This window comes from Papio anubis, chromosome 5 (assembly GCF_008728515.1).
Source record: "Papio anubis isolate 15944 chromosome 5, Panubis1.0, whole genome shotgun sequence".
Taxonomy (NCBI): domain Eukaryota; kingdom Metazoa; phylum Chordata; class Mammalia; order Primates; family Cercopithecidae; genus Papio; species Papio anubis.
The window spans coordinates 33,376,248-33,448,336 of NC_044980.1; positions in this window are offsets into that span (position 1 = coordinate 33,376,248).

Consider the following 72,089-nt stretch of genomic DNA (forward strand, 5'->3'; position numbering starts at 1 on the left):
CCTTCCATCTGCGTCTAGATCAAGGCTGAGAACATGTAAGCAGGACTATCCCAGAAGGTAACACCGAACTGGTTTTGCCAGCTGCTGTAATTGAATTGTACCCCTACCCCAAATTCAGACTTGGAAGCAGTAACTCTCAATGTGACTGTATTTTAAGATGGGATCTTTAAGAGGTAATTAAGGTTAAATCAGGTCATAAGGCTAGACTCCGATCTGATAGGATTAGCATCTTTACCAGAAAAGACATCAAAAGCCAGAGAGCTCATGCATGTGGCTCCCCAGCCCCTCGGAAGAAAGGCTATCCGAGGATAAGGCAGGAAACAGCTGTCACTGGGATCAAGGCTGACACCTCAAGCCCGGACTTACCAGAACTGTGAGAAAGCACATTTGTTATTTATGTCACCCCATCTATGGTATCTGTGATGGCAGCCGAGCTGACTACCACACCACATTGCTTCATCACTCACCTAAATCATGCGAAGGGGTTGAGGCCAAGGAAGTCTAGGGACACATTGATGTGTAGGATTAAGAGGGAAAGTCACGAGAGAACCAACCCTGACTTATGTCCAGGACATAGGGATCAGTGGCACACCTACCTGTGACATCTCTCTTTAGGGCCTGGTTAGAGCAGGCAGAATAGGGGCAGTGGCTGCGCTGGAGCAAACTCTAGCCCCCAGTGTTGGGCAAGTGTGTGTGCTCGCTGGGGCCAGCTGTGGTGCTGTGAAACAGAGCCCCGCTGAGAAGACTGTGTGGGGATCAAAATGTGGCCCTGACAGTGGGCCAGGCAACCAAAGCCCAGGGCCTGAGCGAGGAGTCAGAAGAAGCTGGCCAGAGGAGAGGCCTGGCTGCTTCAGCTGACCTACAGCAGCAGGTCCCATGGGGGTCTGCAAGGGTCTCGCGTTAGCTGCCTGACATGGTTTGGTTTGTCTCCTCCAAATCTCCTGTGGAAATGGGATCCCCAGTGCGGGAGGTGGGGCCTGATGGGAGGTGTTCGGGACACAAGGGTGGATTCCTCATGGAATGACTTGGTGATCTCCTTGCAGTAATGAGCGAGTTCTTGCTCAGTTCCTTCAGGCAAGAGCTGGTTGTTTAAGGAGCCTGGCACCTCCTCCCCTCTCTCGCTCCCTCTCATCAGTGGGACACACCTGCTTACTCTTCACCTTCTGCGATGAGTAAAAGCTTCCTAAGACCTCAGCAGAACCAGAGGCTGGCACTATGCTGCCTGTACCATCTGCAGAACTCTACAGGGAGGTCAATTATGCCCTGTCTGTCTTGGTAAATCTTCAGCTTACGTAAGGTGAAGTAAACACATGAGAAGAAGGAGTGGGACAAGTCAATGATGCATTCATCTTAGGTTGGGTGAAGGGATGATTTCTGGGTTGTCCTTGTCCTCTACCCATGAAGATAGGCTGGCAAGTGACACTGTCAGGGAGTCCACAGAACTGTTTAGGGCAGTTAATCCAGCGCAAATCCGTATCCAGACAGGTCTGCAGTAACCCCAATTCTTACCTCCACAGAAGAAAGCATTTGAGCGGCAGAAGGAGAGAGACCGCGGCAAGTGTTAGAGCAGGAGTGAAAGTTTATTAAAAAGCTTTAGAGCGGGAGTGAAAGGCAGGAAAGTACACTTAGAAGAGGGGCCAAGAGGGCGACTTGAGAGATCAAGTGCCCCGTTCAACCTTTTGACTTCGGGCTTTATATATCAGCACACCTCCAGGGTCCTGTGTTCCTTCTCCCCGATTCTTCCCTTGGAGTGGACTATCTGTATGTGCTCGCTTGAGCCCACTCACCAACTCCTGAGATCTTATCCGGAAGCTGCTGATCACCAGTTTCAGGTGTTTTCTATCTACTGGGAGACTGCCTTTCCCTGGCACTGGCTGCAACCAATTATTACTTTAGAGAGACAGTTAAAAACCACCTGACCATCACCTGCTGGTCGCCTGACATTCCTGGTGGTGGGGGCAGGGAGCCCTCTCCTACCCTGCTCATGCCTGACTAGCTACCAACTGTAATACTTATAAGAAGAGCAAGAGATACCAGGCAGGCATGCACACAGAGGAAAGACCATGTGAGGACACGGTGAGCAGCCAGCGTTGGCAAACCAAGGGCAGAGAAACCAAACCTTTCGACTTCCTCATGTTGGACTTCCAGCCTCCAGAACTGGGTGAAAATCCACTTATGTTGTTTAAGCCATCCAGGCTGTGGTATTTTGTTATGGCAGCCCAGGCTGACTGATTTACTGCCCTGCACACAACTCTGGTGGGATGAGCCACAGCAAAGCCAGAGAGCCAGGCACACCCCGCACCATTGCTGGTTGCCCAGCTAGAGTAAGGCAGGGCGAGGGGAGGCTTCATGCTGGTGAGTATCTAGGATTTTGATAATTACACCAGCTGTGTAAGAGCTCCATCGTCATGGCCAGGCGCAGTGGCTCACGCCTGTAATCCCAGCACATTGGGAGGCTGAGGTGGGAGGATCACGAGCTCAGGAGATCAAGACCATCCTGGCTAATAGAGTGAAACCCCATCTCTATTAAACATTAAAAAAAAAAAAAAAAAAAAAAAAGCCAGGCTTGGTGGCACACACCTAAAGTCCCAGCTACTTGGGAGGCTGAGGCAGGAGAATTGCTTGAACCCACGAGGCGGAGGTTGCAGTGAGCCGAGATCACGCCAGTGCACTCCAGCCTGGGCAACAGAGCAAGACTCTGTCTCAAAAGAAAAAAAAGAGAGTTCCATCGTCACTAGACTAGACTGGACTTGTTGTGATCTAAAAGTAAGTGGAACTATTACGGGAACTGCCTGGACATTCATCAGAGGGACTGGGAAGCGGGAGTCTGCAGAGTGGCTTTGTGGGGACAAAGAACACAGGTGTTCTCTTCTTGTGCCCCAACTAATCCAGCTCATTTAAGGAAACAGCTAAACTAATATTTACTGAGCACTTCCTGATCACCAGGCACTTTTCTAAGCCCTTGCTGTGGATTAATTCCTCAGTCCTCACATGTGAGGCTCCTCCTCATTTCTCGCCAGAAGAAATTGACATGCAGGAAGTTCAGGCGTGTCGCCAGGTTCCAGGCATCAGTGCAGCCTCACAGTCCTGCTCCCCAGGGAGGGTGGGGAGGCTGGCTCTTTGGGGGTTAGGTTTGGCTGGGCCTGGAAGCGCAGGAAGGACTCTGACAAGCAGGGATGGGAGAAGAAATGCCTTCGAAGCCTCACAGGATTAGGCACAGACATGAAGATGGGAACAGCAAGGTTTGTCCTAATAATGTCCAGTGAGGGGCGTTGAAGTGAGGAACCTAGGGAGGTAGACTGCTGGAAAGAGGGGGGCCGAGTTGTGAAAGACTCCACCTTGCCAGCTAGGAGTCTCTGGATACCGGTTTTCACTTCTCCGCATGTTGTGTGCCACATGCATGTTTGCCCTTTTTTCATCCTCACAGGGACCCAGTGGGCCTGAAACCACCTTTGCAAAATTATCATGGAGACAGTGAAAGAGATCTAACTTAACTGACTCCATCTTGCTTCTAACCTCCAAGCTGTCCTTGTTTATTCCTGTGAATAGGCTGAGCTAACTTTGGGAGAAATTTAGTTTATAGTTCAAAACAGACAGTAACAGCCCTTTCCCAAAGCAGACCTCCTTCTTCCCTGAGGACTAGATTGCCTTTGTAGTACTAACGTTAGCCACAAAATTAGAAATTATGGTTTAGGAGTCATGCTGCTGGAGGCTACAAGATTCTGACCCTCCCTAAACTGCTCCTAAGATCAGTGCTTGAAATATTCCGCAGACCCTACACTTGATGGATCAGCTGGCACCACCCAGATCAATAAACTGGTTCATCTGATCTTGTGGCCACCACCCAGGAACTAACTCAGTGCAAGAAGACAGCTTTGACTCCCTATGATTCAGCATTCCTGGCTCACCAGCTTCCCCCACCCACCAAGTTGTCCTTAAAAACTCTGCTCCCTGAATGCTCATTCGGGGAGACTGATTTGAGTAACAATAAAATCCGCTCTCCCATGCAGTTGTCTTGCATGAATTACTCTTTCTCTATTGCAATTCCCCTGTCTTGAGAAATCAGCTCTGTCTGTTGTGTACAACACAAACCAGTGGGCAAGGTGAGCCCACTGGGTTGTTACAGCCTTTTTCAGTCTGTGGTCGGGTTCCCTCATAATGACAATGCTGGATCTTAGTGACATGCAGATAGGACCTGAGACTGTGGAAGAAAGTAGAATCTCAGGACCCCAAACTCACTATGCCAAAGGGAAAGTTGAGTTTGGGATCTGAGTCACACAATACTTTTTCTTGTTCCCAAACAGATAGCTATAATTTCACAGCCCATGTCATAGCCTCATCCAGAAGCCAGTATTCCTACAACAATAGAAGGCCACATACCTCCCTAGATGTACTCCCTCACAAATTGCTCACAAGGACATTTTTTGTGGGCCCCTAAATCTTTTAGATACATATCCCTCCTATAAACAGGCCCTAAATCTGAGTTCTGTTGACTCTCACCCTGACAATATCAATTGCCAGCCTATTTTCACACATGGAGGACAACACCAGAAATCACCCTCCGCCCACCCTGAGATGAATCCATTATTGACTTGTCCCATTCCCTCTTTTTACACGTTTACTTTACCTTATGTGAGATGCAGATTTTTCAAGGGAGACCTTTTCCTTTACTCCCTCTTTTCAGGTGTAAAATGTAGACTTACTGAGTGCTAATCAGAGACTCACAAGAACATGACCATCTGCCTCGCTGTCCACCCTTCCTCCCTTTCCCCTTCCTACTTGCTCTTTCTCCTGTAAATGCTGAAGTTCACAAAACTTCATTTGGAAAAAGTGCAAGTCACAGAGGCTCCTGTGACTTGTGTTTTCCCAGGCGTATCCTCGAATTTTGGCTAAAAATCCTCTATCAATGGAGACACTTGCCTCAGTCACTTTTTGGTTAACAAGACTGATATGGACAGGAGGCAGGAAAATACCGGGTAGAAGAGGGCGGTTCCCTGGCAAAACCCCTACCCTCAAGCCTGAATACTCATGGCCCTAAATGGGAACAGTCATTCCTGTTTTTGTGCCCTAATGTTGCCTTTTGGCCCACCACACCCCACTATCCTGTACCCATATAAACCCCAAACCTCAAGCTCCATGAGCAGAAGAGCACAGAGCAGCAGAGTGGCACCACAGAAAAGGGGAGAAGATAAGGAGCATCTGAACGTCAAGAGGAGTTTCGGGATGGTCAGAGAGGAGATTGGCCGTGGAATGACTGAACTCCAGGGGAAGATCATCTTCCCACTCCATCCCCTTCCCAGCTCCCCATCCATCCTGCTAAAAGCCACCTCCACCTCTCAATAAAATCCCCACATTCACCATTCTTCAAGTCTCTGTGACCTGATTCTTCCTGGACACTGGATGAAGACCCAGGTACCAAGATGGCACGGTGTAAAAGGCTGTCACCTTGACTCTCCACTGAGCTAGTTTAATACTTATCCATCCGTGGACGGCAACTACTAAAAGAGCATTAATTGTAACACACCCTTAGATGCTATCATGGGGTCAGAGCCCAAAAGTGCTTGCTCCAGCTCCTCCACCTGCCCATCTGCATGCTCCCCATCCTGCAGTGGCCAAGCAAATGAGCCATACCCCTGTCTCGAGTTCTGCAAGGGGACTGGATAACTCTCCTGTTTCAAGACCAGTAAGGGGACAGCCCAGACAGTTGTGTAAGAACAGCAGGACTGAGCCCCATGGGAGTGAAAGGAAGGAGAGTGAGGGCCAGGTCTGGGAGGACTGGGAGAGTGACAGCAGTGGGCTTATGAGGTAAAGGAGGGTTAAGGAGAAAGGGGAAGGGGTAGATGAGTGACCACATGACTCAGTCCATTGGCTACAACACACCACCACAGACTGGGGACTTACAAATAACAGAAATTTATTTCTCACTGTTCTGGAGATTGGAAGTCTAAGGTCAGGGTGTCAGCCAGGTTGGGCCCTGGTGAAGACCCTCTTCTGGTTGCAAATGTCTTCTTCTGGTTGTGTCCCCACATGGTGGAAAGAGAGCTTGCTGAAGTTCCTTTTATTGGGTCACTAATCTCATCATGAGGGCCCCACCCATGAGACCTAATTATCTCCCAAAGGTCACGCCTCCTTATACCATCCCACTGGGGGTTAGGACTTCAACACGTGAATTTCAAGGAGATGCAAACATTCCGTCCATAGCACCCAGCCGCAGTGACAACACATGACATACACAGGGGCAGAACAAAGGGAATTCCAACTTGCTGCACCTTCCAATTAGAAACACACATTCTGTCCCTGCAGAAACTCTGCTGTCACAGCCCATTTGGGCTCTAACAGGACTCATACAGGCTTTCTGAAATCAACTTACACCATTTCTGCAAAGCCATATTAGATCACCTGTTTCAAGCCCCACTTGATGTCAGAAACGCTGCTGAAGAGTCCAGATCTCTGGACTCTTTTCTTGCCTACTCACCGCCTTTTCTTGCCTACTCACCACCTGAAGTGGGGGGTCAGGGTGCAATTTTTAGTGGGGGAGGGTTAGGAATATGTTTTTGCAGTGTCTCTCAAAATCACATGACCAGAGAACAAAAACACAAACTATCACGATTCAACTCAGAAAGCACAAAAGGGCTTTCAGCTCAACAGCTGGTGGAGAGCGCTTGCCTCCCTTCTCTCTGCGGGGTCTCAGAAGCCAGACAGTAGACCTGTGATTTTGCTGTGCAATGAGTCAGTGGTTTTGTATTCATAATCATTGTCCTTGAAGATGCTACAGGTTAATTAAAAAAGACATTTAATGTTACATGAAGGCTGTTTGCTAACATTTTTCATGCCCCCAAACAAAAGGAAATTCATGTTAGAGAACTGAATTCATTCGCCAACAAGAGGTACCATCCAAAACTAAACTATATTTAATAACAACAACAAACATTAGGACAATTTGCATGGATAAAGAACTAAAACTTAGGTTCCAGTTCTAGGCTTTGCTAGTAATCCATCCTGAGAGGTCAAGGGAGTTCATCATGGCTCTTTGACTTAGTTTCCTCTTCCACAAAATGAGGAGTTTGAAAGGGGTGGCTTTATAATTATTTGTTAGCAACACCCAATTTTTCCCCAGAACTTTAATATTAAAAAGCAGACGTAAATATAAAATATGTTTATATATATATAAATAATCTCAAATGCATATTTGATTATAAAATAATGAAACAAGGCTGTTTGTGTATCTTACTTTAGTTGTCATGTATCACAAGATATCCTGATTGTTCCAAAAGAGTGTTTGCAAAGCCTTTCTTCCTCTTTCTCTCTCTCTCTCTGTTTTTTCAGTGATTGCCTTGCCAAATAAGGGCACTCATTAACTAGAGCAGAACAGATTTCAACCTGAGGTCATCAAAACCAAAATGAATCCAAAAAAAACCTAGCTAATCAGGCAGCATATAGTAATGCATTTGGGTGTGTCAATAATTTGAATATGCATTTTAATAGCACTTTTTATCACAGGCTAAAATATATTTTTAATGACATTGGAATAAAACATTTGAACAGCCATCCAAGCCCCTCTGTGAAGCCCTGGGGTTCACAGAGCACCCTTTGAAATCCACTGGGCTGCATGTTCTCTAAGGCAGGTGTCTCCAACCCCTGGGCCATGAACCAGTACTGGTCCCTTCCCTATTAGGAATCAGCAGCACAGCAGGAGGTGAACAGTGAGCAGCTGACATTACTGCCTGAGCTCTGCCTCCTGTCAGATCAGTGGAGGCATCAGATTCTGACAGAAGCACAAACTCTATTGTGAGTCGTGCACGTGAGGGATCTAGGTTGTGCATTCCTTATGAGAATCTAATGCCTGATGATCTGTCACTGTCTCCCATTATCCCCAGATAGGACCATCTAGTTGCAGGAAAACAAGCTCAGCTCCCACCGATTCTAAATGTAATGTGCCTGAATCATCCTGAAACCATCCCTCCTCCCCAACCTCTCTAACCTCCCCAACCACAAGCCCTTCCAAATTGTCTTCCACAAAACTGGTCCCTAGTGCCAAAAAGGTTGGGGACTGCTGTTCTAAGGTGTCTTGTGGTCTGACTGTCTGTGATCACTGCCTCTCCCCTGCAGCCTCACCCCCCACCCCCACCCCTTCATTCACTATACAAATATTTATTGAGTCCTCTTGTGAATCAGGCGCAGTTGAGGCCCTTGAGACACTTCAGTGAAACTACCCAAATATGTACAGAAGCCCTGCACAGGAACTTTTATTTTTCATTTTTTGTTTTGTTTGTTTGTTTTGAGATGGAGTTTCACTCTTGTCACCCAGGCTGGAGTGCAATGGGGTGTTCTCGGCTCACAACCTCCACCTCTCAGGTTGAAGCGATTCTCCTGCCTCAGCCTCCCATGTAGCTGGGATTATGGGCACCCACCACCACACCTGGCTAATGTTTGTGTGTGTGTTTTCAGTAGAGACGGGGTTTCACCATGTTGGCCAGGCGGGTCTCAAACTCCTGACCTCAGGTGATCCACCTGCCTCAGCCTCCCAAAGTGCTGGGATTACAGGCATGAGCCACAGCGCCCAGCCGCCCTGAACTGGAACTTTACCCTTGTGCTTGCAGCTGTTTCCTTTACAGCTTTGAAAGCAATTCTAGTTGATACTGTATCAAATACACCCCAGTTCTTTTCTGAGTGACTGAGTTTCCCACTCAGTTACCAGTTCCTGGACATTAAGAGAAGATAGCAGACAATTCATCAACCGGCTGACAGGCCGCTGCTCAAGACAAGAGGTCTGTTTGTACAATTTCCTCTCTCGTTTGTTAGCTAAACTGAAAGAACAACTAAGCAAGCAAGGTTCCCTAGTCAAGCAAGATCCTCGCCAGATCCAAACACTGCTTTGAGTTTTGGGAAGGCTTCTGGGTTAAGTTAAGCCATTAACATTTGGTCCATTTTGTGTCTGTATTTTGTATTTCTTCAAGATGCTTTAAATAAGGTTGTAGATTTTTAGAAAATATGGTTCCTTTTTCAGAAAAACTCAGGGTCCTTCCAAAATGCTCTCAAAGCCTGACCGACTGGTGGGTAGCCTTTGTAAACCTGGAGAATAATGGATTGTTGGAGAAGCCTGTTAAATTATTAAGTCTCTTTCCCTTTAGAAGCAACCCTCAGAAGTCCCATCCAACTATTGGTGGGATATTTAATTATTCCAGATTCTTCCAGAATGTCACTGGGGATTCAGATTATGTCATTTGGGTTCTGTGATGCGACTTTTAACAACGGGATTATCTCCCAAGAACAGGAGTAAATACACAGAATAAAAAGCTCAAGAGTCCGTGCCCAGTAGGTGGTGCTGCTCTTCCTTCTGTTGGGATTCGATTCAGCCCTGCTGGGAACAAAATCAGCTGTTGGAAAGGGTATGCAGGAGGTTGGCGTAGGCAAACGTATGGGAGGCAGAAAGGCAAACAATTTTATCATCTTTCCTGACATACTGAAGGTAATCAAAGCAGGCAAAGCAAACCACCCCAAAATTCACAGACTATTTCGCTTATATCTTTGAAGTATAAAAACATCCTGTACTGAATTTAAGTTAATCAACAATGATAGAATGTTTAGAACGATGTAATCAAGTGCTTGCTATTTTCCTGAAGTCTCCAACGAGAGTGACTTCCAAGAGTACAGATGTTCCTTGACTTATGGGGCTACATCCTGTAAACCCATCGTGAGCTGAAATTATCATAAGTAGAAAATGCATTTAATACTCCTAACCTACTGAACACCATAGCTTACCATAGCCTACCGTAAACATGCTGAGAACACTTCCATTAGCCTACAGTTGGGTGAAATAATGTAACACAAGCCTATTTTATCATGAAGTATTGAATATCTCGTGTGATTTATTGAATACAGTACACTGTAGGGCACAATATCAGTTGTTTCTCCTCATGACTGTGTTGCTGACTGGAGCTGCTGCTCACTATCCCTGCCTGGCATGATGAGAGAGCATCGTACTATATTGCCAGTCCCAGAAAAGATCAAAGTTCAGATCTGGAAGTATGGTTTCTACTGACTATGTGTGACTCTTTTAAATAGCTTATAATTTGATTTAGTTTCGTTTAAAAAAAAAAACTAAACACGAGAGCCCCCTGTCTTTTAAAGACATTTAAAGACGTTTAAAGAGAAACATATTTTTTCTGCACCATCTTAAATCTTAGATCAAACCATGGTAAGTTGGGGACCTTCTGCATATGTCTTTGACCTCGTCCCCCCAAGGGCACCCAAATCCCAGGAACGGCCTTCCAAGGGTGGCTTAAATAAGAGGTAAAGGGATGAACAAGGGTGGTTGCCCAGACCAGAGGAGCACTCTGAAAGCAGTAACATTTAATGCTCGAACCTCTCTACAAGAGTCGTCATGAGGTTGCACAAAATCATGTGGACATTTGCACTGAGAACCCACTCTTTCCCAAGGCAACTCCTCCAATCTTCCAGGAAATCCAATGGACTCTGCACCTTTCTAGTTCTGCCATTTGAGGCCTTGTGAAACAAGCCTGACTCGGCATCTTGGTGACCAGTCCTTCAAATATTTGCCCACAGCTCTTATGTTTCTCTCTGAGTCTTTTCTCCTCCAAAGTAAACATCATGGTTGTTTCAACATTTCCATAGCGTACTAGCACAGTTCTATTAATATTTCTGTTGCAAGTTACAGAAATAGGTTCTGGTGAGCTTTACCTGAGATATCTCATAGAATCAAGAGAGGAATTAAACATCTCCAACCTGAGAAGAAAGTTGCTAGGATTCAGAGCAGGACTCAGCCTCCTCTTACTGCAGTCCTGCCGTTCACATAACTCATTGGTGACTTTCATGTCAATTTCAAATTCCTATTGAGATTCTGAAGACCTACCTGGGATTAGCCAACCCTGTGCAGGAGCCTGCACCATATAACATAGACATGGCTACCGAGTTCCAACGCAGAAAAGTGAGAACACACAGGTTATTTCTTATTCTGATCTCTCCTCTGAACATGGGCTATTTGTTAGTGTTTGCTTTACTGTGTGGGGCCAAGTACTGAGGGCATCTCTGACCACACAGAGCAGAGCAGGACTATCATCCTCTTGTTCTGGACTCTATACTTTTATTATTATGGCCAAAGACAATGAGCTTTTTTTTTTTTTTTTTTTTTTAATTCACATGACTCCTCTTGCCTGTTGTTAGGTCACATCTCTTTCATCTTGTACTACACTCATCCGGTCTGGTGACTCTAAATGCCAGACCATATCCCTGAGAATTTTCATTTGAAACATCTGAGGTGCTGTTCCAGCCTGCCAAAAGTTTTTGGATGTTCATTCTATCACCCATCATAGGGTAAACGTATGCCAATACTACTTTTATCTATTAATTTAGCAAAGTTTCATTGTATTTTTTTTTGTAAGAAACTGAGTTTGGCAGGAGAGATAATAGAGTCACTGAGCTATGCAGAGAAGTCATAGAAAATGTGTAAGAGATCTAGTCATTCTACTTCTAGGAATTTATCATCAGAAATTATCGGGCACATAAACACAGGTTTGAATGCCTACATTTTTGTCTCATTATTATTTGTAACCAAAAAAATGAAGCCCATTTACTGCCAAACAGTAAGGGAATGCTCACATAAATTTTGATATATTAATTTAATAAAATATATTGTCACCAATAAAAATGTTGTTTACACATACATCCTCAAGACATGAGAAAATATTATAAAATACGTATGCAATTTAAGTTCAGAAGAAACTAAAAAATCAATAATGTTTTGATTTTTGTCTTTTTATTTTTTTTATTTGCCCCACCTTGAGAAAGTAATGCCTTTTTATTCTTAATAAAAAATAAACTGAAGCAAATATACCAAAATGTTATCTCTGGATGATGGAGTTTTGGTGATGTTATTGTCATCTTTATACCTTTCTCTATTTTTTAACTTTATAATGAATATGTATTTCTTCTCTTATAGAAAATCTTTTTTAAAGAAAGCTTATTTCATGATCATTCACAGAACTTGACCATTGATAAATTCTTTGCATTTTTATGCTATGGGACTTTTTAATTTTTTTTTTTTTTAAGCTGTGATAAAGCCCAGAGTTTACTTGGCTTCCCCTCCTCGTGTGTCTTGATAGTAGAGCCACCCCGCCTGCATTACTAGACCTTCCTGTTGAGCCAGTCCTCCACCTTGGAACTGACAACTGTGAAGCTTGATGTCTCCACCCTCCTGTCCATCAACAGCTCCTCACAGTTTTGGTTAATGCCGTCCTCTACCTCAGGCTCAGCCTTACCCATGTTCTGAGTTTATCAGGCGAGCAGCAGAAAGAACATCAGCATGTCAGTCTCAGACCTAGTGTGACCTGACATCATGTCACAGACCCATCTCCTGGGTTCTGTGTTCTGAGAAGAACCCTGGGTGTCATGGAGATTTTAAGTAAAAGGGTTTCTGTGGTTGGCAACCACAGAACTGAGCTTCTGCCTCGATTTCCCTATAATTATCACCTTACTTCCATATTAAGATTAGCCCTTGGGGCCCCAACCTATTTGGCTGTTGTCCTGTCACCCCACTCAAGTCTTGCTAGTGATACCCCTCACCTTTCACACCCTACCTGGGCTCCTCATGATCCCCCAGAGCCAACAGTGTCTGCCACCTGGGGTTTCTCCTCCTCTGTGCTCCTTGCTGGGCTGGGTGTCTGGCTTCTCTCTCTTTCCCAGCCTTTATTTTTCTCACGTGAGTGTCCTCCTCCTTTGCTGCCTGCCTGTGTCATCGAGGACTGAGGATGCCTCATGCCCCAGCTGAGGCTCCCTGTGAAATTGCACATGTTAAACATGGTGGCCACACCTGGTACTAGGAAAACTGGAGGAATGGGGAGAAGTACTGGGGGAGGGGATTATCTTTAAAATGTATTTTTTCAAGCCAGGTACAGTGGCTCACGCCAGCACTTTGGGAGGCTAAGGCAGGTGGATCTCTTGAGGTCAGAAGTTTGAGACCAGCCTGTCCAACATGGTGAAAACCTGTCTCTACTAAAAATACAAAAATTAGCTGGGTGTGGTGGTGGGCTCCTGTAATCCCAGCTACTCGGGAGGCCGAGGCAGGAAAATCACTTGAACCCAGGAGGCAGAGGTTGCAATGAGCCAAGATTGTGCCACTGCACTTCAGCCTGAGCAACAAGAGCGAAACTCTGTCTCAAAAAAAAAAAAAAAAATTAAAAAAGTATTTTTTATTATAAAAGTAGAAAATAAAAATTATATTTCTCTCATTGACAAATAACCTTCACTACTTAATATCTTAGTTTTTCTTATAGTCTTTTTGGTTGCTACGTAATTTTTATAGTTGCTGAAACTACTTAAAGGACTGGAATGGTCTTGCCACTCTTCTACTTTCTTCTTTCCCTTTCCTTCTCTCCCTTCTTGCCCATCCTTTTTTGACTACTGGTATATAAGGTAAGTTCGAGTGAGGGGGAAGAGGTACAATTAATTAGCATCTAGTTATCTCATTATTAACTGTGGTTCCTTGACTGGGTTGATTTGTTTGGATGCGCAGCCTTCTTACAGGTACCAGGTACCAACAGGAGTCACCCTCTATAGACCAGGGAACTTCACCTGCCGTGAGATGTAGTGGCTTGCTCCTCATGACACAGTTAGCGAGAGGTAAGGCTGAAGTGAAGTGCAGCCTTCAAAGGCCATTTCTTTGTGTCCCTGTTGTAAGCACTGAACCCATGGGATTTGACAACCATCAGCCTGGGGTCAGATTTCAAATGGGGAAAAGTCTCAGCAAGTGAGTGGAGTAGGACGTGAAAGCAGCAGCAAGGAAACAGCAGCTGGGGTGGGGTTGGCCCCCGCTGGGCCCTATGCTGGGCTTTCTGGAGGAGCTCCACAGAGCCCAGGCCTATTTTCCCATTGGAGAAACCACTTTTGTGTTCTTAGACACAAACTTCGTTTTTCAGTCTATTTGTCCCTTTCTGGTGGGCCATTGATCAGAGGAGCAGCCACGAGGCCCACCCAGCGAGAGCAGGGTTTGTCTTTCTCTGGATGTGTGTGTGTGTGAGTGTATTGTGGGGTGGGGGTTTCAATCACACACAGGATAGAATGGAGTTCCCCAGGGCTCCCACCAAACTGCACAACCTTCACCATAGCCAGTCCTCAGCAGCACTGGCTGTTCTTCTATCCGCCCCTCCTAGACCTTCTCCTTAGGCTTCTGAATGACCGTCACTCATTTTCTCTGAAAAGAAGAAGAAAGTATCCTCAGTTGCACTCATATTAGTGTCTGCCCTCTGGGAGCTCGGCTTTTTCTAAGCTGAGTGCATGCAGCAGACATGCAGAATAGGCTGTGGGTGAGCCAGACGCAGGGGGGATGGCAGGGACAGCGGGAGCAGGCAGCCTCTGTCTCAAGATGTGGCCCTAGGGAGACTTCAGTAAGTCCTGCAGTGAACTGTTCATTTCTTATCCCACAAACATTTACTCCAGAGCCACTAAGTGCTTGAGAGGGATATGACACCATCTGCACAGCTTTCTGGTGACTGAATCCAGAGGTAAAGCTTTGAGAATCTGCGGCCCTGTGCTGCTAGGCTTAGCCCATGTGTCCCGGAAACCACAGTCTGCAGACGGGGCCAGGCAGCGACGGGGTAAATGGGGGACAAATAAAGATGGTGGAGTGCTGGTGACCTTAGTTCTGCAGCAGAATTCTTGCTTTAACTTCAAAATGCCCTCCAACTCTTTTGCTGCTCCACATAAATAAACAAGAGAGCTTGTCCAGAGCGCTTACAGGGCCTAAAGTCAGAAATGGTTTGAGCCAGAGAAGATTATTACGGTGAACTATTTTATCAAAAAGAGCAGAACCTGATGGAACATCAAAATCATCGCTACCTTAAGATAATTTAAAAATGACTTTATGCGGGAAAGGAGAGAGATGAGTTTCTTTCTCAACATGAAGATTAACGTTCTTTTACAGTTTGTAGTCTCACTTTCGTGACATACTAGTCAAAGAGAAATTGAGTAAAATCTTTCTTTTTTTTTTTTTTCCTGAGATAGAGTCTTGCTCTGTCACCCAGGCTGGAGTGCAATGGCATGGTCATAGCTTACTGCAACTTCGAACTCCTGAGCTAAAGCAATCCTCCCACCTCAGCCTCTTGAGTAGCTGGGACTACAGGCGTACACCACTGTGCCTGGCTCTATTTTTTTTTAGAGAGATGGGGTCTCCCTTTGTTGCCCAGGCTGGTCTTGATCGTCTAGGCTAAAGGGATCCTCCCACCTAAGCCTCCCAAAGTGCTGGGATTACAGGTGTGAGCCACTGCACTCAGCCAAATCTAATTTTAAATGGCAAGTTTTCTGCGTCTCCATCCATTAATATTTCCCATAAACACAAATATTAAAGTACATTATATCTTAATTCTCTCTTAAGAAGGATTATCCTTTTTTCTGAGTTTATAGACTTGTAATTATAAGGTATTATAATGGCTTTCTTTTCTGAAAGAATGATGATAATAAAAAATAGCTGCTCTTTTTTTATTGTACTTTAAGTTCCGGCATACATGTGCAGAATGTGCAGGTTTGTTGGTATACACGTGCCACGGTGGTTTGCTGCACCCATCAACCCGTTACCTACATTAGGTATTTATCATAATGCTGTCCCTCCCCTAGCCCCCCACCCCCCGACAGGCCCCGGTGTGTGATGTTCCCCTCCCTGTGTTCATGTGTTCTCATTGCTCAACTTCTACTTGTGAGTGAGAACATGCAGTGTTTAGCTTTCTGTTCCTGTGTTAGTTTGCTGAGAACGAGGCTTTCTAGCTTCATCCATGTCCCTGCAAAGGACATGAACTCATCCTTTTTAATGGTTGCATAGTATTCCATTATTCCATTGTGTATATGTGCCACATTTTCTTTATCTAGTCTATCATTGATGAGCATTTGGGTTGGTTCCAAGTCTTTGCTATTGTGAATACTGTGGCAATAAACATACATGTGCATGTATCTTTATAGTAGAATGATTTATAATCCTTCGGGTATATACCCAGTAATGGGATTGCTGGGTCAAATGGTATTTCTGGTTCCAGATCCTTGAGGAATTGCCCCACTGTCTTCCACAATGCTTGAACTAATTTATACTTCCACCAACAGTGTAAAAGCGTTCCTATTTCTCTACATCCTCTCCAGCATCTGTTGGGTTTCCTGACTTTTTAATGATCATCATTCTAACTGGCGTGAGATGGTATTTCATTGTGGTTTTGATGTGCATTTTTCTAATGACCAGTGATGACGAGCTTTTTTTCATATATTTGTTGGCCATAGCTGCTCTTTTTAAATCTTCTTGTATTAAAAAGTTGACAATCTTATGTTGGCCGCTGCTGTGGTTCAAACGTTAGTGTTATAGCATTAGGAGATATACCTAATGTAAATGATGAGTTAATGGGTGCAGCCCACCAGCATGGCACATGTATACATATGTAACAAACCTGCACATTGTGCACATGTACCTCAGAACTTACAGTATAATAAAAAAAAAGTTAGTGTCTCCCCGAAATTCATATGTTGAGATCTAATCCCCAATAAGGCAGTTAAAAGAGGTGGGTCCTTTGGGAGGTGATTGAGTCATAAGGATGGATCACTCATGAATGGGATTAGTACCCTTATAAAAGAGGTCCAAAGGAGCTTGTTCACCTCTTCCATAGCATGAGGACACAGTGAAAGGTTCATCTCTGAACCAGAGAGCTAGTGCTCAGCAGACACGGACCCTAAGAGAAACTTGGTCTTGAACTTCTCAGCATCCAGAACCATAAGAACTAAATTTCTTTTGTGTATAAGCCACCCAGGTTGTGGTATTTTGTTACAGCAGTCTGAACAGATTAATATTTTTTAAATTTTTTAATTCTAATATTTTTTAATGTCACAGCAAATCTGGAAGTGCCTCTTTCTCACACCCTCCTCTCACCCCCCAAAAATCAAGAAACAGAAATGCAACCCTATGTGTGATAAACCTATGTAGTATCTGCAACCCCCACTGAAATATCTGATGAAAGAATTCCAAACCCACTGCAAGTCAAACAGGAAGGCAGGGAGGATCTGAGAGAGGTGGCGGGCACCAGAGGGTGGGAGCCAAGTTTGGCCCCTGTGAGAAGTCGAGAATGTGATGCTGAGAGAGGATTCACTCCGATTCAGATTCACATATGCACAGGAAGCAGTCTCTCTGGGAGACAGGAGGAAGCAAGCGTTTCCACCCTGCATTATGAGTAACCCTACAGCTGCTGTCAATTGTCTGGAGAGAAACACAGGCTAAACTATTCGCCTACCCAAACAACCCCAAGTTGTAAGAAACAGCACTGTGATTCAGGGAGAATTCCTACTAGCTCTGTGTATCAGTTATCAATTGCTGTGTAACAAACCATCCCCACAACATAGTGGCTTAAAACAAGTGTTTTGCTGACTAAAGACCCTGTAGGTAAGCAGTTTGGGCTATGTTCAGTCGGACAGTTCTTTGGGTGGTCTCGCCTTGGGTCACTCATGAGGCTGTAGTCCTCCTGTTCTTTGAGTGTTTCTGGATGTGACCTCCCTCATGTGTCCATCAGTTGGTGCTGGAAAAACATTTAGCTGGCCTCAGACTTTCCCTGTAACAACCTACAAGACTAGAATTCAACAGCACAATGCCTTCCAGGTTTCAAAAGAAAAAAGTAACCGAAAAAGAAGGCTACAGTAAAATGTTTTTGAATGTACAAGAATTCAGGGAATATAGTTTCCATATGCTCTCTTTGAATTAATCATGGGGGGAAGAAAAGGTGAGGTTTAGTCATGGGCTGAACTGGGTCTCACTCCCTCCAAATTCATGTGTTCAAGTCCTAAACCCTGGTACCTTCGAATGTGATATATTTGGATATAGAGCCTTCAAAGAGGTAATTAAGATAAAAAGAGGTCATATGGAAGGGCTCTATTCCAATATGACTGATGTCCTTACAAGAGGAGGAAAGTTAAGCACAGACAATTACAGAGAGAAGATTGAGGCCATCTACCAATCCAGGAGACAGTCCTCAGAAGGAACCAACCCCACTGATTTTGATCTTGGGGTTTCTAGCTTCCAGAATTGTCAGAAAATAAATTCCTGTTGTTTAAGCCATACAACCTTTGGTACTTTGTTCTGGCAGCCCCAGTTGGCTAATATGCCAACCGAGAGCAATTATTGAAACTAATGAAAACAGAAGAGGGATGAGCATTGAACCGTTTCACCACAGGACCAACTCTAAACCAAATGTGGATAACAAATTGCACATTAAGTCCAGGTGTGGTGGCTCACACCTATAATTCTAGCACCTTGGGAGGCCAAGGTGGGTGGGTCGCTTGAGCCCAAGATCTTCAGACCTGCCTGGGCAACATGGCAAAACCCTGTCTCTACAAAAAATACAAAAATTAGCCCAGCATGGTGGCTCACACTTGTGGTCCCAGCTATGCGAAAGGCTGAGGTGGGAGGATCGCCCAGGAAGAAGAGGCTGCAGTGAGCCAAGATTGCACCACTGCACTGCAGCCTGGGCAACAGAGTAAGACTATACATACATACATACATACATACATACATACATATATATATATATAGAGAGAGAGAGAGAGAGAACATTAGCAGAATTTTTCTAAGTGCATAAACCTGATTTTAAGAGACCTGGGGTCCAGTTGTGCCTAGGTCACCAAGTAACACCTACCTTGGGCGAGTCCATTGGGTTCTCTGGTTAATTACACTTTGCTCCATGGAAACGAGTGACTTTCAAAGTGGGCTCTAGAGAATATTAGGCATTTGGCATGACAGCCTCAGGAACTACCAAGTGGATGAGGAGCAAGTCTGTGGGGCCTATACCCTTCCCCACTTCACCGGCACCCCCATGGGCTTCTCAGTAAGATTTCACTGGAGGGCAGGTTACCGTGGCTTAAGAAAACCTGAACACCTGCAAACTGGGTCATTTCTAAGTTCTCTTCCTAGTCAAAAACCATCAGCATTTTCAGTTTTGTTTCATCCCTTTCACATTAAGAAAATGCAAGGTCTGCTGCGTAGTTATATGGGATTTGCCTAAAAGTGAGGGCATTAGCAAGTGCTTTGCTACCCAAGGCCCAACACAGGGGCAGAAGCCAAGCCTGGCTCCCTCTCTTTTAGGACAGGACCTCCCGTGGGAAGTGGATGCTGCTGCCAAGGACCGAGAGGTGATTGATCGAAGAAGCTGCATAGCGAGGGAATCTTGGGAGCTGGCTGCCAGGCTCTGGAGTGCCCTTGGAGGAACAACTCGGAATGACCGCTGTTCCTAGCGGACAGAAATAGGCTCCACTGGGAGCACTGGTGCGGAAGCAAATCTTCAGCATGGATCGATTCCACTCCTCCTCAGCTCACAGCTTGGTTCTCACAACCACACTTCGGTGGGATTAGGAATTCTCGCTCACAAGCCAACAAACAGCAAATAACAGCTTCTAAAAGACTCGCCTAGGATTTCTCCTCAAACTATCCTTGAAGAGCCTGCCTAGAAGGTGGCATCCCCCACATCCTCGGTACCATTGCAGGCTACACATTTTTAGGGGTAGAACACAGTCTTTGCTGTCTGTCAGGACTTCTGAAATGTTTTTATTGGGAGCTGGAGGCTGTTTTCAAGGTGTGCGGGGGTGGGTGAAAGGGCATAAATAGCCACATACCACATGAATAGCCACTCAAAATTGTCTGAGGAGAGCTTGACAGAAGGTTCCCCTGGGACTCAAGCAGTTGTTTCTTTTCCAGGAAATTTCAGACAAGTTCATAGACCACCATGAGCTTGCAAATAAACTGTTAATAAAGAGACTTCCAGATGGGCTGGAGCAGGAAAGGGGAAACCCTGAGGCCATTCAGCAAACAAAACAGTAAAACAAGGTGGGGATCCATAAGACAGGGAGGCTGAACGTTAACCTGGCTGGGGAGACCGTAGGCCACAGGAAATTGTCCAGCGCTCACTCTGCAGAGGCTCTGAAGGCCGAGGACCATCAGGCTCTGGCAGCCAGCCAGGGTGATCGAGGTCTATTTGACTGGGCTTCTAATGGCTCCTTGGAGACCTAGTGTTGGACAAGAATTGAGTAGAGCAGCCAGTTGCCTGATGGGAGTCCCCACAGCACAACTTGGATGTGCTTTTCATGTGATTTAAGAGCCCTGGTTGCCTCTCAAAGGGAACATAGTGCAGCTGGCCCATAAAGCTGTCGTCGTTTGGGGTTTTGGAAAATTCTCTTCTGAGAGGGTCAGAACAACCCTGAGTCATGACCGGGGCCAGAGCTCAAGCTACTCAGCGAAACCGCTGTCTGAAGGGTGGTGGGGTCAGCCAGCAAAACACCTAATCAGGGCTGCAGCTTTCCACATGGGTGGGAGCCCATGCATTGGTCTCACGGGGTCTCAATTCCACTTCCTAGGTGGTCTGAGACCTAGCAGTTCTCCAAGACACTAGGTCTCCAAGGTGACATTAGAAGCCCAGGCAATTACTGTAAGCTGGGAAGCAAGGAGAAGCAATGATTCTACTGATGGTCCACACCAGTCCCACACTTTATCATGGAAGATTCGGTTCTAACAAACCCCAGAGGCAGGAATTCAACACTCAATGGAGTTAGAAACTTCTACTTCTTTTTTTTTTTTGAGACCGAGTTTTGCTCTTATTGCCCAGACTGGAGTGCAATAGCATAATCTCAGCTCACTGCAACCTCTGCCTCCTGGATTCAAGCAATTCTCCTGCCTCAGCCTCCTGAGTAGCTGGGATTACAGGCACCCACCAAGCATGCTTGGCTAATTTTTGTGTTTTTAGTAGAGACAGGGTTTCACCATGTTGGCCAGGCTGATCTCGAACTCCCAACCTCAGGTAATTCGCCCACCTCGGCCTCCCAAAGTGCTAGGATTACAGGCATGAGCCACTGTGCCTGATCTTCTACTTCTTAATCAATAAAAATATTGTTTCAGAAAACTGAAACCCTGAGATGCTGCAATGTTATTCTACTCCCACTCCAATTCAGAACATCACTCCGTTATTTATTTATTTATTTATTCATTTATTTGGCAAATATTTAATACTCACTGGATATAAAACAACAGCAGCAACAACAACAATAACATGGCCTGGTACTCTGCTAAGCACTACAGTGAAAGAACAGATATAGTTCCCTTCTTTTTTTTTTCCTTTTTTTTGAGACAGAGTCTTGCTCTGTCGCCTAGGCTGGAATGCAGTGGCACAATCTCGGCTCACTGCAAGCTCTGCCTCTTGGGTTCACACCATTCTCCTGCCTGAGCCTCCCAAGTAGCTGGGACTACAGGCGCCCGCCACCACGCCCGGCTAGTTTTTTGTATAGTTTTTAGTAAAGACGGGATTTCACCGTGCTAGCCAGGATGGTCTTGATCTCCTGACCTCGTGGTCCGCCTGCCTTGGCCTCCCAAAGTGCTGGGATTACAGGCGTGAACCACTGCGCCCGGCTACAGTTCCCTTCTTTATAGATCACACAGTATCGTGGAGGAAACAGATATTATTTCTTTTATTTATTTAATACTCACATAATCCCTGCTATACACAGAGCACTGCTCTAAGCACTTTACAAATATAAACAGTTAATCCTCTCCCCAACCCTATGAAGTAGGTGATATTAATATCTCTATTTTACAGATGAGGAAACTGAGGCACCAGACATTAAAATAACTTTCCCGGGATCACACAGCTGGGAAGCGCTTAAATCCAGGTAGTCTAGCTCCAGCACTCAGACCTTCAAATGTTACAGTAGGCTGCCTTTTAAGCAGATAAATGCTAATCAATAGACTGTTCAGAAATGAAGACTGTGCTCGGCACTCTGAAAGAAAGCCAGGAAAGAGCAAGCGGATTTTTCACATTGGTGAAGAGTCAGGGTAGACTTCTCTGCAGAAGTAACAGAAAGGAGGAAGATTGCTCCAAGCAGGGAAAGTTGCAAAAGCAAAGGCCCTTGAGTAAACAAGTCTTAGTGAATTCAAGGACCTTGGAAAGAGGTTAGAGTTGTCAGAGGGCAAAGGGCACGTGCAGGGATGAGGTTGAAAGGGAAAAGGGTAGGCAGTGTCAGGCCAGACTCAGTTTTGTTTGGTGGTTCTCAAAGTAAAGTGGAAAAAAGGGCCCATTTTTAGGAAAACAGCCGTAGGAAATAGAATGATCAAGTAGGGTAGCTTCATATTTTCATTTCGAAAAGGGCCCCGATATGATTTGGCTCTGTTTCCCCACCAAAATCTCATCTCGAATTGTAATCCCCACATGCTGAGGGAGGGACCTGGTGGGAAGTGATTGGATCATGGGGGTCGTTTTCCCCATGCTGTTCTCGTGATAGTGAGTGAGTTCTCACCAGAGCTGATGGTTTTAAAGTGTGGTACTTCCTGTCTCTCCTGCTGCCTTGTGAAGAAAGTACTTGCTTCCCCTTCGCCCTCCGCCATGATTGTAAGTTTCCTGAAACCTCCCCAGCCATGCAGAACTATGAGCCAATTAACCCTCTTTTGTTTATAAATGACCCAGTCTCAGGCAGTTTTTTAATAGCAGTGTGAGAATGGACTAATACAGCCCCATAGCACATTTCACAAATATTTGATCCTCACAACTACCCTGGAAGGAAACAGATCAGATAGATTTAATCCCTTTGTGATATCCCACCCACCTTCCTAATGCCGATACTCTCTCCTGTGTTTCTGCTGGTAGAATCTCAGTTTTGTTCTGGGAAGCCTATGTCTAGCCCCACACAAATACCCTTGTCCTAGCCTGCCCTGTAGCCAGGGGTGGACTTGTACACTGCCTTGGCAGAAGAGACATCAGTGCAGATCTGCTGGGAGTCTAGGGAGCCCTTCGCTTTTTCCAATAGGCATAAAGTTGGGTCCATGGGTTCATCACCACCTCCCCTTTCTTCTTACCTGGAGAAGGACAGGATGTCTACAGCTGCAAGAGCCATCATGCAACTGTGATGGGACAAGTATAGGAGAAAGGCCAAAAGATGCTCTGAGAAACTGACCCTGAACCAATGCTGGCAGCCATCCACAGCTAGACTTCTTGCTATGACTTTGTTTCAGACATTTTAAGTTTTAGGACTTGCATTCTCTACCTAAATGAAACAACGATATTTATTTATTTGTTTGTTTGTTTGTTTGTTTGTTTATTTATTTATCTATCCAAGACAGAATTTCGCTTTTGTTTCCCAGGCTAGAGTACAATAGCACGATCTTGGCTCCTTGCAACCTCCACCTCCCAGGTTTAGGTGATTCTCTTGCCTCAGCCTCCTAAGTAGCTGAGATTACAGGAGTGTGCCACCATGCCTGGCTAATTTTTGCATTTTTAGTAGAGACGGGGTTTCACCATGTTGGTCAGGCTGGTCTCGAACTCCTTACTTGAGGTGATCCACCTGCCCCAGCCTCCCAAAATGCTGGGATTACAGGCGTGAGCCACCACGCCCGGCTGAAACACCTATTTCACTATAAGCAAACTAAGGATGAGGAAATATCAGACTTGCAAAAACATCAGAGCGGGGATTTAAAACCAGGTACACCTGACTCCACATGCAGTGCTCTATCTCACAAATGAATTCTTGTTTTGCCTTTAGGGATTTCTATGCATGTTCAAACTTTCCGGGCATTACACTCACCAATCCCAGAATCTGTGTCGTGCAGAGTCCCTCCTGGACAGGCATGATTTGGGTCAGTGACCCCATCCTCCTCTGGTTATCAGAGCCAATAGGGTCAATGCACCATCTAGCTAAAAGCCAGTGATACTGTCTGCTCCAAAAGATGAGCTGGCCAAATAAAAGTCTCTCTTGCAGGGATTTGAATTATGTCATTCTGAGAGATTAAGAAAGGAGACAATGAGACTCAAAGTAGGAAGGTCAGGACTGGTGAGGGCAGCTCACTCACAAGATCTTGTGGCAGGCGAAGTTATGAGTAAACAGGAATTTGAGCAAGCAGAAGTTATGATAGAAAACACCCGAAAGATGGGCTAGATGAAGGAGTGGGCCACGGGCAGGTAGTGGAGCAGTCGACCCCAGTGCAGGCATGACCCAGGGAGACTTTAAAAGCAATAATGAAACCCACACCAAATTGATCTGCTTTTATTAGCATCATGCACCAGCAAATCTAAATGATGTCAGTAAAACAACCTTTTGTTGGTCTAAGTTTCAAACTATTGTGGTAGCTAATGTTGAATTTTAATAATATGTATGCAAGCTTTAAATAGCCTGCTCTTTGTATCTTATGTTTTAAGAAACACTGTATGCCACATGGGAGTTAATTCAGAGAACATCCAGTCAGCATTTAGTCCAAACACAGCTACACACAGACTCAGCTACACATATTTGTTTCAAGTGTAAGTCTTCAACAGCTTCAAACTGTTGAAGCTCTCTTAGGATATAGCTCATTTCTCCAAAAGCCTATGGTATGGCACATGTGTACATTTAAACAATAAACTCAAAATAGACTATGACAGTGCAAAGTTTGTAAAGAGGAAGAAACATAGCTTGAGTTATTTCAATTCTGTCATTGCACATGACCAGTGGAGTTTTTAACTTAAGTCTAGAGCTGAGATGTGTAATATTTTTCTTTAATAAGTGCAAAATTAAATTCATTCATGTTATGTTTTACTGAATTTGAATAATGCCTGTGCACTGAAATGCATTCTTTCTTTTTTTTCTTTCTTTTTTTTTTTTTTTTTGAGACAGAGTTTTGCTCTTATTGCCCAGGCTGGAGTACAATGATACAATCTCGGCTCACTGCAACCTCCGCCTCCCGGGTTCAAGCGATTCTCCTGCCTCAGCCTCCTGAGTAGCTGGGATTACAGGCATGTGCCACCACACCCAGCTAATTTTGTATTTTTAGTAGAGACAGGATTTCTCCATGTTGGTCAGGCTGGTCTCCAACTCCTGACCTCAAGTGATCCACCTGCCTCGGCCTCCCAAAGTGCTGGGATTGCATGCGTGAGCCACCGTGCCCGGCCAATTCATTCTTTCTAAATTGTGAATTGGTTTAAAGCTAAGGATTAAATCAAGATCAAAATAATTATTTCTGAATATTATTGAAAATAAATTTTTTGCATAGAGTAGGATGGTTGTATATTATCTGTGTGTCAAATGCCCCTGGTGTCCCGATTGCTGGAACTTTTCTGTTCACCCTCCAGTTTTGCTTTCCAGCCTTCTTCAACCTCCTGTCTGACCAAGGTGTTGGTCTCTGAGGACACACTACCAGCAGCCTCGATTCTGTCTTCTCATTGGGTTTGGCCAGTGAAGAGCTGTCAGAGGAAGTCAGGAATCGGAAGAGGAGAGAAAGATGTTGGGTTAATTATTTCCACCATCAGAATGCACCATCTGCCTCCCCACTGAGTCACCCAGTTGACGGTCCCTCTACAGAAGGCCACTGCTCATTAGGTGGCTTTCTCCCCTTTGACTGTCTCCTCTCTGGTTCCCTGTAATTGTGTCCACTTCTTTTCATCTCAAGCTTAGACTGTCTATCAATCAAGGTCCCAGAAAAACAGTGGCACTCTGAAATTAGGAGGATGTGAGGAGAGTCTAATAAAGAAATAAATTACAGAGATGGGAACTGGCTGTTGGGAACCCACAGAAAATGGTGCCGTGTGCTGGGGCTAAAAGCAGCAAAGCCGTGTTGCCACCCCATGGTCTTAAGAGGCAGAGAAGAGGAACTCCGAGGAAAAACACAGCAGACCCATAGCTGGGAATCAGGTGAGTGTGTGTCCCATCCTCACTCCCCTCCTTCTCTCCATCTCTTAGCCGTGCTCACAGCCAGAAGCTAGACTGCCAGGCAGCCTATTGTGCATCACATAGACAACAGCTGGGGACACCGCGAAGGTGGGAAGGGTGGAGACAGATCCAAAGAGACAAATGGAAGGAATCCAGCATAGGTGATTAGGGCTACCCACTGCCCCTAACCCAAGGACACGTCATGGTACCAGTGACTGAGTTACTGCTTCTTACCTTCACACCCACTCAGCTATTCTCTGCTGTATAATGCTGGGGCTGGGCTTCTGCTTTGCCAACTGGCTTCCTCTTGGCTTCTGCCAACAGGGATTCTAGAAGAAAACTGGAAGCGTGGGAAGGAAGGAGAGATTTGCTCCTTCCCACTTGCTTTTTGTGGGTTTCCTGTTTGCCTCCAGGTCCCACAAGCCTCACCTTAGCCCTTCTTCTTTCCCCAGCAGAGACAGTGCATTCCAGTAGCAGCAGTTGAATCCAGTGTGCAGTTTTCCCGACATGGCCAGAACTGGCTTCACTGTGCCTCCTTGGAGACACCACCAGCAGCCAACCAACACCCACTCCTCATCGAGTCGCAGCCCCGTGGGAGCCCCCCTCCAAGCTTGGGGACAGCCGCAGCAGCTGAATGGCAGCCTCCTCAGATGTCTGCATCTCTGCTCCATGGGAGCCCTCATAAGTTTTAATAATATCAACCTCTTCTCTTTGCTTCCCCAGCCCCAGGAAAGACAGGTTCTTCCTGCTGTGGCATTGCCACGATTACTTGGTGTTCTCTTTGGGGTACAAAATGAAAGAATCCTGGGTCTCCAAATCATGATATAGAGGAAAGCTACCCACCAACCCAGGACACATTTACCAAACTGTTATATGAGCACGAAAGACATTTTGATTGTGTAAAGTCGCCAAAATATGGATCTTACTTTTTACAACAATGAACTGCACCTAACTGCTTGAAGAACATTTTAAAACATGTTTCTAGACTCCATCCAAAACCAGAATCTTCCAGCACTGTCTGGTAATCTATCATTTTAAAATGTTATTCTTCCTGGTTTGGAAACCACAGTCTAAATTGCCTTGAGCGTATACTTCTTAACACTCACCAAGTAGCAACTACCCAAAGCATAGTTGTGGTACTTAGAAGGAATTCATCTATAGCTCAAGAATTAACCTCATACTTTTTAACTGCTCTTTTTAATAGACATGTCACAAAAAGACTGAGTTCAGAGAAGATCAGCATGAAGTGAACTGTGCAAGTTTTGCTATTCCCAAAAGAAAAGGGCTTTCAGATATCCTGATTGTCTGCCAGCATTGACTGCCTCTGAAAAATCAGTGTCTTTGCCAACTATGTGACAGACACTGGGCAGATTTACAGGATGAGAGATGATTGCTGGGGCTCCTTTCTATTCTGTTAAAAAGCCCTGACCCAGAGAACTCGGGACCTTCTGGCACAAAATGGTCTGATACAGATTTTCATGCTGTCTCGGATTCACGCACTTGCTTTGGTTCCTATGGCTGTTTTCAGGTGACAGCAGTAATTAAGGCATGTACTTGGTGACAGGCATCTTCTCGCAGGGGTCACCCCACAGGGTTTAATTCCCAGGCCAACTGGCAAGGTTTCTGAAAGCAAGTGACAGCTTGTAAGAGGGGTGAAGGAAAAGGCAGAGCTGGCCGGGTGGCTGTGTCCTATGACAAAGGATTACAGTTAATGATGCTGAGGTCTGGCAAGCACCACGACCCTGCCTGGCTCCCAAGCTGCTCTGTCTAAATGATCATTGTTGATTATGTGTCTACACCTAGGGAAGACAGTGGGACAGCATGACCGAAAGCAGCTCCTTGACAGGCTCCAGAAAATTTCCTTCATAAGGACTTTACCTTTAATAGAGAACTCGAGAGGTCAAAAATGTTATATTAATACTTTGTCTTCAGACAGGTTGCCCATGTAAACAGTTCATGCTGCTAGACAAAACGAGTCTTAGGAAGCTTAAGGGCATGTTTCCACAGCAGCCTGGTATGCCTAAATTAGCAGTAATTACGTCTAAAGAGAGAAGCATAGTTTAAAAGAATTATGGGTATGACTTTTGGTACATGGAACGGAATGGAATGGAGTCAAATCTCTTTTCTCTTCTTTCTTTCTCCCTTTCTTTCTTTCTCTCTCTCTTTCCTTCCTTTCTTTCTTTCCCTTCCTTTGTTTCTCTTTCTTTCTCTTTCTTTCTTTCTTTCTTTCTTTCATTCATTTGAGACAGGGTCTTGCTGTGTTCTCCAGGCTGGTCTTGAACTGCTGGCATCAAACAATCTTACCGCCTCATCCTCACAAAGTACTGGGATTGCAGGCATGAACTACCACACCCAGCCAATTTTGGAGTCAAGTCTAAAAATCTCTGGGTGTTTCAAAACCCGCAAAGGTTTCCAGCTTATTGACAAAAGCGCTTAGAGTCTGGACTAAAAGAGACGAGGATTATTTGAAATGTAAAACCACTCTTGGAACTCCACATAGGAAACAGGTAGTGAATGTAGCTCAGCCACCAAAAATGACCTGTTTTATAATACCCCTGTAGAAATGAGCAAGGGAGATGATGAGAACAAAAGGATCTCCCAAAAAGCAGAATCAATAGCCATGGGGAAAAATAGATTAGAGAACTATTCCCAGGGAGCAGAACTGGGGCTGAATCAAGAAATGTTACCTATTTCCAGAACAAGGAAACTTGGTAATATTGGCCTAGGATGTTTCAGAATTGCTATGGACCAGTAAATGCTTTTCATCTGACACCTTTCCTCTATTGAAGGGAAGTATTTATCCTGTCTTTGGTTTACCTTGAATTTTTGGTGTATGTGGGGCAATTAATTAACCTTTTTAGTTCATAGATTTTTTTTTTATTTTTTGAGACAGAGTCTTGCTCTGTTGCCCAGACTGGAGTGCAGTGTCACGATCTCGGCTCACCACAAGCTCCGCCTCCTGGGTTTCGGGTTTACACCATTCTCCTGCCTCAGCCTCCTGAGTAGCTGGGACTACAGGCACCCACCACCATGCCTGGCTAATTTTTTGTATTTTTAGTAGAGACGGGGTTTCACCGTGTTAGCCAGGATGGTCTCTATCTCCTGACCTCGTGATCCACCCACCTCAGCCTCCCAAAGTGCTGGGATTATAGGTGTGAGCCACCGTGCCCGGCCACTTTTTATCCTACTATTTGAGATACTCCCTGTGGTTAGCAGAATTTTAAAGATGTTCTCCCAAAATTCCTGTCCCCTGGTTATTCAATCAAATGCTAATCAAATTACTGTCATCAAATGACTTTACAGCTGTAATTAAGAGTACAGCTCACCTTAACACGGGGAGATTAACTTGCATTATATGGGGTTCACCGAGTCTAATCATATGAACCCTTTAAAACAGAGAATTTTCTCTACCTGAAAGCAGAAATGAGGCAGAAGGGGAGTTGAGAGAGGCTTAAAAGACGAGATGCTGGCTATGAAGATGAAGAGGGCCAAGGAATGCAGGCAGCTTTTACAAACTAAGCACAGGGAGCTCTTGAGCCAGGTGTGCTGGCACACAATTTAATCCCAGCTACTCAGGAGGCTGAGATGGGAGGATCACTTGAGCCCAGGAGTCTGAATCCAGCCTGGGCAACCTAGTGAGATCCTGTCTCTATTTTAGTAAAACAAAGAAACAAACAAGAAAACCTAGGGAGCTCAGTTCTATAACTGCATAGAACTGAATGCTGCCAACAACCGAATGAGCTTGGAAGTGGATTGGGCCTCCAGAAAGGAGTGCATCCCTGCCAACACATTGATTTCAGCCTTATGAGACTCTAAACAGATGGCCCACCTGAGCCATGCTGTACTTGGACTTCTAACATAGAGAACTACAAGGTAAGAAATTGGTATTATTTTAAGTAACTAAATTCATGATTATTTGTTATGGCAGCAATAGAAAACTAATACACTCCCTCTCCCATAAATGAACTTCAAGAAAGAGACTTTAGGTGTAGTGGGTTCACTTAAAACTCAACAGAACTGCAAATTTAGATTAAGAAAGATGGGTTTACAAACCTATCCCTAAATGGTGTAAGAGAGATCCAAGAAACACTGAATAAGTCACAATTCTGGTCTTAGCCACTAAAATAAAGCCTTCTGCTGTTGTTATTAATGTATGAGAATTGTGAAGTCTTTAAATTTGGGGAGATGACATAAAGGTAAAATATGTTGGCAGATGAGATTGTGTACAACTGTCAGATCTCTATGTTTATGAGGAACTAAAGAGCAGAATTTGAAACAGATTGCTTGAATTACACGACACCCACCATGGTGGAAAAAGCACCATGTAAATACCTCTAAGCTTCATTTTTTCCTTCCCTTTTACCAGAGATAGAAGTATCTCCACCACAGATTATATGTCTTGCTCTGTAAGGTGAACCTAACCATATTTATCCAACTCCAGTCATCCAATTATCACTTTTGTAATTCTTACCATATCTTCATGCTACCTATTGTATTTATCTACTATTTAACACAATTTGTATTCTTTGTACTTTTTTTTTTTTTTTTTTTTTTGAGACAGAGTATCACTCTGTCACCCCAGCTGAAGTGTAGTGGCATGATATTGGCTCACTGCAACCTCTGCCTCCTGGGTTCAAGCGACTTTCATGCCTCGGCCTCCTGAGTAGCTGGATTACAGGCATGCACCATGATGTCCGGTTAATTTTTGTATTTTTAGTAGAGACAGGGGTTTCACCATGTTGGCCACGCTGGTCTTGAATTCCTGGCCTCAAGTGATTCACCCACCTCAACCTCCCAAAGTGCAGGGATTACAGGCATGAGCCACTGCACCTGGCCTCTTTGTGCTTTTTAATGCACAATAAAATAATCACATAGCCATTAAAACATAAAATCTTCATCTGTGCAATTCCTAAAATCATTTCCCATACTATTCTTTGAGAAACCATAAACTAAGACTATCATAATGCAGTAAACAATAGACAATCTTATACAAATGAAAATGTTGAGGTATATATTTTCAAGCATTATTCAGGAAGTTTATTTGGGGATAACAATTTAAAAACAAAACAGAACAAAAACTTCCAGGGCCAGATATATATGTTCATAGTTTTCTGATCAACTAAGGTTTGTACATGTATTTGTTAAACAGATACCTCATGAGCATATAGTATCTGTTAAACACTACATGGCTCCTGAAACACAAAGATGAACAAAACAGATCTGCAAATCCTGCTATCCTCTGCAAATCACAACCTAGTGGAATAATAGAAATTCAGTAAGAAATTACATGAGCAATTATTTAATTATGTTTCATGAGTGGCAAAAATCTTGCATTTCTATATATTTGGAGCTATCTCCCCAGTTATATTAAAGGTACACTAACCTTAACATTTTGTGGTAATTCAAACCATGACTGCACATTTTTTTGACACTCATTCTATTGAGTAGTTACATCAGTGTCTCCTTCTCTTGAATCTGGGCTGGCCTTAGAAACTCACTCTTAGCCAATAGAATGCAGCCAATGATGTTATATGACTTATTGAGTCTAGGTGTATCAGTTATCTCTTGTTTCACAATAAATTACCCCAAAACTTACTGGCTTACAGTGATCAATGTTTATTACTCACAGTCTCTATGGGTCAAGATTTGGGGGATGGCTTAGCTGGCAATTATCTCAGAGCCTCTTACAAGGTGTCAGTCAAGATATAAGCCTGGGCTGCAGTCATCTGAAGACTTGACTGAGGCGGGAAGATGGGCTTCCAAGATGGCTTGATCACATGGATTCTGGCAGAAGTCTTCAGTGCGTTGCTGGCTAATGACAGGGGGCTCAGTTCCTTGCCCTGGGGTCCTCTCCATAGGGTTGCTTGAATATCCCAGGAGCTGGCTTTTCCCAGAGCAAGTGACTCAAGACAGAGCAAGAAGGAAACCATAATGCCTTTATACCCTAATCTTGGAAATCAAATGTCCTCACTTCTGCATTATTCTACTTGTTAGAAATGAGTCACTAAGTACAGTTCACATCTGAGAAAGGAGAATTAGGGTACACCTTTTGAAGGAAGAGTATCAAGGCATTTATGGATCTATTTTAATATCACCATACTAATCATAAAATGTGATGCAGCTTCCTGGTTAGGAAGATGTAGCAACCTAGTCTTACTGGTTAGGCAGATGTTGTATAAAACACCTTCTCCCTAAATTGCCATGTAAAATGTCCAGAACTTCTAAGGCTGCCATGCTGTGAGGAAGCCCAGCCCACATGGAGAGACCACATGTGGGAACACCAGTTGACAGCCCCACTAAGGTCCCAGTCAGTAGTCAACATCAACCACAAGAAATGGGAGTACTATCAACTGAATATTCCTCCCAAATTCGTATGTTGAAAGGTAATCGATCTTCAATGTGGAAGTATTTGAAGGAGGGGCTTTTGCAAGCCAAGTAGGTCATGATAGCAGAGCCCTGATGAACTGGATTAGTGTCTTTATAAGAAGAGGCCACAGAGAGATCCTTCACCCCTTCTGCCATATGAGGTTACAACAAAAAGATGGCTATCTATGAGAAAGTGGGAATCACCAAACACTGAACCTACCAACGCCTTGATCTTGGACTTCTCAGCTTCCAGAGCTGTGAAAAAATAAGTTTCTGTTGTTTATAAGCCATCCCATTTATGGTGTTTTGTTATAACTGCCCCAAAGGACTAAGACATTGGGCCAAGATGCCTCCAGATGATTCTAGCCCCAGCTGTTGAGAAACCTTCAGCCATCCTCTCACCGAGCCTTTGAATCTTCTCAGCTTCCCAGATACTAGTCATGACTAATTCTAGGATCAGATTCCTCTTCTTAACATAGCTTCAGAGGGGACACAGCATAGCACAGTGATTATGTGCAGAAGCTCTGGATTTCCCGGTCAGTGTCAACTCTCTCTTCTGCTGCTTCCAGCAATGTGGCCTTGGGCAATTTGCTTTAATTCTCTAAACCCCGGGTTCTTCATCCTTTAGTTGTGAAAACAAAAGTGAGTAGGTGTTGTTTCGAAGACTGAATGGAGTAATGCATTCAAAGTTCTCAGTACGTAATTTATGCTCAGTATTGGTATTATTTTCACTATTATCATTTTTATTCTCATTAAATCTGCTCCTCTTCCAGGATTTTCCATATTGTTGGTTTATGTTGTGAAAATCCCAAATCACTCTCAGGCTCAAAATTAAAACAACAACAACAACAAAAAATTTTTCTACTCTTCCTTCTATTTCACCAAGTATTTATAATAAATTGTCAAGCTCCATTGATTCTATCTCCATAGTTTCTGTTATCCTTCCACCCTCAAAGCCAATTAAGGGATAGGCCAAGAGAAAGTGGCCCTGGGACGCCAGCTGAAATGGAAAGTAAACAGCACCAGGAACACTAGCACAATGGAGGAGCAGGTATTTACCAGAAGCAGAGTATGAACATAGTTGGAAGGAATGCTTGGTTAAGTCAGTAGAGGTAAGGTCATGTGATAAGTCCCCATCAAAAGACTGTGAGTGGAAATGTTTTGTGCAACTTCTGTCTTACCTGTTTAAAGGAAAGGACTTGCCTGGATTTATCCCCTTTTCTCCTACCTGTGATCTGGAGCACGAATATGCCTCAGCTTGACTTTGACCATGGAGAAGAAGAAACATTTTAAAGGATGGTGGAGTAATAAGATAAAAGACACCTGGTTCCCTGAACGAATTCATGAAGCAGTTTGCCCTTCAGTCCAGGCAGAGCAGATGATAACACTGAAGATATCTCATCTTCTCTCTGGTTGGGAGTCTCTTTGTTACACCAGCTTAGTCATTCTGCTAAGTAATACAGAAGTCCCCTGTCTTGCTCTCCTCATTGGTTGAGGGAGGATGGGCTAGAGGATGGGATGGGGGAAGACAAACCATTTTTTCAGACGAAGTGTTGGTGGGCTTTAAGATCCCAGAGTGGAAAGTGTGCACACATCTAGACAGACAGCCTGAAACAGCCTCATATAGTACCCTCACCTGGGTAACGAGCAGGAGCATTACAACCATTCCATGTCCCCCATGGAGTCATGGGAGTAGCCTAGAGAACAGGAAGGAGCCTGGCTGTTGGCATCTGTGTGGGTGGCCACCCAAGATCAGACAGGAATAATACAGTTCGGCAGATACAGCGTGGAACATGAGGAGCCTCCTGAAAGTTAGAATTAATCTCAGAATAGGAAATCTGAAATGACAGAAATTAAGTTTCTGCTACCCCTAAAAATAAGGACTTAAAAAAGACTAAGATCAGGTATAGAAACATAAAGAAAGTTGAATTTCTTGCACACCAGAATTTGACAACTGAGATTTGTATCTACCAATAATTATAAGAGACCTAGGCATCATTTATTGACAGCTGGCCATGTGCAAGACCGTGTGCTAAGCACCTCACGTGGGCTACCTTGCTTGGTCCTCTCAACACCTCAATTCTGTAGCTATTATTATTTGCCCATTTTATGGATGAGAAAACAAAACCTTAGAGATGTTAAGTAACACAACTGTGATCTCCCAGTTAGCAAGTGGCAGGGCCAAGATTCCAACCCAAACCATTCCCTCCAAAGCCCTCCCTCTTTATAAATTAATTAGTTTTCAAGATTAAACACAACTTGAGGTTATTTGCTCCAGAGGTGCTATAATTCGAAGCTGGATTACTATAGAGGGTTGCTAGTGTATAAACATTTTTAATGTCTAGTATATATACAGAAAAGTGCACGTGAGTTTACAGCTCCCTAAATTTTCAAAAACTGAGAGTACTCGTATAATCAGCACTGCAAACAAGAAAGAATATGAGCAGAACCCCAGAAGTCCCCCAATCACATCCCTTCAGTCCTTATTCACACCCCAAGGGTCATCATTATCCCAGAGCCCACTATTTTGTATGCCACAGAATCAGAGGCTGATTCTTGCTGACTTTTCATGTACAGATCTAGCTCATGAAAACTAATTTCCACTTGTTTTTTAACAAATATTTCACCAGAGAGAAGAAACCAAAGCCTCACATGCTCAACTTTCCAGTTTTCCTCTTTCTTCAGGGACTTTTTAGGTCAATTCAACTTAACAAATATTTATTCAACTATAAGCTGGACACTTATGTTAAGCAATGGGTTAGATAAACAAATTAGGCCATCTTATCTCTATCTCCTAAAATGGCAAGGGAATACAATTTGTACCTGTGCCCTGTTAAATTCTTTTGGAAATTGTAAGGTGCTAAATAAAAGCAAGGTGGCCTTATGGATTTTATCTGGCTGATATTGCAGCTACCTAATAAGGTACTATTAGTATCTTAAGGTGCCTGGGCTGAATGATTTTACATAAATCCCCAGATCACCTGGATGACACTGGATTAGAGAATAGGTTCGGAGGTAGTTTGTATTATAACTGTGTTGACATATTTTCCAAGACAGTTGATGATAAATTGTTAATGCAAAAATTGTCCTTTTGTTTTCCAAAAGTTCTCGTGTTATCATGAAAATGATTTAGGGGCAGGAACTGGGCCTAGACGTAGCCACCCATTGTCTGATAGTGAGTTTCCTGAGTGTATTAATCACTGTCCCATTAATTCTATAGGTAGAGGAATTTATATGGACTAGCCATATGTGTGTGATATGTGTGTCTGGGTTTGTATGGGTGTGTCTGCAGAAAAATAGAGACTTTATAGACAAACACACTCTTTTCATTTTAATTTTCACATTTAAGAAGAATCTTTTCCTCTGTTTCCAGTTTTTTAAAGTCCTGCTTCAGGAGCCATTACTTCCCAGAAGACAGAGCCCACATTATTTCTGTTCTTTGTTCTGAAAAGCAGTTGACCTGTTGATCTGGTTGTTCACCAAACCCACTCTCCACCCTGTTCCACCCTTCTGTGTGACCCAAGAGGTCAGCTCCATCCACAGGCCCTCTTGCTTTCTGGCTTTGCAGTTGGCTTCAGACCATGGGAAGTAGTGCCCAGAAATCAGAGAGAGGGAGGAGAGAAGGGAGGAGGTATCTGTTCCCTGGCTCTCAGCTCCCTCCCTGCTCCACCCACAGCCCTGGCTCCTGTCAAACTGATCTCTCCAGAGAACAGCTCAAGTTCTCTTTCTCTCTCATCTCTCAGTTTTGGCAACTGCTCCTTTCTCTCCTCCCTTCAGGCTTAGGGATGGTAAAGTGACCCATCACGCAACTCTGTTGTCCCTTCTATAAAACTTTCCTTCAATTACCCAGTCTGAATGTGCAAGCTATTTCCAGCTGGGATGTTAACTGATACAGCAACCAAATCTAGGACTGATAGTATATCTAGCCTGAATGCAAAACATGGCCCTTGAACATCACCATTCACATTTGTGGCTGGTCCCTTTCTCCCAGTCTTGTTTATAATGACAGTGTCAAGTTTCTTTAGGAATTATTTTGGGTGCTTTTTGGTCCTCATAAGGGTCCAGGCAAATGATGCTATCTTTCTTCTCCATTTTGATGAATTTATTTTTTCATGGATGGGATAGGTTATGTTTCACCTTGAAGAAGGGACCCACAGACCAAAACTAACTTTCACAAGCTTTTATGAAATTTTGAAAGTAAAAAAAAAAAAAAAAAAAATACAGAGAAAAGCAGACAGGAGCGTGATGGATCACTTTTTTTTTTTGAGACGGAGTCTCTCTCTGTCACCCAGGCTGGAGTGCAGTGGCGTGATCTCGGCTCACTGCAACCTCCGCCTCCCGGGTTCAAGCGATTCTCCTGCCTCAGCCAGATCACTTTAACTATTAACACTTACTGACGTGTTAGGGCTTGAATTTTTGTACATCTTCTAGTCTCTGCAGTTGCTACTTTCCTGATGTTCTGGCCTCGCCATGTTAGTGTAGCTCCCTCTCATGTGTGCCGTGGGCTCCTCTTTCAGGGTAATATGTATGACACCACCATGAAGAGGGGCTCAGCCTCCGTGTTACCAGCCTACAAAACTGCCACCTCAACCTAGAAGAATTTTCAGCTAGCAAATACACAATAAGAGGTTGTAAGTCCTTGAACTCAGGGGGATCTCAGTGAATATAATAAAGGACTATGATATAAATCTACTGGGATTATTAGATTTCTGGAATTTCTGACCAGGTGCGGTGGCTCACACCTGTAATCCCAGCACTTTGGGAGGCTGAGGTGGGCAGATAACGAGGTCAGGAGTTCAACACCAGCTTGATCAACATGGTGAAACACTGTCTCTACTATAAATTCAAAAGTTAGGTGGGCATGGTGGTGCACATCTGTAATCCCAGCTACTCGGGAGGATGAGGCACAAGAATCACTTGAACCTGAGAAGCGGAAGTTGCAATGAGCCAAGATCATGCCACTTCACTCCAGCCTGGGCGACAGAGTGAGACTGTGTCTCAAAGAAAAAAAAAACAAAAAACCTGGAATATTCTTTTTTTATCACTAAATCTTTCCTACAAAATACTCCAAAGCATCATTGACCATCTGAATTGTGCCAGCATTTCGGGGTTTTTGAAATGTAAATTCATACCTGAATTGGGTAATTATTAGGGTTGTATACTATTGAGGCTCCATTCAGGTCCATAGTTTTTTTTTTGTTTTGTTTTTTTGTTTTGTTTGTTTGTTTGCTTTGTTTTGTTTTGTTTTTTTTGAGACAGAGTCTCGCTCTGTCGCCCAGGCTGGAGTGCAGTGGCGCGATCTCAGCTCACTGCAAGCTCCGCCTCCCGGGTTCACGCCATTCTCCTGCCTCAGCCTCCCGAGTAGCTGGGACTACAAGCGCCCGCCATCACGCCTGGCTATTTTTTTTAATTTTTAGTAGAGAGGGGGTTTCACCGTGTTAGCCAGGGTGGTCTTGATCTTCTGACCTTGTGATCCGCCTGCCTCGGCCTCCCAAAGTGCTGGGATTACAGGCGTGAGCCACCGCGCCCGGCTAGATTTATTAATATTTATATACAATGATAGACTTTTTAAAAACTCCCCTAGTTTGCAAATTGTCTTTAAGAAACGAATCCATGATAGCAGTATATTTTTTTTTTTTTTTTATTTTCATGAGCTGTTCTAGAAGGAGGAAGGAGGAAAAGAACATACTTATTTAAAAGAAATAATCAGTAAAGAACATTTAGTAAATTGACCAAAGCAGGGGGAATGTCACCCAAAGACTCCCTGCCCCAGTAAAACCACTCTATTATTTTACTATGTTGTATTCAGATTTTTCTAACTGTAGGTGTGTGTTCCTCATCTATACTATAAACTGCATCTGCTGCCCTGTTTCCAACATTTCCCACTTCATTAAATATTTGCCTTTTATAACATATTCATAATTTAGGTTTTAATAATTTTAATACTTTGTAGTTAGATATTGTAATTCTATTCTAATTTTTTCTATTAGAGATGCTATTTTCATGAACATCTCATGCAAAAAAACACCATTTTTTATTTTCTTTCTTTATGAATCTTTTCTCAGGAATCATCCTTCCCCTTACCCACCCCTCCCCAAAAGATTAGGTCCAAATACTATGTTCTTACAGTTCCTTTCACATCACAATCTTAAATGATACATTTAAACTATTACTCTATGAATGTCTGTTGTATCTCCTATGCTATAACCTCCTGAGTGTGGCATTATCTGTTGTGCCGATCATTTTATTTCCTAGTGCCTCACACGGCACCTAAAGCGTATCAGGTGCACAATAGATATGATATTGGAACAAGGAATCGGCAGATGGTCAACAACGCAAAATAGCCCAGAAAACAAACCTCATTGTGTACAGAGACCTAAATAGATATTTTTGTAATGCTAACATGAGAACTAGACAGCTATTTTAAAAGAAAAATTTTTAATTAGCTCTTTACCCATTGCCATATGTCATAATAAACCAGAGAAAAAGAGTTACATTTTTAAAAAGTCAAGCCACATACACACAAATGAGATTTGAGTGAATGCTTGTCTTTGTCTAAATTATCTAATAATGGAAACATCTCAATAGGTAAATCTTCCAGACCATATGAAAACGTAGAGCTTCTATGTATCAGAAATATCACAGACAGAATTAAAGAATAAGTAAGATTCCTAGAATAATACTTGCTGGAGTATGGAACATCAGGATCAGTATCCTTCCTCTAGCTGCTATCTGCACACATCTATAAGAAAGAAAGATTTTTAATCCAACTGCTGAATGAAAAAAGGACATGCACAATTTCAAAAGATAAATTACATGTGGAAAATAAACAAAAATAAAAAATATTTAACTTCAATATTAATACAATAAAAGCTGGCTAATCAGTCACCATTTTTCACACATTAAAACTAAAAAAAGCTGTTAATGATCAATGTTGATGAAAGTATGTTACTAGAGACAGTCACATAACTTGCCACAAGGAGTGGACATAGATAAAATCTTTCAAAATCTTCTAAGTTGACTGTATCTTATTTTAATCATGAAGGTAAAATAAGAAACATAACTGACTGAGGTTCAGAATGATTCTCTTTTTGTTTCTTTCTTCCTAGAACACACCCAAGGATTGTCCTGTGGCATAAAACCAAGAGATGTCGTTTTTGTTTTCAACTATGTCCCAAAATAGATGGCCAGCTTCTTTGAAGACAGGGACCTTACCTTACTCATTTTTTTAATCACTCAAGGTCTGCAGGCAGGGCATGGTGGCTCACACCTGTAATCCCACCACTTTGGGAGGCCGAGGCAGGTGGATCACCTGAGGTCAGGAGTTCAAGACCAGCCTGACCAGCATGGTGAAACCCTGTCTCTACTAAAAATACAAAAATTAGCCGTTGTGGTGGTACGGATCTGTAATCCCAGCTACTTGGGGAGCTGAGGCAGGAGAATCACTTGAACCCAGGAGGCAGAGGCTGCAGTGAGCCAAAATTGCACCAGTGCACTCCAGCCTGGGCAACAAAAGGAAAACTCCATCTCAAGAAAAACAAAAAAAAATGGTCTGCAAATAGTAGGTGCTCAAGCAGTGTTAGTCAGAATGGAATTTAAATTTGACAGATATGCAGTGAATAAATAAGGACCTCGGGCCGGGCGTAGTGGCTCACATGTGTAATTCCAGCATTTTGGGAGGCCAAGGTGGGCAGATAGCCTGAGGTCAGGAGTTTGCAACAAGCCTGGCCAACACAGTGAAACACCATCTCTACTAAAAAAACAAAAATCAGCCAGGCGTCGTGGTGGGTGCCAGTAATCCCAGCTACTTGGGAGGCTGAGTCAGAAGGATTGCTTGAACCCAAGAGGTGGAGGTTGCAGTGAGCCAAGATCATGCTGCTGCACTCCAGACTGGGCAACAGAGTGAGACTCTGTCTCTAAATAAATAAATAAATAAATAAATGACTTCCTGGATAAATGTGAATACCAATTTCAATTCTCTCTCTAATCATGCTTTGAAAATTACAGGTTGGCTTATAATTCAAAATCTTAAGAAAAACATGGTTGGATGCATGCACACAGTCACTGCCTTCCCAGAGCACACATTTGAAGTCAAGTTCAAGATGGAAAGCATTGCCAGAGGAAGGAGTGTTTTGCCATAATAACAATGCCAGTGTTGCTGTTGGAAAGACTGCCTTTTTCATGACAATGAATATAGAGTGACAGCATGTGTGTGGGGATTTCAATTAAGCATCCAAGTGATTTCCAACAAGGAATTCTTGGTCTTATTTGACAAGTCAGGAGAATAAGCAGAGAGCAATGGAGTGGTCTGCCCGTCATCAGGCAAATCATTTGGATGAGCTGAAAATAGAAGCTAAACCTCCAAACTTACATAGAGATTAGCTTCTGAATATATCCAGAAACTGACCAAGTCACCACCTCCACCATTCTCCCTCTGTCCGAGCCCCACCACACCCTGTCTGGATTATTGCAATGGCCTGTCTACTTGGTCCCCTTCTTTCACTCCAGACTTGTACATCCATTCTTCACTCAGCAGCCAGAACCGTTTCCGTAGAACACAAATCACTCTTCTACTCAAAACCTTCCATCTCATCCAGATTATAAACCAAAGCCCTTAAAAGGCCCTACAAGGCTTTAGAGGATCTGACCACAGTGGCCTCTAGAGTCACGTACCACCGGCTTCCCTCCTCCTTGGTCATTCTTTTCCAGTTATGTGGACTCCTTGGCTGGCCTTCGGACAAGCCAGACCTGCTCCACTGCTTCGGGCCCTTGTGCTCCACTCACGTGCCTTGCTGCCTCATTTCCTTCAGATTTCTGATCGACTACCGCTGATCAAAGAGGCCTTCTCTGACCACCCTCCAGGAAATACCAGATCTCCTGCTCATTCTGCCTCTTCTTTACATTACACTATTCCTTTATAGTCCTTATTATAACCTGGTATATATCTGTTTACTTGCTATTGTCTGTCTCCTCTGCTGAAATGTAAGCTCCAGGGGGACTGAGACTCCCATTCAGTTTTTGCCAGTCACTAGATAACGCACATACATATATATTAAAGATAAACCAAAAATCTTCTATTTTATTTATTTTCAGAAATGGGGTCTTGCTATGTTGCTCAGGCTGGTCTCAGAACACCTGACCTTAAGTGATCCTCCCTTCTCAGTCTGCTGAATAGCTGAAATTACAGGCATGAGTCACCATGCCCAGCTTATTTGTTTATATTTGATTACTGATTCTGTTCTTCCTACCCCCTTTTTCTATTTCCAAAGCCACACATCAGCGAAGTTGATTACCATCCCTTGCCTGCATTACTGCAGCACACTTCTTAAGAGCCCCACCTACAGTCCTGCAGTCTAAAATAATCTAACTCCATACACTCTTTGTCAAGTCACCTTACTGATCAGGAACCTACTATGTCAGTGTAAATTGATACTAACTCTATGGGGGGCAACTTGTCATTATCTTTCAAAATGATGTGTCTCTACCATTTGACTCATTTGATCCATTTCTAGAAATTCATCTATAGATAAGTGGGAAACAGCATATATACAAAACTACTGCAGCATATTTAATAGTAGCAAAATATTATAAACAATCTAAAAGTTTCTCAATAGAGTACAAGTCAAATAAATTTGGTACATCCATAAAATGGAATTGCATGCAACCATTAAAAATGAGCCAGCCCAAATATATATGGATATATTAAGAAAAAAAAAAAATAGAGGGCAAAATAGTGGAAAGGGATGCTGCAATTTGTGAATAAAATGTTTTTGGATAGCCACACACAGAAGAAAGTTGGATCCCTACTTCACATCATGAACAAAACTTAAATCAAAATAGATTATAGAACCAAATGTAAGAGATAAAATTGTTAAACTCTTAGAAGAAAATATAGAAGTAAATATTTGCGATCTTGGGCTAGGCAAAGTTTCTTTGATAGAACACCAAAAGCATAAGGACAAAAGAACTGGATAAATTTGGCTTTGTTAAAATTTAAAATTTTCGTGCTTCAAATGACACTATCAAGAAAGTAAAAAGGCAACACACAGAATGGGTGAAAATATTTGCAAATAATCTATCTGATAAGACACTTGTATCCCGAACATATAAACAACTCCTGCCACCTAATAACAAAAAGACAATTCAATTTTTCAAAATAGGCAAGGGATTTAAATAAACATTTCTCCAAAGAAAATATACAAATGACCAACAAGCATATAAAAGCGTGTTTAACATCATTAGTCATCGGGTAAACGCAAATCAAAATCACACCCACTAAGAGAGCAAAAATAAAAAGTGACAGGCAATAAATAACAAGTGTAGGCAAGAACTGGAGAAATTAGAGACCTCATTCATTGCTGGTGAAATTTTAAAATGGTGCAGACATTTTGAAAAACAGTTTGGAACTTTCTTGAAGGGTTAAACGTAAGGTTACCATATGACCCAGCAATTTTACTCCTACAAATGTATCCAAAAAAATTGAAACATTTGTGTCTTTAATATTTATTTATTTATTTATTTTGGTACAGAGTCTTGCTCTGTTGCCCAGGCTGGAGCGCAGTGGTGCTATCATAGCTCACTGCAGCCTCAACCTCCCAGACTCAAGCGATCCTTCCATCTCAGTCTCCCAAGTAGCTAGGACCACAGGTGTGCACCACCACACCCAGCTAATTTTTGGATTTTTTTGTAGAGATGGGGGTCTTGCTATTTGCCCAGGCTGAGCTCAAACTCGTGGGCCCAAGCAATCCACCCACCTCAGCCTCTGGGATTATAGGTGTGAGCTACTGCGCCCAGCCAAAACATTTATGTTTACAAAAACTTGTAGATGAAAGTTCATGCAGCATTATTCATAATAGGCAAAAAGTAGTAGCAACCCAAAGTTTTATCAGCTTATTAATGGACAAACAAAATCTGTAATATCCATACAAAACTATGTTATATTAGCTATTTGTTGCCTCCAGACCGTGACTCAAGTCATTTTGCTCACCTGAGAGTTCCTCACTTTCCTTTCTCTTTTTCACTTCTTTCTTCAACATCTAGCCCCGAATTCATCGTCAAGACCATTATTATACACACTTTGTGTCTCTAAGCATTTATAGATGGTATTGTTATCATCATCATCATTATTATTTTAATTCATGCCCACTGACCCCAGTCACCATCTTCAATGCACCTGCACGGCAATGGTCTCCCCTCAGAGTGAATTCCTCCAGATTTTCCATGTGGCTGAAAAGAAGGGGCTCTTCTTTACTAACAGTATGGTATCTTTATAGTAGGAAGGATGCAGGTGATAGTGTCAAGGAGACTTGTCACTTGTTCCTCCAGGATGCACTTTGGCCATAATGGGCCCCATCATCCTCCAGCCACATCTGAACTCATGACAGACACATGTCTTAGATATTGTTCTCAGTTTCCTGACACACTATCTGAAAAGTGTCTTACTAATTAGCACTGCCTGTTGGATCTATTTGTCATCTCCTCAGACAGGCTTACACTGCTCAAAATAGCAGCGGAGTGGCTTTGTACTGCATCAACTTAGCTAAACTGGAACTGTTTCCCAGGTTTCCCTTCTATGTACGGTTCCAGGTTTAGCACTAACCACTGGAAAAATTCTCACAAGATTTAATGAAGACAGAACATCCTCATGCATTCCAGTTGACTTCATTGGCCCTAGTTTGTCCTTGGACGTCTCATCTGTCCTTGCTCACCTCCACCAACTCCCACAGTTGTGTCATGACTACCCCTTTAATAAATCCTTTGTTCTGAACAAGTGTTGGCAAGGGTGCAGACCAAAGAGAACTTTTGCACACTGTTGGTGGGAATGTAGAATGGTGGAGCCAAGATGGAAAATATTATGGAGGTTCCTGAAGAAGTTAAAAATGGGACTACCATATATGACTTAGCTATCCCTCTTCTGGGCATATACCCAAAGGAAATGAAATCACCAACTCATAAAGATATTTGCACTCTCATGTTCCTTGCAGCATTATTCACAATAACCAAGATATGGAAACAACAGTCCACTGATAGATGAGTGGAAAAAGAAATTGTGAGATATGTGCACACGTGCAACACACACACACACACACACTACAATCAAATATTATTCAGCCATAAAAAAGAAATAGATCTTGCCACTTGCCACAACATGGATGAAACTGGAGGACGTTATGCTAAGTGAAATAAGGCAAACATGGAAAGAAAAAATTGCATGATCTCACTTGGCTGTGGGTTTTTTTAAAAAAAATCAAATACATAGAAACAAAGCAGAAAGGTGGTTATCAGTAGTAAGGGGTTGTGGGGGGAATGAGAAAATAGAGGTCAAAGAATGCAAAGTTACAGTTAGGTAAAATGAGTAAGTCTAGAGCTCTAATGAATAACATGAAAACTATAGTTAATAATACTATATACCGGCAACTTGCCAAAAGAGTAGATTTTAGGTACTCTTACCACCAAAAAAGGGACAAGATGATAGGTATGTTAATCTGCCTAACTGTGGTAATAACTTCACTTCAATCTGTACCATCATGTACTGCTAACAATGTCTCAGTCAACAGAGGACAGCATACCTGACAGGGGCTCCATAAGATTATAAGATAGCAGAAAATTTTCTAATACCTAGTGACCTCATAGCAGTCTCAACACTGTAGCAACACATTACTCATGTGTTTGTAGCGATGCTGGTGTACACAAACCTACTGCTCTGCCAGGTATCAAAGTCTAGCACATACAGTTATGTGCAGTACATAGTACTTGATAATGATAATAAACTATGTTACCGGTTTATATATTTACTATACTATACTATGCTATGCTATGCTATGCTATGCTATGCTATGCTATGCTATGCTATAGTTTGTATTGTTGTTTTAGACAGGCGTCCCCAACCACCAGGCCACAGACTGGTACCAGTCCCTGGCATGTTAGGAACCAGGCTGCACAGCAGGAGGTGAGTAGCCAGTGAGCATTACTGCCTGAGCTCCACTTCCTGTCAGATCAGTGGCATTAGAGTCTCACAGAAATGAAAACCCTATTGTGAACTGCACACACGAGGGATCTAGAGATATGCACTCCTTATGAGAATCTCATGCCTGATGATCTCAGGTGGAACAGTTTCATCCCCTACTCCCACCCACCCTATCCCCATCAGTGGAAAATTTGTTTTCCATGGAACTGGTCCCTGGTGCCAACAAGTTGGGGACCACTATTTTAGAGTATACTCCTACTTAGTGAGAAAAAGTGAACTGTAAAGCAGCCCTAGGCAGTCCTTCAGGAAGTGTTCCAGAAGAAGGCATTGTTGTCACAGAAGATGACAGTTCCATGCATAGTATTACCTCTGAAGACCTTCCAGTGGGATAAGACATGGAGGTGGAAGACAGTGATACTGATGATCCTGGCACTGTGTAGACCTAGGCCCATGTGTGTTTGTGTCTTGGTTTTTAACCAAAACAAACAAACAAACAAACAAAAAACAAAAAAAAAAAACCTGAAAGTTTAAAGAAAATTAAACAGAAAAAAGCTTATAAAATAAGGATATAAAGAAAATATTCCTGTATAATAGTACAATGTGCTTGTGTTTTAAGGTAAATCTTATTACAAAGAGTCAAAAAGTTGAAAAAAAATTTAAAAGCTTATAAAGTATAAAGGTTACAGGCCAGGCACAGTGGTTCCCACCTGTGGTCCCAGCTAGTTGGGGGACTGGGGTGGGAGGATTGCTTGAGCCCAGGAGGCTGAGATGGCAGTGAGCTGTGATTGCACCACTGCACTCCAGCCGGGGTGAGACCCTGTCTCAGAAAGTACGCAGATAGATGGATGGATGGATGGATAGATAGATAGACAGACAGACAGACAGACAGACAGACAGACAGACAGATAGATAGATAGATAGATAGATAGATAGATAGATAGATAGATAGATAGATAGATAGATAGAAATACAGAGATGTGGTTTGGCTCCCCCTGATATGGTTTGGCTCTGTGTCCCCACCCAAATCTCACCTTGAATTGTAATAATCCCCCCGTGTCAAGGGCAAGACCAGGTGGAGGTAATTGAATCATGCGGGCAGTTCCCCCATGCTGTTCTTTTGATAATGAGTGAGTCTCAGGAGATCTGAGGGTTTTATAAGCATCTGGCATTTCTCCTGCTGGCACTCATTCTCTCTCCTGCCATGCTGTGAAGAGGTGCCTTCCGCCGTGATTGTAAGTTTCCTGAGGCCTCCCCAGCCATGAGGAGCTGTGAGTCAATTACACCTTCTTGTCTTGTCTTGTCTTGTCTTGTCTTGTCTTGTCTTGTCTTGTCTTGTCTTCTCTTCTCTTCTCTTCTCCTTTCCTTTCCTTTCTTTTCTTTTCTTTTTTCTTTCTTTTTGAGACAGAGTCTTGCTCTGTTGCTCAGGCTGGAGCTCAGTGGTGCAGTCTTGGTTCACTGCAACCTCTGCCTCCTGGGTTCAAGTGATTCTCCTGCCTCAGCCACCTGAGTAACTGGAATTACAGGCATGTGCCACCATGCCTGGCTAATTTTTGTATTTTTAGTAGAGACAGAGTTTCACCATGTTGGTCAGGCTGGTCTCGAACTCCTGACCTCGTGCTCTGCCCACCTCGGCCTCCCAAAGTGTTGGGATTACAGGCGTGAGCCACCGCGCCCAGTCCTACACCTCTTTTCTTTATAAATTGCTCAGTGTCAGCCAAGCACAGTGGCTCAGGCCTGTAATCCTACCACTTTGGGAGGCCGAGTTAGGTGTTTCACCTGAGGTCAGGAGTTCAAGACCAGCCTGACCAATATGGTGAAACTCCATCTCTATTAAAAATACAAAAATTAGCAGGGCATGGTGGTGGGCGCCTGTAATCCCAGCTTCTCGGGAGATTGAGGCAGGAGAATCGCTTGAACCTAGGAGGTGGAGATTGCAGTGAGCTGAGATCATGCCACTGCACTCCAGCCTGGGCAACAGAGCGAGATTCCATCTCAGGAAAAAAAAAAGATAAAATACCCAGTCTTGAGTATTTCTTTATAGCAGTTTGAGAATGGACCAATATATGTATATATGTATGTATATATACACATATATAAATATATATGTATTTATATATGTATGTATATATGTATTTTATATATATAAATATATATGTATTTAATATATACATATATAAATATATATGTGTGTATTATATACATATATAAATATATATGTATGTATTGTATATGTACATATAAATATATATATATGTATTAGCATCACTATAAACGCATTACACCAGCATCACTATAAACACATGAGTAATGTGTTGCTACAATGTTAAGACGGCCATGAGGGATTAGAAAATTTTCTGCTCCATTATAATCTTACAGGCCCACTGTCATGTACGCTGTCTCTCATTGACTGAGACATCATTATGCAGTGCATGACTGTACAGATTGAAGTTAAGGGATTACTAAAGTTAGGCAGATTAACATACCAGTCTCATATATATATATACACATATATATATATATGTGTTGTATTTTGGTCTTTGTTTAGAAGTTTGATAATGTTTTTGTGACCACAAATATGCCATAGGAACTTCACTTTTGTTTATATCAATTAGCCTATGGGAAAATTGGTTTTGTTTTGTCATCCTGGCTAAACTCAACAGTTTCCAAGAACCTACCAACAATGTTAAGTGAGGACTTACTGGACCATGAAAAGAAATAAAAAGAAATCTTTATTCTGTATCACTTTGCACTCTCTGATTAAACCCTGACTACTTTATCCTGTCCTCAGTGGTTTGGGTCCCCCTCTTCTTCCCAGCCTTAATGCCTACCCCATAGTTTCCACAACATACAACACAGATGTTCTGCGATTCTCCTCATTTCACATAATTTTTAACAATGAAGAAGAGGCTTTTTTTTTCAGTATATCATTAATTGTTAAATAATTTATATTCTTTTTATAAGGTTTTTCAAAGAAGTGAATTAGCAATTTAGAAATTTCCTTTTGGTCCACTTAATTGGAAAACTAAGGTCACTGTACATATGTCTTCTGGTACCTGGATTAGCAAGTACACACTTCAGACTAAATAAACGAAACAAGTCAGAGTGTCCCCCCGAGAGTCCAGGCGACAGTCTCCATCTCAAATAATATGTGTTCAGATGCACAGAGGGAAAATCAGGCTGGATTAAAAGGAAAACAAACAATAGGAACTGTATCAAGATCCCAACAGAAGAAATCATTCAACTCAGGTGGTTTAGATGAAGAGCGTTTAATCACATAGGTGCACAGGGTGAAAGGAGTAACCGGATGATGAAGACCCAGAGAGGAGCAATGGCAGGAAGCGGCTACCTCCCCTACACTGGAAGAAAGAAGAGAGGAAATGGCGCCCAGTGAGGCCTGGAGCCATGGAGAGGTCTCTACCAGAAGCGGGAGTCACAGAGTCACTGCCAGAAGCAAGGCTCAAAGCTGGGAGGGAGCATGGGGGACAGGACACCCTGGCATCCTCTGCCCTCCACCTCAATTCTCTTTCCTCCTGCCCTCCGTTCTCCTGATGGAGCCTGCCACTGATTCTATCTAAGAAGGAACCAAGGCAAGGGAGCCAAGGTGATGGGATCCAAGGCTCAGACCAGGCAGGGCAGAGAGGAGGTTAGAGCAGGTCCAGGTGTGGTGGAGGAGGTGCATGGCAAATGGTTTCATCTTTGTGCTTTGTCAACACAAAGACTAAACTAGGGCCGGGTGCGGTGGCTCATGCCTGTGATCCCAGCACTTTGGGAGGCCAAGGCAGGCGGATCACCTGAGGTCAGGAGTTCAGACCCGCCTGGCCAACATATTTTCCACATGTTTTTACCACAAACAGCTGTATCATCAGCATTATTATTTTTGAACTTTGTCAGTCTTGGTAACATAGAAATGTTTACTTATAATTCCTTGGTGAAGTAACAGGAGTGTTGCTGTTACCAGAAAGGGGTCTGGATCCAGACCCCAAACGAGAGTTCTTGAATCTTGGGAAAGAAAGAATTCAGGGCAAGTCCGTAAACTGAAAGCAAGTTTATTAGGAAAGTGAAGGAATAAAAGAATGGCTACTTCAGGATAACTTCCTGTTGTTGCCATGGCATTTATAAACCGTCAGGGCACTGGTGGGAGTGTAGCAGTGAGGATGGCCAGAGGCCACTCTCACTACCATCTTGGTTTTGGTGGGTTTTAGCCGGCTTCTTTACCGCAACCTGTTTTATCAGCAAGGTCTTTATGACCTGTATCTTGTGCTGACCTCCTGCCTCATCCTGTGACTTAGAATGCCTAACTGCCTGGGAATGCAGCCCAGCAGGTCTCAGCCTTATTTCACCCAGACCTTCTTCAAGGTGGAGTTGCTCTGGTTCAAAAGTCTCTGACACTACTGTTCTCGGCTTTTCAGTTATCCTTACTGAGCCTTCTTTCAGAGGCCTCTCCCTCAAGAAACCCTTGTACCTTGTGACGTGAAATAGGAGGAGAGAAAGTGGAAGTAGCTAGGTAGAGAAAATGAAGGCAGGAGCCCTTCTTACTAATAGAACAACTGTGGTTTTCAAAAAAGGAAATGGAATGAGAACTATGGAGGGAATTTTGCAGATAGGTTCTTGGGCTCTCTGGGACTAATGACATGGAGTGAAGGAAAATGTTTTGTCTTAGAGACGGTAAACGGGTGACTTACACTGAACAAAGAGATATGATAAAAGAGGAAATATTAAGGAATTTGAATTGAGTACTAACAAAGAGTGGTGCTGTTGTCCTTAAGCACTGGGCAAAGTGGGTTGCAGAACTGCTCGACCTTCTAGGTGAAGTCAATATTGGCCGCTAGGTGGCAATCACATGTCTTCAATAATCAAAGACCTCGCAGGCCTGAGTAACTGACCTTCCTGGTGAGCTTCATCAGTCCATCCACTGTTAGAGAATTCTAGTTTCAAAGTCTACTTGGATGCATTTTAATATTAAATCAATTTGTGAGTGCTCATTATGATTTGTCAAAATCGTGGCCCCAAGCAGCTGCTCTTTTCAAAGTAAGTGATGTGTGGTTTTCCTTCCACTGTTTGGGCGTTTACACTCAGAGCTTCCTCCTACTTCTTCTCCTTAGGAACTTGACACTATTTCTGCCATAGCAATGATGTTCCAGGCAACTATTTCTTACAAAAAGAATAAATAGAACAGGTCTTGGGTCTGAAACAATTGGCCAGCTGGGATTTTGTTTTGTATTCGTTTGGTTTTCCTGATTGGTAGATTTAAACAAAGCTTTCCAACATTTTACTTTCGAAGCAAGATTCACACGGAAAAAACATGTTACAGCACGACGTTGTAGACGCTAATCTATTCTGATAGATGTGTTACAGGTCTTCTTCATTTGATTTAATATACATTTAAAACCGAGTTTGTCTGCCTGGTGAGAGATGAAAGAAATACAAATATAATCACTTTACAAAATAAATGCCTAAGATGGGGAACACTCTGCATATAGTGTTTGCATATATGCACACAACCAGAAATGATCAAATACAGTGATACCAGCATTGATCGTAGATTTTCATAGCCACGTATTTCTTGAGTGGTTTGTGCTAGCAAGGGAGACCCAGAGAGTCAGATGGACTCAAGCTTTTGGAATGAGGTGGTGCAGCATCTTCAATCCTCAGGGTATCTCCTGTAATTTTCTACAGGATCTGCTGCCATGCTAGAGAGTGGGTTGCAAAGCTCTGAATAGCTTTACTTACATAGCGTGTTGGGTGATTTGAGGTTTATTTTGGAACAGAAAGGAGAGAAGTTTCTCTGAGACATAGCAGGTCACATGCGGCTGAGCCCACAGCAAGGCCAGTGAAAGTAATGTGGGTCACTCATAGCCTAGGAGTGTGTCCCAACAGATATTTCTGATTTGGCCCCAGGCCACCATCAGACTCTGTGGTCTTAAGATGTCATATCTGGTAACTGCAAAAACAAACCATTTTAGCTGTCATATAAGATATTCTCATATAAGTATTGGCCTCTGCAAATGAATAATTGTCTCAAGACCTTCAAACAAGAAGTGGTTCTAAGGTTGCATATAAGCATTATATATTGATGAAAACATTGATCACAGACATATTACAGCTGAGTACCAAGTGCTACTGGAGTCACAGCAACATCTGTTCTGGATTATCAATGTTGATGTCCAAAGGGGAGGTCAATTGTTGACAGGGTAGTAGTCAGGGCAAGTCAGTATTTCAGTGGGAAAGTATTAGGGACAGATCTTTTTAGCTTTACCCTCCTTACCCACCAAACACTCATTTTTAATTAGGAACAGATTCCATGTGAAGGACAGGTTCACTCATCACTGTGGTGAGACATTGTTCTCATGTCCTTTACTGCCCACACTCTGTTTATTTTATTTATGTATTTATGTATGTATGTATGTATGTATTTATTTATTTATTTTGAGATGGAGTCTTGCTCTGTAGCCCAGGCTGGAGTGCAATGGCTCAATCATGGCTCACTGCAGCTTCGACCTCCCCAGGCTCAGGTGATCCTCTCGTCTCAGCCTCCAAAGTAGCTGGGACTATAGGCACATACTTGGCTAATTTTTCTATTTTTCTGTAGAGACGGTTTTGCCCTGTTGCCCAGGCTGGTCTCAAACTCCTGGCTCAAGTGATCTGCCTGCCTCAGCCTCCCAAAGTGCTGGGATTACAGGCAGGAGCCACACCACATAGCCATTGCCTACACTCTTTATCCAGAGTTTGTTTGGTGCTTTTCACCCTATTTTTGTGCTCAATCTTAAGATCTGATTAATGCCAAAAATAAATAATCTAATTTCAAAATAATTAAGTTCATATTACGTATAGACATGTTTGTACACGTATGCATGTGATGATCTTCATGTATACAACTATTCATACATTTATATTTTTATCATTCATATATGCATGCATGTGTGCAAGAGGACTTGGCCTTTGTTATTTAAAACCAATCATATATTAATATATATGAGAAAGACAGAGAATGGAAGGCCATACACCTCCTTATTAGCAGAAGTTATCTCAAAAGGGTAGGATTACTTCCTTTGCTGATTTCTCTTCTGTTCTTTTTTGTCTGTGGTTTTCATGTTTTCTGAAATAATCAAATATTACTTTTATAAATAGAAAAAACCATAATGTAATGGTTTTGGAAAAGTGTATTTGACTTTAGTAACAAAGTAGTATGTTCTAACAAATAAAAACAAGGTAAAATTGATCTTAGGGCCTGACAGCTCAGGTCACCCTTAACTCACTGCTTAATTGGCCCTGACTTGGCCAAAATCACCTCAGTATTTGCTCATCTGAAGCAGAAAGATGATATTTGCTAAGCCCTATTCAGGGCTGTTGAGGAATCCGATGAGAAGGTTATCCGAACGCACTTTGTGATTAGACTGCATATATAAAAACGTGCTGACTTCACTGTGACAGTTGCATTTTCCATGAACTGGCTGTGCCCCTCCTGTTATAGGGAGTTCTCAGGAGCCAGGGTCATGCATGAGCCTTCCTGTGGAACTCCCCGAAGACCCTGGTCCTGCGCTTGGGAACAGCAACAATCAAGAAGAACTGCCAATGTCAGAACTGGAAGAGTCCCAGATTCCCAGATTTCGTTCCAACAGTCAGGAGTCAAGGTTTGTTTCATCGGATATCCTGACCATGGAATTCCACAGGAATTAGGGTTGTTGAATCAACAATAGGACACTGAGGTACATTTGAATTTCAGACACAGGTAACAAATAATTTTTAGTATGAGTATGTCCCAAATATTGCACAGAATTAATGTACATCAGAAAACATTTGTTGTTTATCTGAAATTCAAATTTAACTGAGTTTCCTGTCTGTATTTTGTTTGTTAAATCTGGTTATCCTAATGGAAACCTTCACCCTCTCTCACTAGTTTGGTTGGTTGGTTGGTTGGTTGGTTCGTTGGTTCGTTGGTTGGTTGGTTTTTACTTATTAACTTCAACTTCTTAATGAGAGTTTAGGTTTTACAAATATAGTCATCCCTTGGTGTGCATGGGAGATTGGTTCTAGGATCTCCCTCAGACACCAAAATCCCCAGATGCTCAAGTCCCTGATACAAAATGGTGTAGTATTTGCATACACCATATGCACATCCTCCAGTATACTTTATGTCATCTCTAGATTACTTAGAATCTTTAGATTGCTAATATAATGTAAATGCTATGTAAATAGTTGTTACACTGTGTTATTTAGGAAATAATGATGAGGAAAAAAGTCTGTACATGTTTAGTACAGATGCAATTTGTTTCCAAATACTTTTTATCCATGGCTAATTGAATCCAGTCATGGAATCCTCAGATACTGAGAGTCAACCGTACATGCTCAGGGCCTTTCAGTTAGGGCACCCCCTGTAAGTGCACCTGACATATGCTAAACAACAATAGGCCATTGCAACAGCATCAGCAGGGCTGGCAGGGTGCTAGGGAAACACACAGGGGGAATCCACCAGCATTCTCTCAGAACACTGTAAACTGTAGAGAGCTTCAAGGGTGACTGTCTGGGCCACATCTTGCCCGTTAATTGGCCTGGCTGTTGTGCAAAGAAAGCACCTGCAACCATCAACGTGTTCACCCACCAGTAGACTGGAGTCATTGTTCATCCTTGGATGTGAAATTGGCCAGGGGTAATAAGAATTGGGAAACTAGAAAAGGCAGCCCAGTGTCAAGGACGTCAAGACTGGGTCACAGCCTTGCTTCCCTCCAGATCTGTCTTGTCTCCGGATGGTAGGAGAGTTGAGGCAGAGGGGTCTGGAATTATTATAAAAGGCAGTTTTTCTTGAAGCAAACAGCCAGCCAGGCAGCACAGCTTCCAAGCTGAGAGTCTGAAGGGCCTGAGCCAGTGCCCCTTCCCAACCAGCCAGATACCCCAAGGTCCCACCACTGGCCTCACACTCTGGGGACACCTAAGCATTTCAATTAGACTACAGCATTATCTGTCCTCTGATAAATTCATTACCAAAAGAAAACAATCAAGGAAAAAAGAGTAGCCATGGTGGCAAGTCAGGAGTCCTGGCCATGTAGACTTAATCATGGCTTCACTCCTCTGAACTTCAATTTCTTCATTTATAAATTAAAAGGTAGAACTCCATGATTGCTGAGGTTATCTCCAACTCTATAATGCTGGTGAATAACAGAGATGCAGGATCAGTAAACTTTGGTAAGGAAACGGGTTTTGTCACAGTTTAGAAATATCAGGCTCTGTTCAGGATTCTAGATTTGCTTTAGAATGGGGCCCTAGGTTGCCAAGGGGATGCAGTGAGAGCACCTGGGAGTAGCTGGGGACACAGGAATAAGGAAGTGGCCAGCATCTCTGAGACTTACCACTAACACTCTTCATTCCACTCCTGATAAGGCCCAGCTGTTAAAGATAAGGCTATTGTGGCCCAGCACAGTGGCTCACGCCTATATTCCCACACTTTGGGAGGTCAAGGCAGGCAGATCACTTGAGGCCAGAAGTTCGAGACCAGCCTGGCCAACATGGCAAAACCCCATCTCTACTAAAAGTACAAAAATTAGCTGGACATGGTGACTAATTTTTGTGGTCCTAACTACTTTGGAGGCTGAGGCAGGAGAATCACTTGAACCCAGGAGGTGGAGGTTGCAGTGAACTGAGATCTTGCCACTGCACTCTGTCTCCAAAAAAAGAAAAGATAAGGCCATTGTCCTATATGGGAGAAACTGATTGCAAATTCAGTGACCATTTATTGTGTGCTTTTTCCAAACCAGGAAAAGTCTGGGGTACTAGAGAGTAAATTGTAAATAGTTACTAGTATGTGCTGAGTTTCCTTTATTCATTACTAATTCAGTTAATGTTTATTGAGCATCTGCTCCGTATCAGGACTGTTCTGAGCTCTGAAGATGTTGTATTGGAAGCCTTTCCCTTCCACCAGCAGTATGTGAGGAAATAGTCAGCAAAGTGTAACTGCTTCTCCAGCTGCTAATTGCACAAAAGCAGGTACCGTGTTACTCTGAGGTTTAGTTCTACCTTATCCCCCATCTTCACTGACCATCTTGTTTTGAATAATCACGAGAGAAGCAAGGAGAATGTTATTAGCTGAGTTGTGTCACCCCAAAATTCATATGTTGAAGTTCTAATCCCCAGTATCTCATTTGCATATGGGGCTTTGCGGATGATCAATTTGAGATGAGGTCATGGGGGTGGGCCCTAATCCAATACAATTGTGTCCTTATGAAAAGGGGAAATTTGGACACAGAGACAGACATGCACTTGGAGAGGGCACCATGTGAAGATGAAGGCAGGAATCGGGACGATATATTTTCAAGCCAAGAAACACCCAAGATTGCCAGGAAACCAGCAGAAGCTACAAGGAAGACACGGAACAGAATCTCCTTCACAGTCTTCAGAAGGAGCCACCCCTGCCAACATCTTGATGATCTTGGACTTCAAGCTTCCAGAGCTGTTCAAGCCTCCAGAACAACACATTTCTGTTGACTAAGCCATGCAGTTTGTGGCACTTTATTATAGTAGCCCTAAGAAATGAATACAAGGCCAGGTATGGTGGCTCACACCTGTAATCTCTGCACTTTGGGAGGCTGAGGAAGGAGGATCACTTGAGACCAGCCTGAGAAACATAGTGAGACCCTGTCACTACTAAAAAATTAAAAAAAAAAAAAATTAGCCAGACGTGGTGGCATGTGCAGTCCCAGCTACTCAGGAGGCTGAGATGGGAGGATCACTTGAGCGGAAGAGGTCAAGGCTGCAATGAGCCATGATCGCACCACTACACACCAGCCTCCGTGACAGAGAGAGACCCTGTTTAAAAATATAATAATAATTTAAAAAAACGAATACAAAGAGCCTTGGTCAGACTGTGCTATTCTCATTGCTTAGGCTACAAGTGGGTATAGTGTCCCATGGCAACTTCAGAACGCAAGGCCTGTAACGCTCTAGGGCCAGGGCCCAGAACATTTTGAAGAGTTGCCAAGAGCAAGTCAGGGCTTGAGGAACTACCTAGGGCTAGAGCTCTGGGACCAGCCTGTTCCTTCACATCAGCCAGCTCTGACTTCTCACAGGGTCCCCTGACTTTCTTCACACCCTCCCCTTGCTCCTCATGGATGTAGCAGGGCCTGTCCTTGGGCCTCTCCAGCACCTCCCAGCCCAATCCAGGCCACGGCCCCACTCTGCCTCTGTTTTGAGGATTAACTTCCATTTTTCATTGCATGTTCTTCGGACCTCTAATTTTTGGTCCAATCCTGATTTTGCCTTTGGCTCTCTAGCTTAGACACAGGGCTCATGGAGGCTATGCCACAACTGGAACCAGGGATAGGACAAGAATGTCAGAGGCTGTTTAGGGATCGTGGAGGGGAGGAGGGTTACAGAGAAAGAATGCATTTGGCTTATATCATAGTGAAAAATCAAAACAACTCATCCTTTGAGTTTCCCAAGCACTTTGGTGTATATTGCCTTTGAGCTATACAATGCAGCCCCTGGGGAACAGTTAAGATGGGTATCATTATTTTATTTATATCTCCATGTTAAAAACGAAGGAACTGAGGCTCACCCAGTTTACAAAACTTGACTGAAATCACACAGTCCATGCGGGAGCCAGCATTTGGTTTTAAGTACAAGTTATTTCTGCCCTGCCACACTCTCCCAGCATAGATCAGAGCTCAGAAGCTAAAGGAGGATCCAGAGCCTGGACTGAGATGACGCAGGCAGACGCAGACCAGACATACTGACTTGGCTCTCCCTCCTCAGCAAGTAGCGACTGGCCAAATACCACACACGAATAACAAACACCTTGCATTTATATAATACCTCACAACTGACAGTGTTTTTACAAGGATTATCTCATTCCATCCTCACAAATAACCCCATGAGGTAAGCAGGGTGAACTCGGTTATTTTATTTTATTTGAGACAGGGTCTCATTGTCACCCAGGCTGGAGTGCTGTGGCACAATCACAGCTCACTGCAGCCTCAACCTCCCAGGCTCAGGTGATCCTCCCACTTTAGCCTCCCTGAATAGCTGGGACTACAGGTGTGTACCACCACACCTGGCTAATTTTTGTATATTTTGTGGAGATGGGTTTTTGCTATGTTGCTGAGACTGGTCTTGAACTCCTGAACTCCTGGGCTTAAGCAATCCACTCACTTCCATCTCCCAAAGTGCTGGGATTACAAGTGTGAGTCACCGCACCCGGCAAACCTGGTTATTCTTATTTTAAAATGAAACAACTAAGTAAAGGCAGGTTAAACTCCTGGCCCATAGTCACAAAGTCAGGAGAAGTGGGACTCAAACCCAGTGTTTCTCTTAAAGTCCATCTTCTTTCCTACTGCTCGGGAAGAGAGTACAATCCAGGGACCACAAATACTTGGCACACCTACAGTCCTATCTTTTCCCACACCCGGGACAGACATTACTAATTGATCACAGCATTTTGCCCAGATTTAGCCTCAGGATCCTCCTCAGTATAGTTCTCCGGGCAACCCTTGTCAGCCAGAATAGACAAGCAAGATGAAGACCTTTTCCAGCCTGCTCTAAGCAATACCTATAACTGGCTCAAGTCACAGAGACCAAGTATACAAATCCATCTGATTAGAAATCTGGCTAAAACAAAGAAGGAAACAACAGACGCTGGGGTCTACTTGATGGGGGAGGGTGAGAGGACGGAGAGCAGCAGAAAAGATAACTATTGGGTATTAGGCTTAATATCTGGGTGATGAAATAATCTGTACAACAGACCCACATGACGTGTGTTTACCTACGTAACATGCCTTCACATGTACCCCCAAACCTAAAATAAAAGTTAAAATAATAGTAATAAAAATATTTTCCTAATGAGATGAAGAATCAGCTAAAGATAAATCAAATATTTTTAAAACTCATTTTATTTATTAATTATACAATAAATGTTAAACATTAAACACACATATAGTTATAAAGTATATAACACAAGGAAATCTGGTTCAAGATCTAAGAAGAGCCTAAATTTGTTTTCTCCTACCTATCTGTTAATTTACAACCAGTACAAAAATAATAATAGCTAACATTGGCTGGGTGCGGTGGCTCACGCCTATAATCCCAGCACTGTGGGAGGCCAAGGCAGGTGGATCACTTGAGGTTAGGAGTTTGAGACCAGCCTGACCAACATGGTGAACCCCTGTCTTTACTAAAAATACAAAAATCAGCCATGCATGGTAGTGGGCACCTGTAGTCCCAGCTATTCAGGAGGCTGAGGCAGGAAAATCGCTTGAACCTGGGAGGTGGAAGTTGCAGTGAACCGAGATTGCACCACTGCACTGCAGCCTGGGCAACACAGCAAGACTCCATCTCAAAAAAAAAAAAATAGTAATAATAAAAATAGCTAACATATTCTTGAGTACTTACTCTGTGTTAGGTGCCATATTAAATTCTTCCTCTGCATTTCCCTAAAAAGTAGATCCTATTCTTCCCATTTTAGAGATAAGGGAATTGAGGCTTTGAGGACTCAGGAAACTTGCCAGATGCAATCTTATACTGCCGAATTTCACGAACCTTGCTGTCTCATTACACTGCACCCTAGGCTGTAAACCAGTACTTTCTCGATTCTTTGTAAAGGGAAGCATGTCTTACTTTTCCAAATCCTTGAAATCAACTGCTTGGATAGGGAATAAAACAATAAGGGATATAGATACCAACAGTAAAATTGTTGAGCAAAGCAGGCTCCATGAGGAGTAGCCAATGGGCAGCTGTTGGCAGTGGCGGATGGGGGTTGTACAATATGAACAGGGCTTGGACATGTGAACTGGGGTGTCCACACATGTAGGCAAAAAGGCCTTAGCTGTGCAGGACAGCAAGCCAATGGTGGAAAGACACTGGGCTGGAGACTAGCTCTCACCACAATGCTGCATTCTGACATGGACTTCAGAGGGGTCCACGAAGCTAAATTTGACCCTGGATTTGTATATTTGGTCTCTATGACTTGAGCCGGTCATAGGCACTGCTTGGAGCGGGCTGGAAAAGGTCTTCATCTTGCTTTTCTGTTCTGGCTGACAAGGGCTGCCCGGAGAACTATATCCAAAAGGATCCTGAGGCCAATTCTGGGGAAAACGCTGTGATTAATTAGTAATGTCTGTCCTGGGTGCAGGGGTTGGGGGTAAGATAGGACAGTATGTGTGCTAAGTATTTGCCTTCCCTGAATGTGCACATTGTTATGAAGGTATATTTGTCAAGGTAAGAGGGTATAATATACCTTGCTGAGCAGTTTGTAGCTCGGTTTGTAACTTTCAGCTGTTGAGATGTATGGTAAGTTGGCCTTCATTTGTACCTCTGTACCTTGCCCTGCATTTGTTAGGAGTGGATCTGGTGAAAACCAGGCTTTCCTGCTTCTGCTGTTTTAGCTGCTCCTGCAAGCAGGCCACTCATGGAGGTGTCTGTTGCCCTGTGGTGGTGGGAGAAGTTCTAGCCTCTTACTACTAGTTTTCTGAGCATGAGAGCATGTGTCATACCTTCATTTTAGTAACGCCAATTGCAGCAGGTGCAGCAAGGGTCGGAGTGGCAGCAGCATCCAGGCCATAGAAGCCTCCTGATCTTGCCAATGGCAGGGGCCTCCAGGGTCAGCCCCCTAGTTTGGAAGGCAGCCTCCCTAATGCAGAAGAAACAATGGCTTCTTTGGGGGCCTGATTCTTTGGTGTTACTTAGGGAGTTGTTCCTGAAAGCTTAAGTTTGAATCTGCTTCTTCAGCCCTCTCAATGATTCTGTAAGGCATATAAATCCCTGAAATAAATCCTTTCTATATAAAACTACTAGAATGGATTCTGTTCTAGGCCACTGACCAACACGGGTCACTTAGCCTCCCCTCCAGGAACAAGGGAGATTCTGGTGACCTAGGAAAATCACTTTTGACTACATTCTAGGGCCTTGTCACTCCATTGAACTTACGATCTTTGGTAAGGTTTCCTCCATTTTTGTTCTGTGCCTGGGTTCAACCTCTCTACTATGGACTGAATTCCTAAAATTCATATGCTGAAGCTCCACCCTCCAAAGTGATAGTGTTTAGAGAGAGCCTTTGGGAGGGGTTACATGAGATCATAAGTGTAGGGCCCTTATAATGGGATTAGTGCCTTCATAAGAAGAGACCCCAGAGAGCTTGCTCTCTCACTCTCCAGCCATGTAAGGGCATAGCAAGAAGGCAGCCATCTACAAGCCAGGAAGAGAGACCTTACCGGGAACTAACCAGACTGGCACCTTGACTTCCCATTCTCTAAAACAGTAAGAAATAAATTTCAGTTGTTTAAGCCAACTAGTCTATGGTATTTTGTCATAGCAGCCCAACCTGACTAAGACACTCTGATCCTCCTTCGGATCATCAACCCCACTCTTCCCCATCTGCCTGACTTATATGGATGTGGTTCTGCAGCACTGTCACTCAGGTCTTCCTTGGACCATCAAAGCCCAGGGGCAATATTGACACCACCCACCCCAGCCTGAGCTTCAAGAAACCTCGAGCAGCTCTCCAAGCCCAGCTGTCTCAGACAAAGAAGCTGACAAACATATGCTGAGACTCTGTGCAGCACAGTTTGGTGAGAGCTGTTTGATAATGGTGCATTGGGATTGTACAGAAAGAGAGGGCAGGAAGAACAACAGAAATAGGCTTGACCTTGTTGTCCACCTTAAGTAAGTATTGAGAATGGCACTCATCAAAATTCAGAGAGAGTGAAAAGCAAACAGAAAGTGTTCCTTGGCTTTCAAGTTCTCATACAGTTTTTCTAAGAGTCTTTCAAGGGCTTGAGTGAAACCAAGTAGTTTCATTTAACTATGAGTTCCTGCAAGACAGTCTCCAAATTCCAGTGGCCTGGTTTTATCCACTATCCCCTGTTCAAGTCTGAATGCTCCTGTACAGACTTACTGCAATTTCACTTGAAGTCATTTCTGTCTCATCCAGTTTCATCTCCCAGCTCATGAGCTCATGGGTTTTGCATGATTTCAATATGAAGTCATCAGCCAGGCCCAGCTTCCTACACAGACTTTAAACCCTTAGGATCCTTTTAATAAACTAGATGTAAGCCCCACAGTTTGCACTGAAACATGAAACCCAGAGTTTCTCCCAGGTGCTCTCATATATGTGTATATCACATGCTTCACATCTTTCTCTGTTTCTTAAACACTGAAACCTTCCATCCTGCTTCTCCTCTTCTCAGCACGTGCACCTGCCCTCTCATGGGAGGAGGAGGCCCAGAAGGAGCTCAGAGGAGTCAAGTGGTCAAAGCTCAGGAAATACTAGAGCTCTCTGTTTTACACAGAACTATGTAAGTACATGTTGAAACTAAAGCAACACTGAGTTTCTGGAGGATGAAGAAAAAGAAAATTCCATTCTAAGTCAACTGCACAAATAATGGAAAACTGTATATACTTCAACTATCCATTAATAGAGTCCACATTTTGAAACCAAGCCAAAATGTGTAGGCCTGGAACTCTGGAATGCATATTGACTGAACATTCCTTATTTCCAAAGTCATAGCCAACAACAAAAATCACATTGTGGTATCAGAGCCTCCATTCTTTCTCAAATACTCATGTGTTCTCTTTGAGCAATGGCCATAAAAGAGTTTATAAAACAACAGCAGCAACAACATGAAAGTCGCGATCATGACAACTTGAATTTATAGTCTGAGTTTTAAAAATAAGACAAAAACAATTTGATCATATGTAAAAATCTATATAACTCTCTCTAATTTGATTCAAACAAGTATTATTCATTGAGACCCTACTGTGCTCCCACTACTGTGCTAAGTTCTAAGAAATATGATAAAACTATATTAAATAATTTCTTTTCTCATAGAGTAACAGAGGCAAATATTAAATGTGTGAGATAATTAGAGAACAACCAAGGGAAAATAATCTGAGCCATGTTGCTACCATTAAACCTGATAGGTAGTCAACAATAGAAAGATCAGAGAAGGTAAACAGGTAGAAAAGTATTAATGCAAGACAAAGTCATCAAAATAGTCCTTAATGCCTGGATAAAGTCTGGGAGGTTTCTAATCTAATGCTTATGTAGGTGACTTTGCTCTGAAAGGGGATAAATCTAAATACAACTTTTCCCAACGAGAGTTTTTAGAAAATGGCCAAATGGAAAGGACTACTCAGAACCCATCTTTTTGATAGATTAAAGCTGCTCCAGGTCCGAAAAGCCTCCAGAGGAGCAGACTAAATCATGTAGAAAAACTGGAGGAAAGCCAGTGTGGGTGACTAGCCATGGCAAAGTACCAGATCCAGTTTATCAGCCACCTTATCCTTGCTCTCTGCCTGCATTTAGAGGAGATGCCATTAGGAAGACTATAAGAGGCTAGCATGAGGAAGGTAAAAAAATCTGGTTGTGAGAAGTAAGCAATGTGTGAGAAGACTGGGTGGATATATACCCTTTATAACAATTTCTTCACTACTCTTACAGACATTAAGAAGTCTAAAATGGAATGACTTCTTCCCTCCATAGTCTTCGAAATCTGGTCATCTTTCTATGTTGCTGATTTTATTCAATGCCACTTTCATTACTCTAGCCACTCTGAAAGGAAATTTCCCTCTTCACTGTGTGGGAGGGAAGAAACATTTCTTCCATTAACTGTGTTCAGTGACTGGGACCTGTGAATAAAACTGAGAAAAGATAGATTAACAGGAGAAAAAGTTTATTTACACATGCAATGTACATACACACTGGAGTGCTCAGCGATGAGTAACTCAAAGGTGTGGTTAGAGCTTGGAGCTTATATAACTAATTTAGTTAGTAGGGGAAAGGTAGGGAAGAGGAATGGCTCCTATGGGAAGAACAAATCAGTTTCTTTAGAAGACAAATGGGTTCTTTAGAAGAACAAATAGGAGATAAGAAAGTTTGAGCATAAAGTTTATACATGTATGAGTGTTATTTCCATCTTCAGGGACATAAAAATTCCTCAAAGAGAAAGTTCATGCAGATTTACTCTTAGTCACTCTTCTGGGGACAGACCAACCTCAAGAGTATTTATAACAGTCTTTATTTCTCAGAAGATTTTGCGTATATTCAGATAAGGACAGCACCAAAAAGGCTTCTTTCTGTATCTGTTGAATCTCAAATGTCTTCCACTTAAAATAATCTTTATACCAACTCTGGGGTTCCGAGGATGCCCCCTCCCCTGCATCTCTGCTTTCAGTCCTTGGCCAAATCTTCTGCTAAAACTACGAGTTTCTGAAGAATTGTATTAATCATTTTTGTTCCCAGAATGTAGAGTAGTGCTGGTAAATGGCTTATCCATTCACAAGATACTTTTGAATGAATTAGTAAATAAAGTAAAGCAGAGTATTGTTTTCCTTATATTTGCAAAACAGCAACAAACAAAAACCATGATACCTATTAGAGGCTAATTCTCTAGCAAAGATATATCTTGAGCCTTGATCTGTCTCCTGAGATACCCACCTGTATTCTCAACTTTTTATGAGGCATTTCCACCAGAAGGTTTCATAGGCATCTCAAATTCAACAATTCCCACAAAGAACCCCAATGTCTTTCCTGTTCTTCATATATTTTCTAATTCAGTGAACAATGTTACCCAACTACCCAAGTTATATAAATATTACTTGTCATTAACTTCCTCTTTTTCACCCCTTATAGTGAATTATCATGTTGAATCTACCTCTAAAGTATCTGTGGAATGAGCGTAGAAGTTTCCTCAAAAATTAAAAATAAAATTATTATATGATCCAGCAATTACATTTCTGAGTATATGTCCAAAAGAATTGAAAACTGAATCTCAAAGAAATATTTGCACACCCATGTTCAATGCAGTGCTACTCATAACAGCCAAGGGGCGGGAGAAACCTGAATGTCCATCAACAGATAAATGAATAAAGAAAATGTGGTATATACATATGATAGAATATTATGCAACCTTTTAAAAAAAGGGAAATTTTGTCACATCACATGTTACAACATGAGCAAACCTAGAGGATATTACGCTAAGCAAAATAAGCCAGTCACAGAAGGACAAATCCTGTATGATTCCAAATATATGAAGTATCTAACATATTCTAAATCATAGGAACAAAATAGAAAAGTAGTTGCCAAGAGCTGGGGAAAGGAGAAAGGGGAAATTAGTGTTTTTTAGTGGGCACAAAGTTTCCGTGTTGCAAGATGAAAAAGTTCCTAGAGATCTTTTGCACAACAATGTGAATACATAACAAATTAATTGTACACTTAAAATAGTTAAGATGGTACATTTAATAAGGTATGTTTTTTACTACAAGTTTTTTATTTAACTGCAGTAGAGTTTATAAATTAGCCTGAAGACATCTTGTTGAGCCTATTCTATTCCTGTTGAGCTAAATAACAGCTACTAAAGAAGTAATCAGTTATAGACTGATCCAGATAAAGTCAACCTATTTTAGATGGCTGATGTTTAAGGATGCCACCTAAAATAGACTGACTAAATGAAAGCCATTTATTTCATTCATGCCCCAGTGGGGCATTGCCAACCAGAGATCCCTGCAATTTCACTTGGCAAGGCAGGGACCCCTGACTGGCAATGCCCCACTGGGGCCTCACTCAGATATCCTGACATACCCCAGCTCGCCACTGTTATAGCTTATACCTGCGTTCTGCTGTTCCCAAGCTCTTGTACTGCGCCCAAGAAGAATGAGGATGCACAGGACATTGGAGGGTGAGGAAGGAGGAGAAGAATTTTATTGAGTGATGAAAACAGCTTTCAGTGGAGAGGGGACAGGGTGATGGATCCCCCATGTGGCTGGGTCTAGAGCCTTTTATGGACTCAGAATGGGGAGTGCATGCTGATTGGTCTGTGAGTATGCAAAAAAAGGTTAAAGCAAAGACATCACTTAAAGGTGAGCATGAAAGTGTACAAAAACCAATTAGGAAAGAGTAGGTATATGTAAAATAGGTGAAGGGTGGGGACCAATCAGAGGAAAACATGCCAAATGGGAAGACAAGTTCCTAATCTGGTCAGAGGATTTAACTTGCAGCTTGGCTTTCAGACTTTAAACTGTCTTCGGCTTGAATCAGGTAGGGTTTTGCCACGGGCCCACCCCTATCTGCCGAGGCATTTGTCTGCCTCTATCAATGTCAGAATGAACACTGGGAGACCTGCTGCTCCTTCCATTGGTAAGAGGACAGTAACAGTGTTTTTTCACTCCTACAGCTTCTATTTATCTCTATGTTGATTTTTGTTTTGGAAGGGTAAGGGCTGGTTTTCTTTTTATTTTTTCTACAATGAAGATTTCTTTTTAATTTGTTATATAAATGACTCAGGTAAAAACACTCAAATGATACCATTTAATTTTTATCCTGATGACATAATCAGAAACCTTCTGGATCAGTCATATCAGTCATTTTGCTTCCTTCCATCGTTTCTTATGAACAATATGTACTAGCTTTAACCCTCATTCCTCCTAAGAAAGCAATTACACAAAGCTAGTATTAAAAGAAAGCAATGTGAAGTATAGCTATTTTAAAAAAAACAAAGGAAAGATTTTGGGGGGTGATGTGGGAATTACCCAGCAAATTTTGATGAACTCTAGGGAAGCTGCTGGTTAACTAGACCCAGCAAAACAAAATATACTCTTCAATTACATTTATGTGTCTTGGCTTCAAGGAAAAGAGAATGGGTTTTGGTAATTGCAGTGTTTTGCTTTGGCTTTTTGTTTGTTTGAGATTTTTTGTGTGTTTGGTTTTTTGTTTTTTTATAAATTTGTAACATTTTTGAGATTGTTTTCTAAAACAAAAACAGACCCAAAAAAACCCAATAGATTTTAGTTCTCGGTTCCAGGGGGAAAAAAGTCAGCCTACCCTCAATTTGAACCTGTATCCATGTGGTCATAATTAAATGCCTCAAAAGAACTTAAAATCATCAGAAAACATCGACCATATTGTGACATGTCCATCTACACACACTAGAATGTGGCTGGGCAGCAGTTTGACATTTCTGAAATGGCATCCATAAAGGATAGGAAGGAAATGCTGAGTAAGCACCAGGAGGAAAGTAATAAGGAAGGAGATTATTTTCTTTTCATCATATACCTGGGTCCAGGTGCTCAAAAACTATACACAGAATGAAGTTGAAATTGTAACTGGAAGAATTCAACAGGGTCTCCAAAACATCCTGGAGACATGTGGGATGCTGCTCTGACCAGATGGAAGGAACTGGGAGGAGGAAGTTAATTACATTTGTGGGCAGTGGCTGAGGCTTTATTGTAGTGGTAACACACGAGAGAAGTCTTGAAAGAAAGGGAAGGATTTTGAGGGGCAGGGAAGTGAGGAAAGGACCTAAGGGTGCAGGATGAGACCTTTACAGCTGCAAAGATGGACTGGGTTTCCAGTTTGTTTGCTAGACAAGGAGAAGATAATTGATATGGTTTGGCTGTGTTCCAGCCCAAATCTCATCTTGAAATGTAGCTCCCATAATTCCCATGTGTTGTGGGAGGGACCCAGTGAGAGATGATTGAATCACGGAAGCGGTTTCCCACATAGTGTTTTCATGGTGGTGAATAAGTCTCATAAGATCTGATGGTTTTATAAGATGTTTCCCCTTTTGCTTGGCCCTCATTTGCTCTTGCCTGCCACCATGTAAGACATACCTTTCACCTCCCATCATGATTGTGAGGCCTTTCCAGCTCCATGGAACTGTGAATTCATTAAACCTCTTTTTCTTTATTAATTACCCATTCTTGGATATGTCTTTATCAGCAGTGTGAGAGTGGACTAATACCATAACGCAGGGGTTTGTGTAAGAGGAAAACACTCAGACTTCTCATATTTTTAGACCAATAATACAACACAACAACAAACAGCATAGAGGATGACTTGGAGAGGGAGTGGAAAAAATGGGTTATAAAGTTAATGCAGTGAACTGTGGCAGAGACCAAAGGGACAGAAAGGAGGATGGCATGATCCATGCCTTCTAGAGCGTTCCATAACACAGATTAATTCTGTTTATATTAAGCTAAACAAAATTTTGTTCTGTTAACTAAAAAAAAAAGAAGAAAAAAGAAAAAAGAAAAAAAGAAGAAGAGCGAGAAAAGGAAAAGCTTTTATATGCTCTAACTTGATTGGTTATTGAAGTTCCAAGGTAAAAACAGAAAATAAATGTATGCAGACTCGAAAGTAGGAACAAGCACTTTTTTCCCCTTAGAGCAATTGCTGCCCCTGTCCATTGCCAACTCCCTGCCCGACCACCCACTTCTCAGATGATACCCTTTGTTTCTATACCTGCCCCCATTGCCATGCATGGGACAGAAACTAGGGAAATTCTTTCCCCACAAGAGCAGGAGGGACCAGAGGAGGTCACATTTACCACCGCACTGCAGGAACAGAATTTACCCCTACGTTGCAAGAACAGAAAACAATGTCACTGGCATGCTGAATTTTAACTCAAAATATATTTATTTCCCTCCTCCACTCCCACTCCTCGAAGAACCAGTGGGATATATATTAGTTCTGTTCTAGATTACTACTTATGGGCTATTTCATTGCTTTATAAAAGTCATTAGGCTCCCTTTTTAGCGTGTTGAAAGAGTTAGTAGTGGTTGCTTCAATGGCTAGAAAAGGCACGCAATTCAAACAACTGCTTTCCCAAAGAACTTCTAACATGTACCCGGTGTATATGGTGGTGGTAATACCACAGGCTTTCTGGGTCAGGCCCACTTTGCCACTTCTCCATTTAAGCCCATTACTTAACCCCTCTGTGCTGTTTCCTCCTGGGTAAGTGAGGGTGATGGCAATACCTCCCCCAGATGGTTATTAGGAAAATTAAGGAGGTTAATACTGTATATGTAAAACACATGAAACAATGCCTGGTGCAGAGTTAAGTGCTTAATAAGCATTAGTGATGACCATGATGCAGCAAAATTCATTTCTCTTTTCTAAAATGAAAAGAAGAATGAGGTAAGAGAAAATCTTAGCAGGGTGGTGGTGCTAATGCTGTAGACACAGGATGCTAGCAGGTAAGGGGGAAAGAGGATGACCACTGCATTCACAGACAGCCCTCATGGTCTCAAAGTGGGGCAGCCCTTGGGCAGGGACACCAGGTGGATGATTTAGTACCACAGACGTACAAGATTCCATGATACGTAACCTACAGATTGGTGTTTTCACTGGGTGACAAACGTAACACTCCACATACAGGCATACCACAAAGATCTTCCTTCCCAGCAGAAAGAATATATGTGAGATATTCCAGGTTGTTTAAATCGGGAAGTTAAGAGAAAGGACAACTCTCCAAATTAAAGGCCAATCCTCCCATGGAGCTAGGAGACAAAGAGCCATTCGCCTGCCTCACCTATGTTAAGAGGAGGCATCTACCCTGCAACTCATAAGTCTCCCAGGTGTGTAACCACCCCACAGGTTCTTCTTGCCTGCTGCCAGGTAAAGCCGATTTATCAAGACATGGGGGGTTGCAATAGAGGAAGAGCCGGTTTTATTATTACCCAAATCAGCCTCCCCAGAGGCCAGGGGTTTTTAAAGATAGTTTGGTGGGCAGGGGGCAAGGGAAGGGAGATAGCTGATTGGTTGGGTCAGGGATAAAATCATAGGGAGTTCAAGCTCTCCTCTTGCATTGAGTGATTTTCTGGGTGGGGGGCCACAAGACCAGATGAGCCTGTTTACCAGACTGGGAATAATAACTCGAACACCAATCTTAGGTTTGACAATAGTAATGTTGTCTATAGGAACAACTGAGGAGGTAACTGATCTTGTGGCATCTGGCTGCTTGACTCCTGAACCATAATTTCTCATCTTGTGGATAATTTGTTAGTTTCACAAAGGAGGTCTTGTCCCCAGGCAAGGAAGGGTTTTGTTTTGGGACAGGCTGTTATCTTTGTTTCAAAGTTAAACTATAAACTAAATTCCTCCCAAAGTTAGTTCTGCCTACGCCCAGGAATAAACAAGGGCAACTTGAAGGTTAAAAGCAAGATGGAGTTGGTTAGGTCAGAACTCTTTCACTGTCATAATTTTCTCACCATTACAATTTTTGCAAAGGTGGTTTTACTTGGAGCCTACTCTCAGTGAAAACTGAAAATGTTTTCCATACCCCAGCAATCTTTAGTGCAATGTTTCCTAAATAACTAATAAAATTAACTTTCTGAAAGGTAGAGGATGACAATTATAGAAATATTGAAGCTGCTTGTATAAAAGCACATAGAATCTTCTAAGTAGAAGGAAACTGAGTAATCCTTTTGTTTTGTGGACTAAACTAATTTTTTTAGCAGAGCCCTTTATTCAAACAAAATTATTCTTGGAATCTTACACATAAAACAGTTTTTAAAAAGAACTAGTGTGGCACAAACCTTGTACTTTGCTGTACAAAGGTAGGGGTTGGTGGGATCAATCCACCTGAATCATCTGCCCAGGACGCAGGCAATAGGGGAGTGCATTATTTGTAGAGAATTGAAAAACAAGGAAAAAGCCAAGCAAGAGAGAGTCTGATTTGTGTTACCACCATGCACTCACAGTTTTAAATGGCATCAGTGGTAGACTATTCCCCTCCACCAGGGCAGACCACTTGGTAGTTATGGGGTAGGGCAAGTGTGAAGTGAGGCAAGTGTGTGATTGTAACCACCCAATGGGTTCATCTTGCCCACTGCTTAGATAGAACTGATTTACCAAGATAGGGGAATTCCAATAGAGAAAGAGTAACTCACACAGAGCTGGCTGTGCAGGAGACAAGAGTTTTATTATTACTCAAACCAGTCTTCCTCAGAATTCGGGGATCAGAGCTTTTAAGGACAACTTGGTGGGGAGAGGGGAAGCCAGTGAGCCAGGAGTGCTGATTGGTCAGGTGAGAGATGAAATCATAGGGAGTGGAAGCTGTCTTCTTGCACTGAATCAGTTCCTGGGTGGGGGCCACAAGATTGGATGAGCCAGGTTATCAATATGGGTAGTGCCAACTGATCCATCAAGTGGAGGGTTTGCAAAATATCTCATGCTGTGTGTTTCATGATCTGTCAATTTATCTCCCAGCTGTGGTCCCCAGGGGGTCCATGGAACATATTTTGAAAACCGCCAATCTAGCCCACTCTGCTCACCTTTGAAGCCCAGAAAGGTTAAGTGACTTCCAATGTCACCAAGGTAAAGCAACTCATACAAGTAAAATGAGAATCCAGGCTCCATGCTTTCTGTGTGTCTACTTCCCAAAGCTACTGTAGGGACCAAGGGAAAAACTTCCCCTTTGCCCTCTTGCAGATTCACTGAAAACCATATGACAAAAGGCAGATTCATAGAAGAAAAGAGTCATATAAAATGTCTTTAATGTGTACATGTAGGAGTCATACAAAATATGAAAACTTGACTGGGCATGTTGGCTCACACCTGTAATCCCAATACTTTGGGAGGCTGAAGTGGGAGGACTGCTTGAGCCCAGGAGTTTGAGACCAGCCTGGGCAACATAGCGAGACCCCATATCTAAACAATAAATAAATAAGCTGGGAAGGGTGGCACACACCTGTAGTCCCAGCTACTCAGGAGGCTGAGGTGGGAGAATCCCTTGAGCCTAGGAGGTTGAGGCTGCAGTGAGTCATGTCATGCCCCTGAACTCTAGCCTGGACAAGAGAGCAAGACGTTGTCTCTGAAAAAAAAAAAAATTTAAAAGAAATATGAAAACTTAAAGAAAGGGCCTGATGATTGATGCTTTTATAGCATCTTGAAGTTACAGAAAGAACAGAGGCTCAGAGCATGGCAGGATAAGTTACGGGAGGGAGACAAAAGAAGATAAGGTAAGCAAGAGTGATCTTGTTATGCAGATCAAAGTCACAGGTAACACATCTCAGAAAGAAGAGACACAGCCTGTGGTTAAGTCTAGATCCAGACAGGCCCTCCGACAAAGCCTGGATGTTTATTTTGCTAATGTAGATTCTTCTCTACAGATGCAAATCTCCTCCACAAAAGGCAGGTTTTCAGGGTTATTCCAGTCTAAAGCCCTCTGGAAAAACATCTTAAAAGGTGTCAATGAAGTGTATTTTGGGTTGAAATATTTTTGGTTTCCCTTACCACCACCTGGGTGAATATGAGGCACCACCTTGTTTCTCAGTCTCCCTGCTTGATTCCCTAGTGTTAAGGGTTGAGTTGTGTCCCCTAAGATTTGAAGCCATTATCATGGGGTTAACAAGAATTACAGACAGAAATATAGTTTATAATTAAGCATTAATCAGGCTGAGAGAAGAGAAAGGAAGAAACCAGTCAGGCAGGCAGTTAGGGTGAGTCCTCAGTTGAATTCTTTCAAACAAAAGAACAGCCTGAAAAATCGAGCTTCAATCACAGATAAGGAAACTTGCAGAGGGGGGCTTGCCAAAGATATGCCCACAGCCACACAGATAAGAAAGGCTACACAGATAACTTGCCCAGACATGCCTGCAATGGAAAATTCCATCCCCTGACATATGGCCAGTAAGAAGAACAAAACAATATGGAGTAACTCAAGCTAAGGGCCTGCATGCGCATTAGGAGGAGCATGCATGGAGCATGAGTGGAGCTACCAGAAATTTGCAACTTATGCAAATGAGACATCCAACCCTCATCAGTTTCTTATAAAAGCCTTTTCATTCAACTATAAAAATGGCAACCCTCTTTCAAGCCCTCTCTCCACAGTGGAGAGCTTTCTTCTTTTGCTTATTAAGCTTTCACTCCAACTTCACTCTTGGTGTCTGCACTCCTTAATTTTGTTTATCATGAGACAAAGAACGTTGGGTGATACCTTGAGTGGTGAGAGACTGCTGCACTGTGGTGCGTTGGCAAGACTGTAATAGGCTGCACTGTTGTTACTGGCAGCAAATCCATACGGATCTGCAGCAACCTCAATTCTTGCTTCCTCAGAAGAAAGAATTCAACTGAGGGGCATAAGGCAGAAGAAGATACCAAGGCAAGTTTTAGAGCAAGAGTGAAAATTTATTAAAAAGCTTCAGAGCAGAAATGAAAGGAAGGAAAGTACACTTGTAAGCAGGCAACTTGAGAGATCAATGTGCCATTTGACCTTTGACTTGGGGTTTTACGAGTTGTCATGCTTCCAGGATCTCACATCCCTTGTCCCCTGATTATTCCCTTTGGGTAGGCTGTTTGCATGCCCGGTGGCCT